This window comes from Netta rufina, assembly GCF_964035555.1.
Source record: "Netta rufina genome assembly, chromosome: 4".
Classification (NCBI taxonomy): Eukaryota; Metazoa; Chordata; class Aves; order Anseriformes; family Anatidae; genus Netta; species Netta rufina.
Window position 1 is genome coordinate 32,444,814 of NC_140127.1, and position 60,458 is coordinate 32,505,271.

At 39.7% G+C, this 60,458-nt stretch overlaps 1 protein-coding gene across 8 annotated transcripts; it reads right to left on the reverse strand.

Moving 5' to 3' along the window:
* Positions 1 to 7,103: 7,103 nt before the first annotated feature.
* ARFIP1 (ARF interacting protein 1) lies at positions 7,104 to 49,288 on the reverse strand. Of its 8 annotated transcripts, none has more exons than XM_084286627.1 (10): positions 49,206 to 49,268; positions 44,713 to 44,792; positions 40,687 to 40,788; positions 30,912 to 31,020; positions 28,122 to 28,193; positions 26,513 to 26,622; positions 20,254 to 20,475; positions 16,682 to 16,839; positions 13,556 to 13,730; positions 7,104 to 8,710 (listed from the first exon to the last, which is right to left on the reverse strand). In XM_084286627.1, exons 2-10 carry the CDS (start codon positions 44,788 to 44,790, stop codon positions 8,555 to 8,557), a joined length of 1,182 nt encoding a protein of 393 aa, XP_084142753.1. In that variant the 5' UTR covers positions 44,791 to 44,792; positions 49,206 to 49,268; the 3' UTR covers positions 7,104 to 8,554. The 8 variants fall into 8 exon arrangements, with proteins under 8 accessions (XP_084142753.1, XP_084142750.1, XP_084142752.1 ...); XM_084286624.1 differs by having other exon boundaries at positions 28,098 to 28,193; XM_084286626.1 differs by having other exon boundaries at positions 30,906 to 31,020.
* Between the last annotated feature and the right edge of the window lie 11,170 nt (positions 49,289 to 60,458).

Here is a 60,458-nt window from a genome sequence, read left to right on the forward strand (position 1 = left end):
ACAAACCCGTGCTTTAATCTCAGCTCGGTGCAGTTTTGTAAGAGAAGGTACGTATCCCAGATTATTAAGCCAAACAGTCGTCGACTCTTTTGCCCAGGGAGGTGGTTGAGTCACCACCCCTGGAGGTGCTGAAGAAAGGCGCAGATGTAGGACTCAGCAGCACGGTTTAGCGGTGGACTTGCCAGCACTAGGCAGAAGGTCGGACCAGGTGATCTCAGAGGCCTCCTCCAACCCAAACGATTCTGTGACTCCTGATTTCACATTTTTTTGGGTGATTATACAACACAGTTAGAAAATCTGACTGCTAACTACTTACTCCTGCAGTAGCGGATTAACGGCATCAAATAGACCCCATCTGAATCCTTTGGTGTGAATCCAAGCTGTGTTAAAATAACGAGTGATGTGTGTGATAATTTAACAGCCTGCCCTAATGTCCTGCTTTTTGGCCTTCCTATGATGTGACCGCCCATAAGGGAAGGACATCGCACCGCCCCTCGGCTCCCTGTGTCCGCGGAGCACCCACCTGCAGTATTTGCATTTTACCATTACTTGTCAGGCTATGCCGCCTGCCAAAACACTCTACGAGAAGACAGACTGCAGTTTGATGAAGCTGTCCCTTATAATTTACTTCAGTATCTAGGTTACCACGGCAAGTTCAATAAGCAGAGAAAGGGCAGAGGAACCCCCAGGAACAGGAACCGACACATCCTAAGCACTCAGCACACAGAGCTTTACGTAGTTCGGAAAGCTCTTCTGTCTGCCCAGATTACCTCACGAGGTAGCTTAACAGGAATCACAACAGTTTTGAGCAAGCTCTCTTATACTGCCACCTACGAACAGCAGATACTGACATTGACGGCAAACCTTCAAGAATGACTTCTGTAGAAAGCACGATTTTGACAAGCCACGCCTGTTGGCTTTACTTTCCTTGTATTTCTCAGATAAGATAAGTTAAAATATTTCAGGTATAGACTAATGAAGAATTCCGTGGCTTCATGAAAACACGCTCGTTATCTCAAAACCATTTGGGGAATTCACGAAAACCAAAACCAACCAACCAAAAAAACCTCCAACCAACCAAAAACAAACTAAAAAAAAGGATACCGCACAAGAAAAAATTATGTAGAATAAAGACAGCCACCGAGCACAAATCAGTCACAGGAAAACTCAAGCTGAAGCAATGCGCTGGCATGAGAACAGCATCAAATCAAAAGTTTGGCACAGATTTAGCCGTACGTCTGTTCTGCAGGGTTCACATAGAGCTAATAGCAATCCAGATCGATTTGACATTGTATAATGGTGATGAAAAACCTTTGCTATTTTTGCCAGAGATCCATCATTAGAGCGTTCATGAACAAACAGATCCAAGTACAGAAAGAAGCCTTAGGGCAAATTCTCTCTTGCTCCCGTAAGGACTCGGCTACTCACAGCTTCTCTGAAGTCAATGGAAATTGACACAGAACCATCCGCTTCACCTGGTCTTCCCAAAAACTTGCACAGGTAGCAATGACCTCCCCTTTCTCGCTTCAGATTTTCTGGTCTCACACCAGAAGGTGTTACTGAGGTGCTCATGAGAACAGACCATGCTTATAAAAGCTTGTGTGAGGTTTAAACCATAGGAATGACGGAAAGTATTTTAATGGCAGGGTAAAGAGGGGAAGAGCTACAAAGAAAGTAGATCAGGATAAAGGGTTTCAAATTCAAATTAGCATTAATACCCAGTTGCTATTACAGAGCGCTACGCTCATTCCTCTCCTCCCAAGTTCATGATCAGAGATGTACAGAGGCATGAAAAAGCAGGTGCAAGGCGGTGGAAAGAAATTAACCACTCAGAGCAATTAACCGCTGCATTAATTTAAAGAAACACTCAACTTGGAAAAAAAAATAAAATAAAATAAAATCTTGCCTCCCTAGCATGTACTTCAGAGGGAAATATGCATTAGCCCGCCTGCCACCAACACAAAGCAGCTCTCGGCAGCTATTATTTTCCGACTCGGGTTCCCACAGATTTAAAAAAAAAAAAAAAAAAAAAAAAAAAAAAAAAAAAGAAGGAGAAAAGGAAAAAAAAGAGACAGACAGACAGACAGACTGACCGACCTACCGTGCCCCTGGGCAAGGCGTAAGCGCCTGGTTTTGAAACTCCCCGCAAAATTTGGGCAAAGCGGGGTGAAACGCTGGGGAGAGGGCGGCGGGGAGGCACCCGGGTCCCAGCGCTCACACGGACGGACAGAGGGGACAGAGGGGACAGACGGACAGAGGGACGGGTCGGGGAGCTGGGCGCTGCTGTGCGAGGCAGGGACACTCCTAGTGAGAGGCGCGGGGAGTGCAGCAGCAGCAGCAGCAGCAGGAGGAGAAGGAGGAGGAGGAGGAGGAGGAGGAGGCGGCGAGGGGGACAGCGCAGCCCGGCCGGGCGGCGGGCGCAGCCCCCCGGCTCCCCTCCAGCCACCCAGCGCTGCCTCCCCTCGCCATCGCCTCGCCCGTGCAGGCAGCTGTGCCCCCAGCCCGGCAGCAGGTGAGGCTCCCGGCTCCCGGCTCCCGGCCCCCCGCCGCGCTCACCTGGGCCCGGTCTCGCAGCAGCCCCGGGCGCGGGTCCCGGCGCGGGTCCCGTGGCGGTGCCGCCGCCGCCTCCTCCTCGCATCGCGGCGCGGCTGAGCCGGGCCGGGCCGGGCCGCCCGCGGCCGGGGGCGGGGCTGCGCGCAGGCGCGGGGCGGGCGGGGCCCGGCAGGTGGCAGCGGGGGCGGCCCCGGCGCTGAGGGGCTGAGGGGGGAGCCTCGGGGACCCCGAGGCGCCAGGTCTCGGAGATAAAGCGGTGTGCGCGCAGCTCGAGGGCACGAAGGCCTGGAGCGATGCAGAAGGGCCCGTGCCCGGTTTCATGGCACAGTGTGGAAGCCAGCAGCACCCAGCCCCTCACAGCAGGGTAACCACAACCGTCCCCTCGCCATGCCCAGGCACCAAACCCCATCCCTCTCGCTGACCCAGCCAGGCAGCCCGTTCAATTCACTCCCTTTCTAAAACTCTCAGAACAAAAGCAAAATTTAAGGAATGTGATCTTATGACTCCGTCACTGAAGCCTTAAATCCACTGAGCAGAACCCGTTGAGCTGCAGCAAGGGCAATCCATGCCCTACCACGCATCTCGGCTTGGCAGGGCCAGCAGCAGCTGGAGAGGACAGGCTCAGATCGCAGCCAGCACGGACATTCCTCGAGAGTGCGAGGTCACCACGCAGGGCGCGGGCAAGGAAGGGCAGCGCTGCCTGGACTGTGGCTGCTTGTGTTGGAACCAAAGGGACTCGTTGTCGCTGCTGCCAGCAAACGCTCACCCTAGGAGACTAAAAGTACAAGCCGAACGAGGCTTACACAATGTCATATTAAAAAAATAAAAATAAAAAATGAACAGGGTAGCAAAGGACCTGGGAGCCTGTCCAGATGTGAAGATAAATTCTTAACTTGTCCTCATCCTGTGAGATTTATACCAGAGCATTTCTAAAGCACCATGTCAGCAAATTACATTTAAATTTTCAGCTGTTTTTACCCCCCTAACAGTGTAAACACTCGGCATACAACGATTTTGCCCGCATGGCTAAAATTCAGAGGCACAAGCAACTGAAAACAGGTCTTCACAGTAGGAAGTATTAAGCAACTTTAATAACAGGTAGACCAAGCAGCCCCACCTATAATAAGCACCAAATGCACCTCCCTAGAACAGATAGCATTTAGATGGGTTGGCATACTCTGAAAATAAATCCCACTGTATTTTAAGATTTCTAGTTAAATGGAATTCTCAAGACAGTCTCCAAGATGACTAATTTTAACACATTACTTTTTTTTTTTTTTTTTTTTTTTAAAGAGGGGGAAAATTATTTTGGAAGATCTGCACTTCTTTGGAAGCAGAAGGAGCTTCTAATGCCTAGGTTGAATATGAAAGTAATGATTAAACCAATCTAATTGTAAGAACAGAATTTATACCACTTGAACAAATGGCATAGTTACCCCTGTCACAGGCCCTCAACTCTACAGTGTTTGGAGAGGCAAGGGAGAAAGTTTATTGCAACACTTTAGACACATTAAAACCAAGGGCTATTCGGTTTCAAAATGAAGGACTATGATAGTTGACCTTCTCTTGAAGCAAAACCCTGCAATTATTAACCACTATCATATAAAACTACCATGATGCATACGCATATGTAAGAAAGGCAGATCAAGACTGAACAAGCAGCACTAATTTTTAGCCTTATTTAACTCTGAAGTGCTTGAATTTACAGCCTTCAATACTCTTGAAAAGGTAGCAAGGTGTATAATTATTATTTTAATTAGCACAGTTGGACACACCATTTGTTAAGTACCATTAACTAGGAACACACTGCTGATAGCCGAACTGTTCCCAAATAAGCCAATGCATTTATGCTGGCATAAACAGTAATAACAGGACAAACCCAAACTAAACATTTGTTTCAGGCCGATTCTGTTCTGTATCTTATCTCAGCACTTAATTAAGAAATGTTATCGCACATCCATAGTAGTACCCATCTGAATCCTACCACCCAATGATGCTCTTGATCTCTTTTTTTGCTCCTCCTGGAAGATCAAGTATTTCCATTCCTCCAAGAGTTATCTCGAAAACGGGTTCTCACAAAGAAAAGAGGCTCAGGAAGTGTTTTTTCAGTAACTAAAGAAGCCACATTTTGCTGAGTGGCTGTACAATGTACAGTGTAAGTACTTAATAGAAATACACTATTTCAACGTAGTACAACAGTCAGCAACACAGAGTAGTTGCTGCTCCTATCTTTTTTTTTTTTTTTTTTGAAAGGCAACTCAGGTGTAAGTAGTAATACTTTTGGTTCCTCAGTCATAGGAAATCAAGTATTAGCAAGCCATTGACTGTGCTTTTATGTCCAAGGCCATTGCTTTGCAAGGTTCATATGCTTCCCTGGATTTCCATACTGTGATACTGATGAAGTAGCAACACACAGTATTTTTATTTCCACTGCTTCTCTACCAATTTAAGCCATTCTTCTCCCAGACAGGCACAAGCTATCCTACTTGCCATTTTTAAGCTACAGGGTAAGGTACTTCCTTACTTCACTTCAAACTCCTGCCATAACAACACAAATGGGTCAAAGATCCACAAACAATGTGAAGTAACAAAAACAATATACAGAAATGTAAACACAGCAAGTCACCTCTGTGCATCTCAAAAAAAAAAAAATAAAATTAGATTTGACAAAGCTGAGCTCCCAGTAGCTGGATAAATTTGGGTTAGGGGTGATCACAATATAAACATGAGAAAGCCAGTGACTAGCACAAGCTCTACATCAAGAGTGAAGCATGGAAAAGATAACCAGACCAAAAAAAGATAATTGCAGAGGAGGAATGCTGAATAATTATGATATTCTTGTTGTAACACCACAATAAGGAACAAAAACAGATAAGCAGAGAAGACAAACTGAACATGCCTTCACTTCAGTTCAAAACAGCAAAGTTGAGAGGAATGATTAGCTTTTCTTTTAATTACTTTGATCATTTTTTTAAGCAGAGAGGGATAGAGATAAGGTTGGGAGAATGTGTTAAAAAGATTGAAATCAAGCTGCTACTTTAATGATACCAGTGCATTATTACTGTACTCTACTTGCACAGACCTCTCTTCAAATGTAGCTACAGATACACTTCATAACCAGAGAAGGCTTTGTAAGGGCTTGGTAAAGCATGAAGTATGCCAAAGAGCATTTTCCTTACGTGTTAGAGTAGAAGAGCTGCTGTAGAATTCATACAAAATAACAGAAGCCACAAGTTGCAAACAAGCCAGGAGCGTAGGAAACTTACAGTATGGTCACTGAGAGAAACAGCTCTGTAGGTCCCTGCTTGGTAAGTCAGCTACAGCAACATGTCTGAAGTGCTGTTAACTACTTGAAATCCTTCTTCTTGATGAACCTCAGGCAACACTAAGAGCACTAATGCAGTAACTTGTAACAGAACAAATCTTACACAGACAAGACTCCAGTAGATGGGGGTATGATGCCCCCTCCCTTGCCGAAATAAAAAAACACCACCACTGTGAAACAATTGTCCATCTAGATGAGTGTCAGCATTAGAAGCTCAATATACAGATATTTTCTCTTTTTTCTGTATTAGAAAAACAACCATAATTATTTCTAACTGGAAACTTCCGCATACGATCTCCAGAAGAAAAAGCTTCTACAGTTGGCTAGATTTGAAGTTAGCTTTGAATATCAGGCATGAATTTGAATTCTTTCATGAGCATATATTTCACATTCTTTTGCCACCTTCCACGTGCCACAAAAGGAAATCACTTCAATATCCCATCAATCAGCTAAACGCAGAATCCTCCTCTCTGAGGCTATCAATTAGAACAATTGCTTTGGTGAGCAAAATGGAAATCATTCTTCCTTCTCTCTGGTCTTAAGTTCTACACTGAGACTTCAGCAAGTAATCTGTTTTGTCCAACCTTTCCTTCCAGTTGAAGACACTCCATCAGTTTTAAGCCACCACAAAAGTTTGAGGTTTGCACAATGCCATAGGTCTCCTCCCTGCACAAAACAGTTTCAGACCTGAGTTCACTCTTACCATTTCTGACAGATCACTTCCTTCTGCACATGGACTATATTCAGCAGGAAGAGCATGAATCTTGCACTGAAACCAAAATTACATATTTCCTGTATAGTATTCTGAGAGTAGGTATTGCAATTGAAATCAATACGTTTGCATTCTCTACCCCTGCTATGATGCTGCCTGTACATCCTACCTCAACCACACAGTCTACAGCTAACTTGCTACCTGCACCATCATATCATACACACATCAAGATTTGCAGACAGTGGAAGACAACAGCTTCATAGAAGTTCTTAAATATGAAGTTAGCTATAGAAGTTTAAAATTAAGAAAATACACATACTAAAGGGTTTGTTTCACTTTAAGCCTACATTCAACTTGAACTTGCACATTATTAAATCACCCTGAAAAAGTAACAGCAGTGTTATAACTTACGGATTTCCCAGAAATTCATAGGTAGGGGAACAACTCAAATACAAAATGAAACTTCCACTGCAGAAGCTGGGTTGTACTCTTAACCATCACAAGTCAAGGAAGTTAGACTGCAAACACCTTTAATATGAATACAAAATTCACAGAGGATATACATTCTGGGGAATGTAAATGAACGATAACAAGAGATTCTGACAGAACAAAAACATAAGGAAGGCTCTGTCAGGCCAAGAATTTAATGAGGAATGATTAAAAAGTTTGATTTACAGTTACAATACAGTTGTGTTAAGCACTGAAAACTTTAAGAATGTCAGCTGAAAGGCATTTGAACATACAGTACATAAATCATACAATCCACACAGTTGTAAATAACATATTTGAAGTATTTCATTTTACTTAATAGAACACAAAGCAATGTAACATGTGCAAATGAGGACTTCAATACACTCAATTTAAAATGTATATGATAAAATTGACAGAATTTTACATTTAAAGAAGGACTATGCTATTGATGGAGAAATTAAAAAAAAGAAATATCTTCCTCATTACTCCCCTTACTGACGTATGCTTTTCAATTAAATAGAAAAATCATACTGGCCCAATTTCCTTTCTCAAAATCACTTCTGTCCATGAAGATTAACTAAAGCTTCAACTCACTCTAAGTGTACAAAGAAACAGCATTTACACAGTCTACTTTCCCACGATGGGAACTGACAAACCATTATGTGAAAGGGTTCTTGGATTATGTACACTGGTTGAAAACATTATCTTGTAAAAAGGCACATACCTGTGATTTAAGGCTAGTACGGTTGTTTTTTTTTTTTTCCATAGAGAAAGTAAAATTTTAAATGAAATTAGTACATTGTATGGTCAGCCTCACTCAGCAAACCATTTGGTGCAAAGCAAAAACGTGTGCTTAGAAGCCTCAGACTGACAGTGATTCTTGCTTTAGTGTTTTTTTCCTTTAATTCTATGATGGAAATGTACATCTTTTTAAAAGGCATTTGCTCTAATTCCACTAGTCAATGAGTGTTCTGATACTGCTGTCTTATACGCAGGCACTGCATACAGACCTTATATTATTAATCTGCAAAATATTCTTTTAACTCTCTCCTTTTTAAAAGTCATACGAAAATCATTAAAGATGTTTTCTATATTCATCTATAAAATACCAGATGTTGGTACAAATCATGTAAACCTCCATTTGGAAATATTTTGACCAGCCACCAAAATGACCAGAGATCACAAACATAATTTGTCAGTGCAAATCTATATAGTTTTCTTTCCCCTCCCTCCCTCCCTCCCCCATCCCAGCTACAGAAATAACCACCAACCTTCACATACAAAAGGAGTGCTCTATATTTGAAATGATAGAAATTATGTTTGGTTACCTTAAAGTTACCCACTTTCCCACCAAATTCAGTTTTACAGTATTATAAAAGGGAAACAAAATTAAAGCTGTCTGTGCAAGAATCACTACAACAGTCCTTCAACCCCAACCCTTAATTCTTATTAGATTTATTGATTTTAGGTTAGCATCAGCTCCTCTTCTCTGATTACTGTTCTTCAAGCCAGGATGGAGCATCTGCTCCAGGAGTTTTCAACTTGATGTGGAACTGTTTAAGTGTCTGTTCAAGCTGCTTTTGATTCCCAGCAAAGTACGCTGCAATGGCATTGTGGAACAGAACGAGCTGATTGTGCAACACCTTAACCTGCAGGCAAGGACAGAGATTGGTTCAGATGAACAGGCAGATGCAAATAACGTCACACATCCATTATAACAAAAACAGGCATATCTGAGATGCTCAGACGTCACACGAGGTTATTTAATGAAAGTTTACAAATACAAAATGCAAATATTAAATTCCCTATTATTAAAGTGATTTAGTATTTTCATAAAGTAAGCTTAACTAGAAACACCAACTCAATATGCTCGGACCGCAAGCAATTCACTGAACAGCATAATGTTAGCAAATTACAAATACTTGATTACTTGAAATTAGATGCCATACCTCTGTGCAGTATACCTACCTGCAAGCCAAATGCATTTCCCTAAGACACTACATGACAAATGCTTTAAGTATACAGTTCATTTATTTGTCCCCTCCTGCAAAGAGGTGCTGTTCTCTAGCTCTTGCATACTCAAGTCAAGAAAAACTGATGCTCTTTTCCCAGCAATATTTCTTGCCCGCCTCCTCTAATGCAGGATTATTTACAGCGCTTAGTCAATATCTTGATTATAAAACGTGCAGAGTAGTTGTGAAACACAACTCATCGCAGCAATCAAAACTTGGGGAGAAGGGCACGAAAGCAGCCGGAGGGCATCACTGTTCCCTTCTGGTCTAGTCCGCGATGACAGACTATAGTGCTGATGAAGTCTAAGCAAAGTCAAGTAAACATTTACATTTTCACTGTAGCACACCAGGAAACCTGAAGTCATGAATGCATAGTAGTGTGATGAAAAGGCATCCGTCCAGTGTTACCCATAACCAGAAACTTGTCCTTTTTGTTCCTGAGTGTACTCTCAGCCCAGCACGACCCTACTCTTGTGCCACAAAGCCTGACTACCGAAGAGGTGGCCCTGTGCCTGTTTCCAGCCTACAGGACCTCAAGCCCACTTAGCCAACATGGAAGAGAACAGAGAAACAGAGTGGCTGACTGAGCCCAAAGGGATGATGTGGCAGGCAGCAGGTTTAGATTTCTCTATAGGTACTTTGCTTGGGTAGCTTTTATCACAAAACTTCTGTGAACTTCTCTGAAATCATCTGATAGTTGTATGTATTCAGTCAGGCCTAGGCTTCAGTATATACACACATGTATGCACACACAACCAAGAATTGACAACAAAGTCAAATGATTCAAATTGAAAAACGCTTTGCTTGTTTGTTTTTGAACTACCAAAGCTAACTCATTTTATGAAGTTCTATCCCAGCGCCAGATCATTGTGATATAAGTTTGGGGATAGTTACCAAACTGGTAGCTGAGGTGCCGGATGTTACTACTTCTGCTCTCCTCCTTCCGAAGACAGTTCCTAAGCCAATCCCCAAAATGACTGGGGGAACTCATTGTCCTCAGCTCTATTAAACATTCAATAAAAGCATATACTCAACTCCTCCTGTAAGCTCAACGATGAAGCAGCAGCCAGGTGAGACAAGAGAGTAATCTAATATCTCAAATCACCTGATGTCCACTGCAACAAAACCCCCCAAAACAGCTGAAATCTTGACTACAAGCATTCATTTAAAACCAAGTTCAAAGTGAACCAGCTTTCCCCTGAAGAAAGCTCAGCCTTGCCCACTCCCGTATCCAACCATTGATCCCCACTGCCATAGTGTTTCACCTTAGGCCTGTGTTGGCAAAACACGCAGTTATGCAGTCAGTTGGATCAGGGAACAGATCTAGATTAAAACTAACCAGACAACAACATATTTGCCTTAGCCTGGATCCGTTCCCCAATCTGATTCTCTGCACAGCTGCAAAAACACTTCTGTAAGCACAACAGAGAAGGCAATGTGGGGGAAGGGGGATACAAGAGGACGGGACCACCTCCTTCTACACCAAAGCCTTGATGTGATGTGACTGTCAGATTACAGAGCTAAAGGCCAAATCTTAAGCACTGAACTGCAGCATCCACTCCAGCAAATAACCATTTGAAGATTTGCCTATCAATAAAATAACATAATTCTAAGTTGCTAAAATACGGGTTCCAAAGTGCAACTAGCATGCCTGTCAAAAAGCCATTGTGTTTTTTCAAGTTGAACATCATTTTAAATTATTGCCCCTTGTTAATTAACTATATGCATATCTGTTCCTCATTACGAGATGAGTAAGCATTCCATAATAGACTTGGCAAACTTTAGTCTCAAAACAAAACTGAACTTTCTACTTAAACAAAAAATGGACATGGCCTAGAGAGAAGATGTGAGTTTCCTATTTCACACACAAGATACTGTAGGTTGGAACTCAGTCCCCACGTTTCCTGTTTTTTTCCCCACATTTCCTCATGCTTCCTTTGTGTGTATATGATTTTTTTTTTTTTGTATTGCCCAGACTAAAAAAAATATGTATTTATTAGGAGGTAACCATGAACTGATATATCTAACTGAAAATTAAATCCTAAAATACTTAATTGCTTTGCTATAGCCAAGTTTCATTACACAATTCTGCATTCAAGACACAAGCAAACAATAACTAAGCTTGAGACTACACTGTACTATATCCTGCATCAGAATATAGAAGACCCCAAGCCCCAAGGGTTCACAATCAACAGCAGGAAAGCTGTCTGGCTACTGCGCCATTCTTACCTAAAGACTTCCCTAATTAATCTCTGAACTATCACCTCTGGATCGATGCACCTCTGGACTCAGAATCATGACGATGTGTATTAGTAACACCGATGATCAGAGATTTGCATGTTCTAGCATGTTGTAACACACGTCTGGCAAGGCCATTCCTTGTTCAATAAAGCTACTCAAATACTAACCTTCATTTGCCTTGCACGCAATAAGCCTAAAAAAAAAAAAAAAAAAAAAAAAAAAAAAAAAAGGCTTTCCAGAAGAGCCTACAAATGCAGCCCTTCGTGAGAACCCAAGTAAAACACGACATGTATTTTGTCTGACTGATCTTCCTTTATTTTGACCTCCCATTCTATTAAATGGGCACCAAGACAATTTGGTCCCATGAATGGGCACACTAAAATAAACAGCAAGTTCCTGCTCCTCCTAAGGATATAGTAGCAGTATAGCCACTATTATGCCCTCCCTAGAACTACTGTAACACCTTAGCAATGTCAAAAATGCTTTTCCCTTTGCCAGTTCAACATCATATATGGTCTTCAGTTTAAACCATCTCCTGAAGAGTGCACCACTCCATCAGCTGAAGCAGCAATATTACAGACACACACAAACGTTTGCTGATTGAGTAAGCAATTGTTCTCAGGTACCTTTGGAAGAAGTAGAGCATCTGGGATTGTAGAAATTAGATTTTAATTTCAATTAAATTTAACACTTATTGATCATACAGTTAATAATCCTTTAAAGTATAAAATACAATTGACTTAAGAGCAGTTGCATATACTTTATATGAACCTAAAAATTAAAATTAATGCTTGTAATGGTTATATAGTCGTCTGGCTGATCAGTTGTGCATTCCGATTTTTTAATACTAGCTGCAGGACAAGTATGAGGTCTCACATGAGCTCTCCTATGTTGATGTTGACAAAAGATGGTTGACACCAGAGAAAGGAATAAAGATGTCAGGTCGGTAAGAGGAATCTCTCAGATAACCACTGCCTCTGACTACGTATCAGGAAACGCTCTGGGCAACAGAAGAACGAAAACCCAAATAGACAGCTGCAACCTGGAGAAAAAAGCTCTTCACAAATTTAGGATTAAGACAATGTCAAGTATATTTTGGAGAATTGTACATAAAAAAAATCAAAAACACCAACAGGGAATTTATGTGAGCAGGCCTCTCAGTACAGAATTATATTTAAGCCCATTATTTGACTGTACAGGAAATCCTTTCTGTGGTTTAATTGGGAACAAAGTTCCAGTCTCCCTTTAGAAAATATTTTGACATCTCTACTGTCAGAACTTGGAAGTATCAACCAGTGATAAAATGTTTTAAGCATGTTAAAGTCCCCTCTTCGTAAAAAAACGGAAGGAAAAAACTATCTTCCAGAAACTAAATTTGTAGGCTGTGACTGCTAACAGGATGTTTGACCTAATCCAGGACTGTCTGTCAGTAGGAAAACAACTTCACTAGTGTTCCATAATTTTTTTTTTTTTTTTTTTTTGAAATAAAGGCTTTTTTGTGAAGCAAGATGGAAGTAAAATGTTTTCACTCTGAAGCTTTCGTACCTGTATAAAGTGATCATTGCACTATACAGTTAATGCAAACCAAGAAGTATGGTAAGTGTTATTTTGACTAAATTGAATTCAAGCATCAAAATTCCCATACAGATATGAGCTAGAAGAAACAAACAGTTTCACCACAAGCCTGTAATATATTATATTAATATTAAACAACATACTAAAAGAGGAAAATGATGTAAACAAAAATACCCAACACCTTCAGGATACCCATTTTCAACCTAGTTTAGCTTTAAAACTTAAATTAGTAAATCCTCATAAGAACATAATTATCAGCATTTGGATTAGACTTCACCTTGTTTAGGACAGTGAGTTTTAATAAGAATTTTTCCATTTGCAAGTTAATGGGCTACAAGTTCAGCATAACAATGAATGAAACTCAGGACAATACTGGCTTTAAAATCACCTGATGACCTGGTTCACTAACTCTTAACACACTATCTGGGCTACGTGGTTCCAAACCCCTAGTCCTAATGCAAACACTGGTATAAAGCAACAGTGCACAGAAGCTATGTTTTCATTATATATTCTTTTGGAATTGAAAAGGGTTGTTTTCTCTTCTTTTTGCTTGCTCTACTTTTAAATTAGGATATATTTTAAGATCAAATAACTAAAAGTATTTCTAACAAAGCAGGAACATACAGGACAAAATATCTAAGCACAAAACCAGAAGCTGTTACTTACCTTATTTTCTTCCAAAAATTTCAATTTGATAGATACATCATTACGCATCTTGTCATACTTCTCTTTATGCACTTGAAACAACTGCTGTGATTGCTCAATCTTTGGTAGAGTGTTTGCATCACGAGGGCCAAGATTCAGCTCTTCTAGGTCTGTTCGATAGGCATCGTATTCAATCCTGAGAAAGAGGAGGAAAAAAATGTAAAGGCAATGTGTCTTAAAACAGACTTCACATAAGTGCCAATTACAATAGAAAGTAAAGCAAACAGTCTAGTAGGGGGAAAAAAAGAAAAAACAGGCAAGTTATCTCGATTAATAGGAGGGAGAAAAAAACACCTCTATGTACATAGTATAAAAGCTGCTTCCGCAGCGTTCTGTTGCTGTCTCAAACATGCTTCCAACCCTCTGCTTTGTGCAGGCTTCAGTGGTCAGGTCCTTTCCTGGGACATCTGAGCTTATTAAGACAGTTTATCTAGCCACAGAGTGCATTCCCATGTGTCATTTTCCTATTGCTGAATTATCATAGTGAACAGTTTGCATCAAGAGCATGAGAAGCACTACAGGCAGAGCATCCCCTTAAGCAGAAGTGAGTAATGGCTTACTTTACCAAAATTACCAAAATGTCCCAAGGCTTTTACAACATGTTCTAATTTAGTTGCTATCCCAAAACTGGATGGGAACAATCTGCCCTGTGGCTACAGAGGCTGATGGTATTTATACCCTGCCAAGGGCTCATCCTATGTACCTAGGGAAGTCAGATACCCTGGATCACCACCACTGAGCAAGCTAAGAGAGAAAGTTAAGTCTAACAAGAGAATAAGTACTTCAGCTAATCCTGCAGTGAAGGCATATATTCCACTTCTAAATAAAACCAGATGAAAAAGGTTTTCTAATCTACTTTTTTTCCTAGCAAAGTCAGCAGTAATTAGCAAGTAAAGAGAAGCCAACACTGCAAAAAAATACGAAATTCTGTTATAGATGCTGGTAGCAAAAATTGAACTGAAGTTATGGTATTGGCTCTTGCCTGATAATACTTAAATTAACTCATCTAGTCTTCACATATCACTATTTAAAAAAGAAAGCCTCCTGATACTCTTCCATGTTAGAATGTACTTTTTATTACACAAATCAAGATGCAGTCATACCTTCTCTCATTTTAATGAGAAAAAAAAAATCAAAATACTTCTGTATTCAAGAACAATAAACTTCTATTCAACATTGTCATCAAAAACATCAAGCAAATTTTTGTTAACAAAATTACATGAAGTTCAGCTTTCTGTTCATCAACATGTAACATTTGTGTGTGGAAAAGCACCTACAGATTATTATTAAAGATATCATGAAATTCATCTTCTGCTTTCCAACGTTACATAAAAGCCTACTGAACACTGGATCCTTGCCAGATAAACTATTTTTATATTTTAAAACATTACTGCAAATGGATGAGACAAACAGTGACAGCCTTTAAATTTTTTCCCCTCCTCCTATGCAATATGGGCTCCTTTGTTCAGTACCATCTAGCACTTGGCCTGGTACAGCAACCAACAATACCCAGAGATCAGCCTAGGGTCACAAGCACCCCTGCCCAAGCCTCACTCACTACTCACTTGGTTTTGGTCTTAAAGTAGTGGAACCTAGTGTATCAGTGTATCACGTGATGGATACCGATTTCAATGGAACAAACCAACCTATTTCTGTCTTACTTTGTCAAGTATAGACATTTATAAAACTGGAAGCATCAAAACTAAAAGCTAGTTAAAAACCAACTTGTCAGCTAGTGGCATAAGCACTCCAAAGGATAATATGATGTATTCTGAGGAAAAGTGATTACAGTATTCACTGGTCTCATCCTGACTTTCATTGCCACTATGATTCAGGCTTTATTTAATGAATTTATGACTTAGTTCCAAAAGGAAAATAATAAAGAGCTGATAGAAGAGGGAGAAACAGATGAATGCTAAAGTACAACCATGGAAAGGGAAGAGAAAGATCAAAAATAAAAGTGAGCCATTTTCGATTGCAAAGCGACAGACTGGCTATGTAAGTGAAGAGCCTTCATAATTTATTTGCTTTATTAAAATGGAAAAAAGAAAAGTATTTCTTTGAGGAAAAGAAAGGGAAACTCCGAAGTACTTCAGGAGGAAAGAACCAGACATTCAGAAGGATTGGCAAGAACAATCTTAGCAGATGTATAAAGTTTCAAGAGGATGCCTGAAAAGTGTATGAACTGGCTTTATTTTTTTAAGGTAAAGGATTAAGAAAATAAAACACAACGTAACTGTTAGGTTAGTTATGCTTTTCATGCCTTTTGAAAGTTTACCTGAATATCAAAACAACAACTTAGTACTTTGCTTATAAGTACGCTTAAAGCATTAGAAGAGAACCATTAAAAAAAAAGGAGAAAGCTATAGAACTCAAGCCATTTGCAGTTTTTGACCTAAAAATAAAAAAGAAGTGCATTAACTGCATCTTTCAGCAAATTAGAAGAAAAATGCTATCCTCTTTAATGAAACTGAAAGAGGAAAAGAATGAAGCATGAAGAGCCACAACTCTAGCCACTACCAGAAGAAAATTTGTCCTCAGTGCTGTGCTGTATCTGGAGTAAAGTAATCTCCAGGTCAGGAAATCCATTATCTTCTGCTAGATATTATTCACCCATTATGAAGTATTTTTGTTTTTTCCCTTTCTAGACCAAACCTGCAACTTCTATATAAAAATTGAAGTGTGAACTACAAGTATTGTGCATCAACAGAAGCACAGGATGAACTGCCTTTCAGGCAAAGATTATTTCATTAACTACAACATCGCTAGATCAACGGGTTAATCTTGCACTGTTCCTCTGCTTAGAAAGCCACCTTAAGCTTGCTAGCAGGAAAAAAAAAAAAAGCTACTCTTTTTCAGAAACAAAGATAAAATAAAATGAAGTCTACAACAGAACATTTACAAAACATTTGAAGATATGTACAATGAGACGGATAACTGTAAATTCTCATTATATGAGAGTTGTGTTATACTGAAAAGGTTTTAGATAGCAGGTTAGTAACTCAAATGCAAGGGCTAAACTGATATAAGGTTTGTTTCCTCAAGATTAATTGGTAATTAAAATAGCTAGACATAGAATAACCATACCTAGCACTTTCATATTGTTTCACAGTCAATAACGTATCCTCAATTGTTTTATTCACCAATGTGTTCACATTGGCAATAAAGAAGTTAATAGCCCCAAGAAGAGTCTCTCCATTTTTAGCTAGAAGTTTCTGCGTATCTGCATTGTAGCCAAACTCCTCCTGTAAACAGAGCAGAGAAAAGAACTGTAGATCATCTCAAATCATAACATTCATCAGCAGCTATAAAAAAAACATACAAAAACACAGACATGGAAGTTCTGTCACTTCTGTTTGGACACAGTTATGATTAAACACGTATGATTTCAATACAATAGTCAGTTCACAGCTTTTATGAAATTCCTCTAACATCAGTAAAGCACTGTTTACAATTTTGAAACCATGTGATGTTAAACTCTATTTCATAATGTTTTTTTTTTTCTGAACTTGAAAAATATGAATGCTACTTAGAAGCGCTAACAATCATTACGTTGCCATTCAGCACTGGTTTAATCCAGCATCTCTCATGTGGTTGTCTAGGTAATGCCTTAACGCCAACAGAGACACCGCTACATTAAATACAGTAATATAACTAAATTCACAAGGGCACACAGCATTAATTAGCTACTAACTTTTGTTCTTACACATTCTGGAAAGGAGGCCTGAAAAAAAATATTAGATCTATAATATTTTATTAGACTGTAAGTAACCAAAAAAGGCAGAGCATCACAACGGATAGCAAATAAAAGCAATAACGTAGATCAGATATAAGTTTTAAATGAATAAGGGAGAAATTACCTCCAAGGCATTCCGGTCACATTTGGATATATGACTTACTGCCTTTATTTTTCCTCCCTTTTCTGACAGCAGCATAAGCACTGACCAAGGCTGCAAAGATTTTCCTAATGCACGGATGCCAAACAAGTCCAATTATTACATTTATGTCATCCATATGGCATCTTCATACTCTGCAGATGGGAGTTCTCATAAAAGAGTATAATTTCTGGTTGCAATGGCTATAAAACACACTAGGAACATATTTGGAACTTGGTCTGCCAATAACTGACTCAGAAGCACTGTATTCTCCCAGTTTCCTTTCATCTAAAACAAACAACCAAAGCCAAATGATATTTCATGTTAACTTAATGACTTCATGTGGGTAAGGCTAATGGGCAGTGGTAAGGGAAGGAGTTTCTAGGAAAGGAGGTGCAGTGGAAATGAACAATTTAAGGGAGAAAATAGGAGGACAACATAGGGCACCTTTTCATGAGCTAAGATCTAAAAAATCCTGCTAAAAGGTAACTTCATCTCCTTCATTTTGCACAGCTGTTCGTATGGCAGAAGTATTCCCTCAGATCACCACAGATCCTGCTGAAATCAAGTAAAAGCACTTTCCAGCTGGTTCTCCTCTGACATTGCTAACTACACAGCAACACAAGCACTAGCACAGGGAAGAAGCAGGAGCATCCAGGCAAAGGCAACAGCAGAAGTCAGACTGCTTCTCTAGCAGGACTTAGTCTGAACTTTCCCTCCTACAGACAAGACCACAATTAGTTCTCCAGCTGGTCCTCTGACCCCGATCAGTGCAGACCCAAACGAGCAATATTACCCAATTCAAAGCAGGGAGGTAAGACAGATAGGACCATCGTGGTCTGCAGTACTGAGAGACAGACATGCAAACCACACCAAAGCTGTCTTGCTACTGGTTCATAATTTCACAGGAAAAAAAAGTGAGTTTTGTCTGCAGCCTTTGCAGATAACACTTATGAAAGACAGGAAATCCTTTCTGTATCAAGAGTTCGTGCTCCATGCACAGGTCAATTAAAATTGGAAGGCATCAGTCTGTATAATTAGAGGCACATGAGCCTGGAACCAGGAGTTATCTTTGTATCCAAAAGAGAAACTGTAAAACATTCATACTAAGTAATGCCTCTGTAGATACCACATTAAAATCTCATTTTGTTAACATGCATAAACCAAACAATATTACCTTTAAGAAGTGATTTTTTCCACCTTACATGCTGCTATCAAATTAAACATTAAAGACTAACTGCTCAGAAATTCCACTTGCAGTCTCGCACAAGTTTCAGAGACAACAATGCTATCCAAACATTCAAGAACAGGCCAGGCTACAGACAGTAATACAGTACAGATTAAACAAAGGGAAAACACAAAGAGGAAAGAGACAAACATCAGGCAAGTCTCCAAGAGGCAAAGGTTAGATAACTTTTATTACAGCAGCAGAAACCTTTATTTGATTTTTATGAACAGCCCCATTCAATAATCTACATAAGAGATGAATGACTGAAACAAATTCCAAGACCAGTACAAGATGCTGAAAGAACCTGGAGGAACAGTATTCCCATTAGAAATACAAGCTATTCATGGAAAAAGCATTCATTAAACAGGAGCACAATGCCAGATTTAATCCAAGTTTCAGAAGAAACATCCAGCTTCAGCACATACTTCATAACAATCACTAAGTCCTGCCACAAACCACATACCCACATTTGTGTCAAGAGTCAACTGATTACTCAGAACTACTACTTTTAGCAGATTTAATTTCTTAGCTGCTAGAAGTGCTATATTTTCAGATTTTCATCTGTCAGGCTATAATACTAGGACTTGCACTGCAGTAGATTTTCTTTTTTCTTTTTTTTTTTTTTTTTTTTTTAAAAAAATAGCTATCAGTTAAGATTCCTATTTATAAACATTAACTCCATCTCCTCCCCTGAAACTCAGCAGGAGTAGGGAATCATGAAAAGGGAGTAATAAACACAAGTTCTACCTTTAATAACAACGTTAATTGGGGCTGTTTTGGCACCTGTGTCTTAGGAAATCATTAAAACCCTGGTTTTCCAAAGGATCAGTATCAGTATCAAACTGATTATTCTGTAATCCCAGAGTTAAAATCAATGTAGAAGCAAACCAGCTATTTTTTGATATGCAACATTTACCTTCTTTCTTTACAGCACACAGCTTTATGATCAGTAAGAAAATGACAGTGTTACATAAGCTTCTAAACTTCTAAGAACAATCCAAATGCAGTTATCTGAAATTGTCTCTCTCGCTCAGAAACTCCAAAGAATATAGATTAGTCCTGTTAGTAGCAAAATTCTGATTAAAAAACGGACTCTGAGATGAAGTCTCAGTGCTTCAGTTTACTACAGAAAAATCATTTGCTCACATTTCACATGAAGAAGTGAAGTAATGTGCCCTACTCTACTTACTCCCAGGCATATTCCCCAAAGACATCCTGTAATTGGCATGAAGTAATGCTCTGGAACATAGACATTTCATTAGAAGCAAAAGGCGTAGTAAAATGCATTTTCTATAAACAAAGCAAAGTTGTCAGCTCTTGAGTCCAATTATCGGCTAAAGGCAAACATTTAGAAACAATTAAGAACTCCAGTAACTGCAGTGATATCCTATAGTTTTAAATTAATTACATAAATTTTTAACAAAAAGAACATCATGTTGTTACCAACAACGCTTATAGAAATAGCTGCTAGATACTATACACCCTGCACAAGTCAATTAGGCTTATCTTCATCTCTGCCCTTTTTTTTTTTTTTTTAAACACTATAAAAGTCTTACATGAAGTTCCAATGATTTCAAACTCAGGTCAGCAAAAGCATCTCCAAGTTGCCTCTGGGTGTGCACCATCTGGAAGAGTTGTGTGGACAGCGTCTGTGCCAGTTTCAAGATATTTTCGTATTTTTTTTTGTTATCTCTCAATATATCTATTTGAGCTTCTAGTTCCAGATCTACTGTTCTCGAGCCACGACCCAGTTTTTCAGAGATGATCTGACGTGTACACTGGAAAAAAATTTAAATTATAAAGAATCAAATATATCCAAGACAACACAGCATACACCCATTTTCAGCTTCAAGGGACAGATAATTACACACAATTCTTTCACAATCACCCCTCCCAATATAAGTTTGCACAACAAACTGAAAAAACAACACACTCTTTAGAAGTTCATCAGGACTCAGCAAGAACAGTTGGACAAGTCTCAACTCTTACTAATATGAATATTCAAGTTAGCAAATCAAGAGCATAACTAATTGCTTCTCAAGTAAAAGAATGCTTATCTCTTTTACATTTGGTGAATCTTATTAAGTTAAAAGAAGCAATTATTTAGCTCTCTATATTAAAGTCCATTAATGGAAGTACTACCAGTTTTGCATAAAAATTTCTACTCAGTCATCTTTCAGGCTTTGTCTACCAACCATCCAATTCCAAACAACGCATGGCTGCTTTTTTTTTTATTTATTTATTTATTTATTTATTTATTTATTTTAAGTTTCCAGTGAGACCCTGAACAGCTCTAAGTTTTTACTTTCATTTTTTGGAGATAGAAGATGATGGATGGGAGGGTAATCTTTACTATGCTTTTAAAGCTGACTCACAACTTTCACTAAGAAACATATAAAATTATTAAAATGCATTTCTCATTATTCACACAGCTATAAAACGGAGCTAATTGTTAAGAGTACTACTTGTAACCAAAAAAGTCTTTCTGAGGCAGCTCTGCAGTTCACTGACATAGTGAGCAGCAAAACCTGCTCTTACTAGGCCAGCCAAAGGGTATGACAGCTTCGGCAGCTGCCACATTCCAGTTACCTGTGACATCTCCTTGCCAGAGATTTGAACCCGACTCAACAGTGAGCCTCCCAAGACACACCACTGGGGCTTCCCCTTGGGTGATGCATCGGAGAAGCCAATTGCCAAGCAGATGTGGCAAAACCATGCAACTTCTCTATGTAAAGGAGCAATTATTTGCTGCTCTAGTTATGATTAATTTTAAGTTAATCCGTGGTCCCAAGAGGTGAAGACAAAATTAAGTTACACATATGAAGGAGAACTGTTAGAAACAGAATTACAAGGCAACTACATCCACAAAAAAAAATAAGTGCAAAATTTAAGTTTCATTAGGAGAGATAGAGCCCAACTCTATCTTAAAACATATTCCCAGGGTACATTACAACACTAGATTTTCCAGGATTTCCAAATTCAAGGAATTTGGATTAGTCCGGTCTTTACTTACTTCCAAAGGAGATACTCTTTTAACCTTCTAGAACTTCTCAATAATTTCTAAATTGAATAGATAAAAACAAGAAAGACTCAAAAAAAGAAGCAAGTAGAACAAGATGGTCATAAGTGATAAGCTTTAGATTGGAAGCCAGGATTTGGGCTACCTCATTAGATTCAACAAGTTAACAAGAAAGAGCATAGCTAACCTAGTAGAATTTTTTCTGTCAAGAATCTGAAATTTTGGAGAGCACACCAGGTCATATCATCACAGAATTGACCTTTAATACTAAGACCTGCAACTGAAACTGTAAAAAAAAAAAAAAAGTCTTAGCAAAGAGTATGCTAGGAGTATAAATAAGCATTTGACAAGACATAAAAGCAAACATGGAATTAAAGGAGAAATGCTGGCTATTTTCCAAGAAAATGCTCAGACACATACCTATTGAAATGAAAGGAAACGTCATGAAAGTTAAAATTTTTGGAAGCAAAAAAATGTTCACACAGGAAGAAGTTACTTTCACCCAAGGAGTACTTGCCTCAGAAGTTACGACAAAATACATGAAGAAAACAGTACTGGCAAATGAGAAAATGAGGAATGAGTCACTTGAAATACTTATTCCGTATGCTTCATTAAAGTGAGATGTAGTTGAAGCTGAACACTGAACAAGAGTAACAAAGGGGATGCACCTACCTACTATTTTCATTTACTCTGGTTCTAACTGAACTAGTATAAAGACAGGTTGCTCTGTTTTCTCACTAGCAAACAGAGAGAATATTCCACACGCAAATGGTTTGGCATTGTTTTAAAAAGAAACCTATAAAGAACATTTTCCTGCATAATAATACCACACTTCTCAAGAAGTGAAAAGACAAATTTTAAGAAAAATAATTCTCAAAGCAAAAAACAACAGAAATAGATTTAAGGGAAACGTCTCAGAAATACAAGTTCTACTAGTAGCCCAGTAGAGGCTTGTGAAACAGATACAGTGTTTTTTCCTCAAAGTTTAAGCTGTTGTAACCCAGACTGCATTAAAAGAAGTGTGACCAGCAGGTCAAGGGAGGTGATTCTCCCCCTCTAGTCTGCTCTCTTGAGAGCCCACCTGGAGCACTGCTCAGCTCTGAGGCCCCCAACCTAAGACAGACACGGACCTGTTAGAGCAGGTCCAGAGGGCCACAAAGATGACCAAAGTGCTGGAGCATCTCTCCTGTGAAGACAGGCTGAGGACATTGGGGTTTTTCAGTCTTGAGAAGATAAGGCTCCAAGAAGACCTCATTGTGGCCTTCCAGTACCTACAGGAAGCCTACAGGAAAGGTGGAGGGGGACTCTTTGCCAGAGCATTTTGTGATAGGACAAGAGGAAATAGACACTGAAAGAAGGGAGATTTAGATTAGGTATTTGGAAGAAATTCTCTACTATGAGGGTGGTGAGGCACTGGCACAGGCTCCCCAGAGAGGCTGTGGCTGCCCCATCCCTGGAGGTATTCGAGGCCAGGTTAGATGGGGCTTTGAGCAACCTGGTCTGGTGGGAGGTTTCCCTGCCCAGGGGAATTTGGATCTCAATGATCTGCAAGGTCCCTTCCAACCCAAACCATTCTATGATTCATTCTCTGACGAAAAACAAGAAGATTAGCTGCTTTATTAGAATCGTTGAAAGCAAAGAAGAGTCACAAATTCCTTGGGTCTGTCTTACTACTAAAATGAAAAAACCTCTCTCATCCAAAGGGGGAGTCTGGGGAAGGGAAAGAACAAAAAATGCTCTGGCCATTAGATCATGGGAGAAGAAAAGAGAACAACTTTTGAGGCTAACTCATGATTACTAAGGAACAGAAGGCTGGAGGGAATGAAGAGGGCCACTAGTTGCAAAGGCAACAGAATAATCTTATTACATCATGAGTTTGGGGAGAAGGTTAAGTGGTCTATGAAAATTCATGATTAGCTTAGGCAGAAGAGCAACATCAACCCCCTGTAATTATCAATGGTAAACAGTTGCTTAAACAGACACAGAAGCAGGAGATAACAAAAGCAAATGTGTCCCATTCACAGAAACGCATAGGGGACAAAAAACAGGGTATACAAAATACATACAGGCATACTTAATCATCACTTCACAGATGGGTATGATCTCTGGACGTAACAGAGAAAGTTGCTAAGGAGTGGTATCTGCAAGTAAGAGCTGGCTGACAAAGAGGACAAGTGGAATGGAAAGCTAAAAACAAAGCGACAGATACTGAAGACGCTAGGAAAAAGGTGGAAGGTCTCTGGAGCACACTTTAAAGAAATCATCATTTAGACACTGACGATCTATCTTCCTGAAGATTTCACACATTTGATCAATGAGGAAGATTTACAGAAGAAAACCAACTGACTTCGCAAAGCTTCAGAATTTTAGTTCCAGTTACACATTTCTTAATTCGAAGTGGTTCCCAGCAAGTAGCCTGCAGAAAAAGGAAGGCCTAAAGACTGATCTACTACATCTCATTGTTGATATACATTCTATCAAGGCACTGCAGCCGTAACACAGGAGTTGTGTGACTCATGCGTCAACTGTTGAAGTCTGTAAAGTCAAAGCTTAAAAAATAACTTTTCTGAAGTTTAAAAAAAGCAACTAGTGATTTGAAAAGTTGTATTGATCCAATAGTCACTTTCTTCATATAAATGCCCACACAAAGTCCCTGCATATATTTCAGGATGTGAGGCCTTACTGGGATACACCGAATTTCCCCTCACTCAGCACCCTGACCCTCACAGTGGCCAAAAGAGGCCTTAAAAAGACCGTGTGCCAGCACACAGAAAAAATTTCTTCTAAATTCGGTCCCCAGAATCCAGTAATTTCCATCTCATAATCCCTGACAAAGTGCTGGGATACTATTCCTGCCAGTTCCCTAAATAACTTGGTAACAGCTTCACCACTAACTCCACTTGCAGATTAATGCCTAGTACGTAGAATGACATCGTTTCAGCTCCGAGGGGTTCAACTGCCAACTTCCCTAACCATTTATTGCTGCCCTTTATTTCCACATCTAACATATAATCAGTTAGCTATTACAAGATAAAGAGGAGGTTTCTTCCCATGACCTTCCTGAAAAGAAACCAATGCCACTATGTCCACAAATTGAAACACTGTCCCTAACAAATGACACATGATTTTTTTTTTTTGTATAGACTGTATAGAAAGTATTTTAAAGTGGCATCTCCAGGGACATTTATATAATGCTACCCCTATTCAGATAAAGTCATACGATCTGAGACAGCTCTAAAATAAAAGTCACGATGTTTCAGGAGTCCCATCTTAATTGATTCACCTCCTCAGGCATATTTGAGAGACAACCTCAAGTCTCCAGATTCCAAGAAGACAGATTCATTTGATTTTCTGGAAGTGCTAGTCTTTGCTATTCCACAACTGATGAAATCCTAGGTTTCAGGGAGGGAGAGGTTTAAACCAAGAAATACATGTATATACATTTTTTTTTTTTAAACCAAGACATAGCAAAATAGACTGCCAAAGAAATAATTTTCTAAAGAGGGATCTGAGAACACCATTCCAGCACTTTTCACTAATCCTCTGGTTATTGGTGTGCATAAAAAGGTTTATAATCCTTCTGCAATTGTGATATAGGGTTTTCTTGATTTTGTTCTTTTAAAATCAAAGCACCAGAAAGAGAGAGTAAGATCATGTCCTCTTATTTATTTGTGATTTAAATTTGTGGTATAGCAGATTAAGTCTCAAGAGTCAGTGTTTCTTAAATGGACATAGAATTTTAGAGAACAACTTCAGCTAAGTAGCATGTACTCTGACTGGACCACAGCAGGCTGCAAGAATGGCTGACAGACTCCTGCAGTTGCCACAAAATTTAGGTTACATGAAAAGTAGAAATTCTAAAAGCAATTTAGTTAGACAAAAGAAAATGGATCAAACTTCTGATTCTAACACAAAGACCAGCACAAACATTTTCTAGTGGGTAGAATGTCTCTACCCCCTTGGTTCCCATCCTTACTTGGGCGAATGCCCTTACCTGGATTCGAGAATACTGGAGGGTTTCAGACCTCTGTTTTACACGGGAAAAAAATTTAAAACAAATTCCTCATTGCTTTATGGTTTGATGCAGGTCCTACTGATGCACACCCCTACCTGTCCACACCTCTGCCATTTGAGTTTTAATGGAAAGCTGTTTTTCAAAACCAGTCTTTGTTTAAAGCTCCTGATTAAAATATATTCCATGACACTCGTTCCTTACTTTGTGGCTTTTTAATGAGAGTCACAGCCGGCAAATTGGCGCTTTAAGAACCTTTTCTTTTTCTTTTGTTATTACCTTAATTTCATCAATTACCAGTTGATCTCAAAGAATTGCCATTGGAAAATAACATATATGAGTTGAAAGCAACAATTCCAACACTAAGAAAAAAATCAGCCAAGATGTAACAAAAACATCAGAACAGCAGTTAACAAGTTTGGAACTTGTAGGTGGGCCTATCAGCTAAAATTCTATTGTATCTGTTATCAGCTCAGCAAAAAGACTCAAGAGTTAGAGTTGAAGCCTGTGTGTTCTTCTGAAGGGGACTGAGACATAACATTTTCTCCTTGTTAAATCAATGCCTTTAAAAAATTTCCCACTTAACACCATGGATTTAAAAAGGCTTACAAAGGTTACACCTGGAAGAAAACTAAGCCTTCCACACACATTCTTGCTTATGCTTACTGAAACAACAGATTACTTCCTCTCATACCGCAGCGCAATACTTCGAAAGCTTTAATCTGATCTAGTCACAAACTCATTTCTAGAATATATATGCACACACAAATGTAGGACTGCGTACCTTGTAGGTGTTTAGGCTCCACTTTCTCACCAATTCCAATTTCTCCATTGCTGGATTCTTTACTTCATCTGCTAACACAACAGGTCCGCCCTTCTGCTGAGCTCTGCCCCCTGTATCAGAAACAAAGCAAGTCTTTAAGGCCTTTTTGTTTTGTTTAAGGGATCTACAGCGAGTAAGGAAGATTTGTGCAATTGCACATGCAAAAGCAGAATAAGGTAAGAGTAACAGCTTTAATGAACAGGCAAATTTTCAAAATCGATTCAGAAGTTATTTTATAACTGATAGGAAGCATATATATAATATCAGTAATTTTACGTAGCAATAGGCTGAACAAAGCTTACCCGAATGCAAGGAATTTCACTAACCAACCTTACAGTAGCTTTAGATACACATTTATTACTTAATCTGTGATTTAAAATTCCAGTAGTTGATCATCATCTTGGATTTAACCAGTCTAAAAGTTGGTTTACACCCTGCAGATCACTCAATGGAAACGATTGACATATAACAACTGCTGTAACAGAGTACATCCAGTAAAACCAGTAAAGAAATCTCCAAACAGACTTCTCCTCCAATGAATGTTAGCCTTTCTAAAAGACATTTTCAGCCACAAAAAGAATCACTCTTTAAATATATCTCAGCTTTTTAGCTCTTGGTTTAGTAACAATTCTACAAACAGCCAGGGTAAAAGAGCAATGAAGATACAACTGCAAGCAACACATCAAAATATCTACAGCCAGTTGGCACATATTCATGGTTGAATACTGAGCATTCTCAAACTAGTACGGGATATCACAGATTTTAAGTTTTAATTTGGAAAAACTCATTATGGTGTCCTAAACAGTAAGAACTGCAAAGCTCTACCAATTTAAGCAACTTTATTTATTTATTCATGTGCAGTTTTGACTATTGCTGCTTCTATATCATTCGAATAGTCCTGAATGCTACTTAGAGTCACCTTAGCCTTGCTAGGTTATTTGCGTAAGTAAGAGCTTGGAAAAAGAGTCTATCCAGATGCCTCAAGATACTCCTTTAGCATCAAGCACCACTGTCCTTTACGTCTTCAAAATGCTGTGCAAACATTAAGTAATTAATCCTCTCAACACCCTTATGAGGTAACTGAATAAGTTCTCTCCTTTTACATAGAAGGAAACAGACAAAGATGTTAAGTAATTTGCCCACAGGCACAAAATGAGTCAAGTGGCAAAGCCTAGTTTGGGTGTTATGAATTCCTAATTGCCACCTCATACTCAATCCTACTGGAACATGTGAACATTTTGGCAAAAAGAAAGCCCAAAGTTTCAGCTTTAACCTAAATAAAAGATCCTGGTTACTCACATTTTGCTACTGTTCGTTAGTATGAAGATTCGGTAATTAATTGTTTTTCACATTATAGAGCAAAAAGCAGCATACAGAAAGGAAAGCAAAGGATATTTTGTCAACCGTTAAAATCCAGAAATGAGAACCACCAAAAGACCCCAGAAATTGCATTTCTAAATAACAGTACATCAAGTTATTAGAGACATGGAGGAGTTAGTACAGCGTCAGCAGACACAAGGGCGTTATCCATTCAGTGCTATGATACCTGTGGGAATAATTAAATCACAACCTTGTCCAGCCAGTCTGCTAGCTGCTGCACTGCTAGGAGATATAACAGATGGTTTGGGTGATGCTGAGGAACCTGAAAAGTGGACACATTTAACATGAAAATCCACCATCTTCCCTTCGGAGCCTATACGCACTTTTACACAGACAGGTTTTCAAAGCAAAGAAGTATTTGTTTCAGCAACACACTAAGTAGAAGTATTCACAGGAAAAGTTACTGGAATCTCCGGTGGAAACACTTTTGAAAAGGTGCAGATGTTCGTATGAACTACTCCAAGTTTTTGTGATTTAATCTTTTTTTTTCCTAAGTCATGATGCCAAACTTTGCTTTCTTCTTAAAGAATCGTCAAAACAGAACTGACAGGTTCACCAGTGAAGTTTACACTGCCAACAGAAGGTTCCAGGAGACACTGTTAGAACACGCGGCTGCTGCAGTTGAAACCACTGGTTTGGGGTTAGGTAGATTTTACTCCGCACTGATGCTGAATGATATTCATGGCATTAAGGAATGAAGCAGGCTCTGAAAATCTGGACCAATTTCAATTAAACTTGATTACCATCTGTGCCTAAATCTATGACAAAAAAAACACCTCAGCAATAACCTGTCCTAAAAGGATCATAGGAGCCATTAGCTGTTAAGGTGTGTAACTTCCTTCTCAAGAGAAAGGTTTTACAGCACTAGCTTGGTATCTTTTGGACAAGACATACCTTTCAGTGATCTGTACTGTGTGTGCTCCCTAAACGGTTTTAGGATTATGTTTTTCAGTGCTTTGCAACTGTTCCATATGACAAATGCAAAGTGACAATCTTACAGAATTTTCAGGACTTAAAAAAAAAAAAAAAAAAAAGCAAGTTAGCTTTTTCTCTGCAGTAATGAGTCATCAGCATATTGGGGGGAAGCTTTCATTGCTTCTGCTGAGAAATTCTGAGATACTACATAGGGCTGACAGTGTGCCCATTGCAGGATGGGGGCAAGGAATTAAAAAAAGCCCAAGCTTCATAGTTTGGGCTAAAACTTATCAGTAACACCAAAAATATCAGTTGAATTAACCAAATCAACAAACACGTTTTGCCTTTTAAATATATTCTGGAGTCCTACTAGCAACAAGGGGTATACAAATACAACAATAAAACACTTTAATATCACACAGAAATTAAAAGATTGAAAGGTATCTCATTTGCTGTGATATTCTGTGGTGGTACATCACATATGGGCTGCAAGTAGATTTATCTAGGCATAAAAGTTTGATTGCAAGATCCTACTGAAGTCCTAAAGACCAAATCAGTTCAGCAAGTGAGCTAAGACAAGTGGTTAAATAATAATAATGAAGAAAATCCTAGCACTCAATAGTATTAATGCAGCCTTATGCATGTTTGCCATCCCCCCTCCTCCCCCAAATCCTAAAAGCTCTGCTCCTCCAGAATCACTTATTTTGCATTCAAAAGGGAAGCCTGAATAAGGACACAAAGGGAATAAAGAACATTTAAAAACACAGTTATCATTTCTATTTTTCTCTCCAGTTTTATCAAGAGCCTAAGCCTCTACCACTACCACTTCTACCATTTCTGTATGAACATCTGGAAAAACCTGAAAAAAAATATCCTTGGAAGAAAGCTGTAGTATCTGAAGTGTTAAAAACACGTTCAAAGCTCATAATTTGTATACAAAACTTACTGCAGAACATTTAGATTTCAAACATATTAGCATAGCTTGAAATGCATCTTAGACACCGTTTTCCTTATAGACTACGGCACGTAACAGCTGCAACAGTTATGCTGCAAACAGAATACAAAAAGGCAAGGATGATGAGCAGTTTGCCATCTGCTCAGTTTTTACCTAGATATTTTGCTAATTCCAGCCTTAAAGAAACCACAGCATTCACTTAGTAATATATGTAAAGTACAGCATGTAAATCACTGTTTTCATAAGCGCATTTCACAAAACAGGAAATGAAGCAAAATGTAAATTAAATCTACGACTACAAAGAGACTTATTTTCACAGCTGCTCATTTGAGATCACTTCCAACCTTTCAAATTTAGACATCGTCTAAGCTACATAATTCATTAAAATATCCCTTTCACATACTATATCGTTGTATGACTGTTTTTAGACAGATGGGAAACACTGACATTACTGGTTTGTTTACCACTGTTTCTCACTGTTTAATACCAGTTTATACTCTTTTAAACATATTAAGACTAGTATTGAGAATAAATTATTAACTAAAATCCTCCTGCTATAAACAACGGTGACTCTGTGTTTAGAAGATATGAGGAAACTTTTTCATTATGTAATACTTGGAAAAAAAGATCCAAAGCATTAAAATAAGGTATGCATTATAACAAAAAAGGAGATATGTCTCAAGAGCAAAGAAGAATTTCACTAGTTTGTCTGTTTCCGCTAAGTGAACTGTATATCCAGACATAAATATGTTACATTTCACATTGGAACAACACTTGCAATGTATTTATCCACATTTTAACAGACTTTCAATGCAATGTAAGTGTTATACCTTTCAGTTTGACACAGTTTCAAAGTTTTCAAGTGAAATACTTCCTATAACTGCAGGCCAATTTTCCCCTCAGCTTGCATGAGCCCTGTGACAGATTATAACAGTGCAGCATGTAGCTCTATTTTAACACCTCAGGTTGTCACAAAAGTACATCAATCAATATATCTACACCCAAATGCTCCAAGCAGCTACAGAACATTATTATTTCTGACCACATTAAAAATATGCCTCAAGACTTTAAATAGAAAAATTGAGGTTAAAAAAAGCAATTTACCTTTACCTGGAAATGGTCCTGCCTCAACGACTCCCTCTTTGGTGCTGTCAAAGCCATGAGATGTTATTTTGGTTTCAGAGAGTCCAAGTCCAACTGGTAATGAACGCTTCAAGTCCTTAAAATATTTGAATAAAATGGAAAATTGATGTTAAAAAAACATAAAAGTGACTCCAAGGTATTACAATGTAATCTCAGCAGCTCTCAGACAGACAGTTTTGCCCCTAGCCTGGAATGTCTTCTCTGGTGTCACAGCACTCTATTGTGATGCACAAATAAAACAAAGGAACAAGAAGCACCAAGTATAGCTTGTGTATTTAGTTAAATATATTGGTGTGTTAATTCTATGTTTCCCTTCTGCCATTTACAAGGAAAGAAAAAGTTACAAAACCCAAAGAGCTGTTCAGGTTTAAAAGAGAGGCACAACAAGAATGCCACCTCTTACAGCAGCGGTTCCCAGAAGCGTGTCCCCCATCACCACGTCAAGGGGTCCGAAGCTGGTCCAAGCACCCAGAGCCACGTACTCATGCCTTCAGCTAAAGGCAGATCGGAGTGCACAATGATCTCACACTAAGGGCAGACAACATTTTACAAGCAGGAAACATGGCAGCAACTATCACAATGTTAAAGATGAAACACTATTTCACTCCAGGCAAGAAATATCTTTAAAATTTGCAGCATCCATTAACTCTATGAACAGTACGTGAAGTCTCTACACAATCTGACACTGTAAAAACATCCACTTCAAGAGTTTCCCCCGAGCACCTACTCAGTGTCACAAGTGATCCCTTCAGGGAGCAAGAAGCCTACAAAATCCTCCAGCCTACCTGCCTGACCACTTCAGGGCTAACCAGACGTTGAAGTGTGCTATTGAGGGCATTATCCAGACACCTCTCAAACACTGACAGGCACGGGGCATCAACCACCTCTCTAGGAAGCCTGTTCCAGGGTTTGGCCACCCTCGAGGTAAAGAAATGTTTCCTAATGTCCAGTCTGAACCTCCCCGTCACAACTTTGTCCCATTCCTTTGTGACCAGGGAGCAGAGACCAGCACCTCCGTCCCCACCTCCCCTGCCCAGGGAGCTGCAGAGTACGGGGAGTCCACCTCTCGGCCTCCTGCTCTCCAGGTGAGACAACCCAGGCATCCTCAGCCTCCCCCCACAGGACATGCCTTCCAGCCCCTTCACCTGCTTGGTTGCCCTCCTCTGGACATTTCCAAGGGCCGTAACACGTTTCTTATGTTGTGGAACCCAAAACAAATCAGGGAATCACAGAACAGTTGAGGTCCGAAGGGACCTCTGGAGGTCGTCTAGTCCCACACCCCGGCCGAGCAGGGTCACCTGGAGCACACTGCACTGGATCACACCCAGGTGGGTTTTGAATATACCCAGGGAAGGAGACTCTACAACCCCTCTGGACAACCTGTTCCAGCGCTCTGTCACCCTCACAAAAAACTAAGCATTACGAAATTGGAAAACTGGCATTTTATGGAGTCGAGTACTGTTTTACATGCCCTCTGCTTCTATACAGAGGCAAGAAAAGGTAATACTACAGAGGAGCAATAGTGAAATATGCACAGAAAAACTATACATAGCTTTGAAACGCCTATGTCTGGACAGGGACACAAACTATTTCTGATGTAATTAAAAGCACCACATACAAAGTAAAACCTTTACAATCCAATCCATGCATAATACTGCAGCCATCCAGTCCACAACCCAGAAGCGAGCTAGTGCCTAAGAATGACACTGCCCAGAGGTTCAGAACATCCCCAAGTGGCTTTGCATCACGTCCCCACAGACTTAGTCAGTTGTCTTCAGTTTAAGACAAACTCCTGAGAGGAGGGAAAAAGGAAAAGCTACAAACATGAACTCCAACATCACAGAAATCCTGTTGATGTGGAGAACACAGGATACTACTGCAATCGGAGTAACCAATTCCTGTAGCTGTACTTTCACTCATACAAACCAGCTATTTAATAATAGATCATGCTATATTTGTGTATTTGAAGCATTATACCAAAAAGAAAAACGGAAAAAATAAGTAGTATGAACAACAGTAGTCACACACAGAACCTGACCTCACAAATAAAGCATACCACACCATCTGATATGTACTGCTTTCAGCCTTCACAACTTAATTCTGGTACTTCCATTTAAGTACTTGTAGTTAGTGGTGGGATGGAAGGCTTTTGCTTCAACTTAGTGTAGCTGGCAGACAGAGTCCATTTAACTCTGAAGCAAGTCAGTAGGAGATGAAAAAGCAGAAAAGCTTGCAAAAGGGTAACTGGATGGCAGAGGAGAAGATGCACCAATTTAACAAAAATGACACGGCATCAAACATTTTCCCCAAGGGCACCCTGGCACGTTGTATAGTTTTCAGAAATATTTAAATATGAAGCCAAAGAAATGTAGACAGCTAACCTGCTTAAGCATGTTTGAAACAGGAATCTAAGCAATCATCTGTATTTTGCGTTAAAATGCAGAACATCTATTTTGTAAATAGAAAAGTTCATATCTAAACTTAAGCAACTGTACTGCTTTTATACATTCAACTTAACTCTAATTTGAAGCTAAACACAGGCTGAACAAACTACAGGTAAATAAATCATTTACATTATTATAACACACCCTTCTCCAAAACAAAAAAATATGATATTCAGGTCAAGAAAATATATTCAAATCTACAATTGGGTATATACATAGTATTTTTGTAGACATATGTAACTACACAGACAGGCACAAACATTTATTCAAAGGTATCTTTCCTTTTAATGGCAAAAAAAAGGGTGAAGTTCAGTGTAAAGAGCTGCATTCATGCCTGTTTTTAATACTCTTACTAACTAGCTGAAATATACCTTCCTGAAGACAGACATTTATACATGATGAGAATTGTCATCAAAAAGTCAGTGATCATCAATCCACCACCTCTATATTGTATATAAACATGCAAGCTACTGTTCAGTGGAGACATGTTTCTGTATGCAAACTTGAGATTTTAACACGTCATTCTTGCAAATGGTAGTGCTACTTTACATGCATTAAAAAAAGGCTAGCCAAAAATCTGTGATCATTCTGACGAAGCAATTTATCACTTTGATAACTTACAAGGGACGATTTAGAAACAGCCTTAGAGTAAGGCAAAGATGACACGCACAAAACTACATGTTTACAAGAAGCTGTGACAGTAATTGGAGATTTTTGAATGGTAAGGAAGTTAAATAAATCGCTTGCTTTTTTGTTCCCATCAACACTTCCCATGTTTTAACAGGAAGTGAAGTCAGATTCTCCTACAAGACGACACTATATTTTGACCAGTTATTGGTCTTCTAACTAGTGGGAATATTTTGATGATCACAAGAGCTGCTTTCAAATTTGTGATTTCCCATCTTCTTCGTAGTCATGTCACTAGAATTCCAGAATCACCGACACATCTCAAAAGTTTAACTCTGTAACATCATCACCATAAAAAGAGATGCTTCATTCATTGTTTTCAATTGTATGATGCTTAAAAGCATAGCATTGGTTTATGCAGTTACCATCTAAAAGTACTTTAACACTGTAACTTGACCGAGACCCAAGACTAGAGCTGTAAGAACTGCAATTTAGAATATTCCCATGAAATGAAAAGGTCAACTTGCCTATTCCAATCTCTGCCATCTAGGATGATAAAGGTGCAAAGAAGTAAAAGCATGAAGTACAGGTACACAAGACAGCTGCACCAGTTTAATTTGGCCTAGTCAAATCAGTGCAAACCTACATAGTAGAGAGCATTCAAACTACATTAACCAACCTTTGCTTGAATTCCATTTTCAGTTTAAATCATTGTATTAAGCTAAAGATATTTTAGTAAGGTTAACCTTATTTAAGTGCCTCCAACAGGGGTAATCATCAGTTAATTATACAGGTCATGTAGATGAACCAGTATGAATTTTTGATGTACCAATCCTGTTGACATGGTAGATACAGCAAAGAAGTCATGCAGAATGGGTGTACATGAAGGAATTTTGGCTGAGTTACAAGGCTGTTTTCAAAAAGATAATTCCTATCCATGCTCCCCATACTCATCTGAAATGAAGAGGGAAAAATATCAAAACTGTTGTCTCTCCTACAGGTAGAAGTCATGGAGCACCTACAGCAAACAAGGCTGTACTGATTTCACAGTGTCAGTCCATTATTAACGTATCACCAAGTATCATCATTTGCTACTACTAAACACTTTTAAAAGATATGGGTTTAGTTGCCTTTACTACTTTCAAGAAATCTCTTTAAAAAACAACATGTCACTAGCTAACTCATGGAGTGAGTCTGTTAAAAGTTGAGCAACTAAAACTAGAAGCAACATACACATTTTTTAAATGATGGATAACGTTATTAACAAACTATTCAACTTACATCTGGGAAGAAAATTGTAACACGCCTTCTTGTAAAGTTCAGTTTAACATTTTAAAGATTAAAGTATTCTTTAATGAGTAGATCTAACATCTATTCAGTAAGATATAAGGCTCTGAGCTTTCACTTCTTGCTCTATGTAATATGTTAGTGGAGCTCCTCATCCTGCATTTTTCTCTTCTCCTTGCCCTACTACATGACTTAACTCTCACCTTCCATGAAATAATCCGCCAGATCCTCACTTCAGAATAAATTCCAGCTCTCCTCTCATTTATTTTTATGCTTAAAGCTTTGCTCTATGGTGAAGCAGCAAATGGACTGACATATCTCTTCTATTCCCCAACATGTTGCTCTTTACACAGAAGATCCTTTCTTGTTACTCCACACCTTTAGATTTACCTAATGTCGTACTAAAAATCTGCTTTTACATCAGTTTCCCTTCTACTCTCATCATTCACATCCATAATTTTCACTCTTCAAGATCGCATGAAGCAGACCACTTGGCAAACAGGCAGACTGGTCTTTGTTTCATCTCATAAAAACAGTTTTCTACAGTTGATGTGCAGAAAGAAGTTTTAAATCAATCTACAGTAATTAAAATATAATTGCCCAAATTAAGGTCTAGCTATGCCAGTTAACACAGCAAAATCTAAGAAATAGGAACTCAGATGTTTCAGGGAGAACTTGAGTGATGAGACTGGGGGAGTTTTGGAAAGGTAAAGACAAGAGCTTATTACTAGTATTACATACAATATTTAATAACGTTTTTGTCCCCACAGGAGTGCAAAAAGAGGCAGAAAGGAATCTATACTGAAAATGAAAGGAAACAATTGGAACACGAATTTTGGAGATGCAGACTGATAAGAACTCAACACAGATTTGGAACAATAGTTTCAACGTAACAAGTAGCTTACAACTGCCTGAATGCCTTCACAGACACGAACATTTTTAAAAACTATTTTAATTATTCCTGTGCAGCTTCCACATTATGCCTTTTTTCAATAAGGAGCCATATAATACACTCCTCTGCACAGTCCTCAGCTCCACAACCCTTCAGGGACATTAAAGCAACCACTATTCTAATCAAAATGATAATAGCATGGGAAGAAAACTGTGGGAGCAAAATCCCCTGTAAAAATCCTCCCTAAGTCAGAGATAAGCGAAATAAACCAGTGTAAAATAATAACCAACACGGTTTTCTGTTTCAGTCTTCTTGTACAAAGCAGTAAGAAAAATATGTTTCCTTAGTAATTGCTGAAGTCCTCTATTATTAGCATAGAGTAACAAACATCCAAACATTGGCAAACTCTTCTAAACATCAAGTCTTTAAAGCATAACTGAGTTTCAACAGAGCTTGGAGAGCTGAAAGCACTGCATCAAGGTTTCCTGTAATAAGGCGACATTAGACATTTCATCCAATGATGATTGAAGCCACAGGCTTTATTAGTTAAAAAAAAAAAAAAAAATTCCATCTACCATACAGACAGGACAAAACTTGTCAGAATTCCTTAGGCATCTCTTATTATTACAAACCAGAGACTGAGTATGTCCCAGCATATTTCTGAATGAAACTTTACAGCTAAGCAAACACTTAAGTTACCTCATAAATATTCTTTTGATTCTTTTTTCTTAGACATAGGGAACCAACAATTTACTGAAGATCCATCAAGCAGTGCTCTAGCCTATGTCCACAAGGCTGGAACCAATATGCTTCTCCTGCAATTAGGTTATGGCAATCCATTCTGTCTGATGTTCTGCACAGCTAAATGCATTTTCCTTCAAACAATGAGCAACGCTGCTTGCCACTTCCAGGTAAATACATTTGTACAATATTGTCTTGCAAAATGAAATACTTGCCATGCTTGAGTACATACAAACACCACACTCAGTGAAAACTTATGGATGAGGTCTGATCAGAGTGCTAAGGCTGCAAGTCTAGACTAAAGCTTAGTTTTGTAACTAAAGAACCCTGAAGACCCTAACTACATATTTACTCAGTCTACCAAAACCATGCAATCAAAGCTGCTAAAGTACTTGTGGCAAAGTAACAGTAGAAGAGCAAATAAAAACACAGGGTAAGTCACATTTTTTTCCATTTACATCTGAATTGTACAATGTCTAGATGAACAGCTCCCTGATTACAGCAAGTAAAAAAAAAAAAAAGAAACTAAAGTAACCTTACTCCCCAGCCATCCGGCAAGCTGTAATTGAAATGTAGATTGGAGTTTGATTGGACTGAACTCCAGTGTGGTCAAAAATTCTTACTGAACACTGTGGTAACACTGCAACTTCAGAAAGGAGCAACAAGCCATTACTTAAGCGCCCTCCTAAAAAACAGTGCTTAGCTTGTCATTTCCATAAGTTGATAGGAAAAAAAGACCCCTGAGAACTTGGCACATAAGTTCTGCGGTGCAATGTGTATCGCTTTAGGTTAGAACAAAAAAATTACTGAAAATATTGGCACGAAAAAAAAGAAAGAGGAGAGCATTAAGCATTAGAAATAACAAACACAAAGATAAATAGAAGCTTAATATTAGAATTTGAGACTAACAGATTAGTAAACAGATCTAGATGTTAATTCCAAGAAGATTGTTTTCTTTGTTTTGTTTACAAGCAGCCCTGGTTATCACATATTCTGAGTTTAGGTCACACATGCAGGTCTTAACCTGTACAAGGCAGTTCAAAAAAATTCATCTTCACTGATCCCAGAATAATTACTGTGAAAGAAATTACAGCAGTAAATACAACTACGTTTGCAAAGTATAAATTTTCTGCAATTTATGCAAGCATTTGACCCATTTTGGGGTTTAGTGGAAGTTTTAAAACAGAGTAAACTTCAAGCCACAAAAGCATGTAGCATGCCAGCAAAAACCTACCTCAAATTTTGTATTTGGCCACAGACAAATACTTATTTAACATCTCAATTTTCCACAGAACATGGTAGTTATACTTTGAATAAACAAGGGCTCTGACCCAGTCACTAAGTGCAATTTCCATTTACTGTAACTACCGAAGAAGTATTGAACACACTAGAGTGAAGAAGCAATTCTTAGGCCAAAGAAAGATACCTCTGAAGCAGCAGTCGAGTCACAGCAGCATCAAGGTCATCAGCCTTAAAAATAGTAAATTTGCTTCTCAATTTCCAGCTGAAACCAAATTTACTGTCACTTAAAGGTAGATTTCAGTTGTCCCATTTAGATATAAACATATCTTTATCAAAACTTGGATGATGTGTAATGAAGTGAAGTTAAAACTAGGATTTACATTATGTTACTGGTAGATTTTGGTTGAGCAACAAATCTTAGGAATCACGTGCCACCCCTTACTGCCATACATTTGGGGGGTAGGGGGCAGGGTTGGTTTGGAAAACAACCCCGAAACCAAAAAACAACTCTTTCAGCAGAATTAGGAAAAAAAAATAGTACCAAGTGCAGTATTTTTAATATGGAGCTCCAACATGGATGTAATAACATCTCATGAAGTTTTATACCTTTTTACAGTCACACTCATTATACAACTACACCACAATTGAAGTCAAATGGATGTTTGTTTCAAGGATTTTTTTTTTTTAACTATCTATTAAACTTTGCTGTATGTATATTTTATTTACAATAATAAATTATTATAATATGTAACCATATATTACACTATTAATATTTAGAAAAAAACCCTCTACTAATAGACCTTTTATAGAAAAAACTATTGCAATGTGCAGTATCTGCTTCATGGTTTGTCATTTACTAGCTTCAGAAGATCTTCCCCATTAAAGCTAAAGCCAGACTGAAGTCAAAATTATGCCTACACTTATTTTACCAATAACCAGGAAATATATTCATGGTGTATGTGTAATTTGTTTTTAAACTTGCAGAATTGTTTCCTACCCCCCAATAATCAGCATTTTAATAGGACAGAACAAAACATCGATGTTCAGTTCAGTATTTCTTTTAGAAATAATTCTGCATTGCAAGTCACCATGGAACTGTCAAAGCTTCCTTAAAATCTAAATCTTGTCAGATATCAAGTAGGTGTGAATAATTAGCTCATTTTCGTAACTCCAACTGTAAAGCAAAGTAAGAATAAAGAAAACCAATCCCAAATTCCATAAACTGTAGCATAGCACCCTCTGCTGGACAGTCAAAGACAAGAAGAAATGATAATAAAGTAAAGCAAGGATAAAAAAAGAACCACAGACAGATCTTTATGGAAGTATAGCTTCTTTTCAAAATGCTACAAACACATTGCATTCTGATACAGCTCATACAGTAGTACTCTTTTAGCTTCAATACAAGAAAAGTTACTTCTGCCGTGTTTACAGCTTCAAATCAGAATGCGACCATCTTTACTTCCAGGCACATTAGAAGTAGCTTGCCTTAGACTACTCAATACTTTTTCATGTATATTAGTTTAGGACTTGGTTGCCTGAATTCACAGGAGCTGGTAATTCTCATATTTTAAAAGTGCTTATTTTCCTGTTTAATGAATAAAATTGTGCGATTAAAAATCAGGTCGCTCAAGGTTAGAGTTAATAATATTGAAGTGTATACATGCAATTGTGCATTACAGAGCCAGATTTCAAACTAAGAAAAGACTGCTATTGCTAATATACCCTTTTCTATATTAAGAAAGAAAAAAAAAAAAGCTATTGCAATGTGTAATCTCTGCTTCATTTTTTCCCCAGTCAACTTTAACAACAATTTATCAGTTTCAAAAGAGGTTTTCCACTGAAGCTAAAATCAGAAGACAGCCAGAATTAGGCATATGCTTATTTTACCAAAATATTTTCCTTTTGTTCTGGCAGGCAGTCAGGCAATCCCTGTAAATCAATCCTCCAGTTTGTTTAGAACTAGGTTAAATAGAAAGAAAGAGTACAAGTAATCTAAGTACCCCAAGAAATTCTTTTTCCTCTTAAAATAAGAGAAAATAAAAACCTTACATCAACAGTTGTAACCAGAGACCTACAGCTTACATAAACTCTATCATGTTTATGTCTCCAAGCTTATTGTCACCATTTACAGTACAGTATATGTACATCACATATACGTCACATACATACACACTAAATGTATTTAAAACTGCAGCTTAATTATTACAATCAGTAAGGTACAGCAAACTACTTAAACAATTTTAGCAAGAGCCAACTGTAGTCTGCTAGAGCATTTAATAAAGTGTACTGTAAAATTTGAGATCCATCAGAAAACAAGCTTGTGTAGCGTGATTTGTACGTACCCTTATGCAGAATTTCCTCGCTATTCTTGCGAACAAGATTAACATATTTAACAATCTAAACTTCCAAAAGCTTTACAGAGCTGTCTTGACTGAAGTCCTCTGTGTTGCATTGTAACTTCAGCATTTCTGGTAACAGTACATTGTTAGACACCAAAGACAATTCTTACCCTATTAAAGCTGTGCTCATGGGAATCTTCCAGCTGTCCATTGCTAGTCACAGGAATTTCTGCTGCTGAATTTTTGGGAGACTCTTGAGCCATTGCACCTCCCTATTGTACAAGAAACAGGTTAGTATTTGTCTTAAATTTACAAGAAGTGATCTGTATTAAGATATTTGATGTTTAAGTCTTCTAATAGCCGATTTTATTTCAAACTCCTTTTTGGTAATGTTCTGATATACTTGGTCTGCAAAGATGCATTTCATCATGTACCCTGACACATTAATAAGCTAGCACATCTCAGAAGTAACTGAAAGCTTCAAGACTGAAAAAAAGAAACAACCAAAGTTAACTGATGTACCATACGGCAGAGGGGTGCCAGAAAAATTAGACATGGGGCCAAGCTCAAGTATTTTCCATATACATACATGTACTTGATCCTTGGAGTACTTAATGCATCTCAAACTACAACAAAGGTCAAGTTTGTTGTTTGCTAAAGAAAATTGTACTCACTAATGAAAAACAAAAAATATAAGAAAAGAGCAACAAGTTTAATCACGTATTACCAAAAACGTGATGATTCCAAGCTTTCAAACTGTTTAACTTGCTTTTTATTTTACCATAATATAGTGCCACCTTCTGACTAAACTGTTGGTATTCAGCTCTGACTCAAACAACAGCAGAAAACCTAAAGCGAAATGTGGAAACAAGAACTTAGAAGCAATCAACGCAATTCAAGATTCAGAGTTAGTTTTGTGATGCTGCTGTTTCGTGGACAGCAGAAGCAGTTGTGTAACCACTGCTTTCAATGAATGACCTACACTAAAACCTAGAAGAGAGTCTCAGAAGCGATGGACACCACATACAAGCACCTGAAAAGGGAGCAGCACCCCATCATTCTCAAAATGAAGACAGAGATGCTAAAAATTTATCAAGCCACTGCTGCCCAAATGTACCCTTCCCCAAGAAATATGTAAGTTGGCTCTCTCAAAAAGCTACCCTTAACTCTTCAGGACAGCTTCATTAGTTAACTGAATTGTAAACAGGACAAAAAGAATCAGAACATATCCAAGCCAGTGTTTGTTCAACTACTCATATGAAAGTTGTCTGAAGCCTTCAAACACGCTCGTGCACCTTTGCCAGACTCCGAAGACAAGGCACACCAACGCACACCATCAACACGTATGTGAGCATGGTTTCTTTCTTCACTTAGAGCTCAGAAACCATCAAACTGAGCCAGCTGCTTTCCAATGAGAGGCTCAGGAACAGACCCAGGCCCATCAGGCTGAAGTACCAGCAGCTGCTCCAAGAGCACATGAAGCTTTTACAGGACATCTCCATGTAACGACTTCCTCAGGATCACCTGCATCGTTCTTCATTGGCAACACCCTCTGTCACAGCCCACTGCTAGTATTCCCCTTACTCCCTCCTATCCTCTCTTGATTTACGTGCAGATTTTGGGAGTTCAACACATAACACCTGCTTCATTATGCTCTGAGGCCTCCCAAGCTTTCTTCTAACTAGGCACTGTCTACAGGCTCCAACACACATCCTCCTCTAATTCTAAATAGCTTTCAAAGCCATGTTAACATACATGTATCTTCTTCCAAGGACTGCAATTTACAGAGATTTCACCTCATTTTATCTTTTGAAGCACAGCTCACTATTCATACATCATTTGGTAGCTTTAAAACCTGATTTACATTTGTGAAATTTGTAATAAGCTTCTTGAATTTTGCAGCATAGAACAACAACACAGAGAAAATGGCAAGGAGACCTAAGTCCGTCTAGTTCTGAGTAAATGTTACCTTCTACACAGAGAAGAAAAAGGCCAAGGGCAAGCCAGCCTATGAGAACCACACACATAAGAACACCAGTCTTTGAATATATCCCACAAAAATTAACTCTGAGGTGATGCACCTTCCTTTTTGAAAATCAAGACTAAGTTAGAAACACTGAATTGAAACCTACTCTTTCAAAAACTGCTTTATTAAACATAAAATGAGAAGCAAAACATTCAGGCACAGCTTCTGAAAAAAAAAAAAAAAAAAAAACCAAGTCACAATATTTTAGAAGTTCTAAAAACACAGAGTTCAAAATCATGTCAGGAAAAGTCAGCGTGCTACGCACTCAAGGAAAAGTGACTTTACAAGACCCTACCTTGCCCTATCGGCCGCTCCCATTAGCATTCAGTGAGTGCCTTCTTTCAGCCCTAGGAAGGAACAACTCACGTTGCATGGTCACATCAGCCTAGCAGACCAAGTTCTCTGCAGAGACCAGTTTTCAACCATGGCAATTATTCACAGACATACAGGCTCATGCATACACACCTCTCTGTCAATGCTTACATTAAAAAAACAACATTCACCAGCTTCTCTGGGCAATTTATGAAACCCAGGAAGGCCTAGAAGCAGCTCAGATGTTTATAGATATTTCCACTTGAGGCAAACCTTGGCGTCACGTTCAGAGAAAAGCAAAAAATAACTTTCTAACTTCAGCTTCCTGACACATCTGAACGAAAACACCGGCCTTGGTTGCTGAAAGGAGGAAGTTTCACTACTCCCCCTCCCCGGTCCCTGCCATGAGCCACAGGGTCCCACCTCCCCGCCCCACAGGCCAGCCGCTCACCGGACTGCACGGTGACCAGACCCCACTCACTAACCCTGCAGGAAGACCTTTCTGCAGTTTCAGTAAGTTGAATTAGTTTACAATTAAGTCAGACAACACTAGAGACATGAAGTGAGCAGCATCAAAAAGGAAGTAGGATGAACTGTTAGCTCATCTCAACAAGAAACTACAGCCTGTATTTTTGTCAGTCAAAGCTAGCACTGCTGTCACGAACAGCAAATCCTTGCCCTTTTTTCTGCCCTTCACCCCAACTCTTTCCCTCAAGATCAACGTTGCCTATTCTCCCACCTCTTCCCTGGGCCAGCACTTGTGTTATTTGCACAGCAAACAGAACTGCAGGAACAACGCAGGTTAAAAGGAAGTGACCTATGCCCAAAAAGGGGATGGGGAGTATTTCTACGCAATCAGTTCTCCACAACAGTTCATCACACTGCTCCAGCATTCCTACCTACCTACTAGAGGGGGTGACGATGGAATAAGAAAGTATTGGGAGTTAAGAACTGCTTTCGGCCACAGCACCAGGTAAGCCTCAGTAGTGCAGTATTTCAAAATGCTGATTACAAGTGTAGGCTATTGCCAAAACCAGAAGCTCTTTGCTTCTGAAAGCAGCTTCCTGCAACTTCACTCACTGTACGCTTACTGCTCTGAGGGAAAACTAACCTATTAAATCTAACGGTGTTTCTGTTAAAGCAAGGAGGATGATTGCTGAACAGGGCGCCCCTTCAGCAAGCACAGCCCACAGCTCATTTAAATTGAGCACACAATGAAACTGCATCCTCAGAAGAAAACCTATCATATGCACGAAGAGTAAAGGAAATCCAAGTTCCCGAATTTGAAATTGAAATGAAAGTGATTAGTAAAGGAATGAATGAAATAAACAGCACAGAAAACAAGTATTTGTCTTTTTCACTCTAGAGCACTCGAAGAAACATTTCTCTGAGTGGCTAGCTGTTAGTGGGAACCTTCACAGTTCCTTCATAATTTTAGGACGATCAGACTTCTGAAGACGCAAGCTGTAGCTGCGCCCAAGAACACAAACTAACCACCCCAAAAGCCAACAAAAAAGACTGATGCACCATGCCTTGTTATAGTCAGGCTGCACAAGAATTGCTACCTTCCAAGCACCAATCCTTTCCTCCTGCTGTACACACCTGACTCTGCCCTGCCCAAATCTGTTCGGCTCACAAAGCAAACACCCAGCAGCGGACTACTGGTTCAGGTACTCATTTCTCATGAACTGGATTGTTCTTAAATGTCCCCAAACCAAACCCACCCAACTCCAGACAATATGCATAAACTCCTACCCCCAAAACAATTTCCCTGTGCTACATGAATCATCCTTTTTGTCAGTCTGAAACCTCGCTGGGATTGGCTGATCTCACACAAATACGGCTACCACCCAATCACCTCGGAGTCAGACTGCACCTCTTCTCCAGCTGGGGGAAATTCATCAAGTGTTGCGGATTCATTCCTGTGTTCTGACATACCTGAAAACAAAATAGGGTTGGCATGCGTTAATTGGCGTGAGCGGAGCTGGATGCTGCACCTTGCAGAAGCTCAAGCAGAGGTTCAGAAAAAGATTACTTTAAAATAATCTGTTAAAGCAAAGAGAAACCTCCCTGTTGTGATGAGGACCAGGATTTAGCTCTCTGAAAAGAGGACTAGGAATCCAGCCTAGCAGAAGCTCCTGTTGGCAGAACAACCTTCCCTGCACAGAACGCTCAGCTTGCGACATCAAACCTGGGCAGCCAAACAAGGTTCTGCAGCACCACCACAACAGTTACACCCTACCACTGCACAGGACAGGATTCTGTTCAGAAATCAGGTTTACCCACGTTATACGAGTTCATATTGATACTAATTCACTGGATCCCAGCAAGCTGTTCACTCTGTTACGCCCAACCAGGAACGGAAGTCTGTCTGTCCATTTCATTATTTCAACAGATGGTTAAAAAAATAATAAACATCTCACCTATAGAGGCAAAGACAGTCACTAACACGGAACATGTGCGAGAAATTGTGATTTGAGTGATCATGAAAGCCAGCTACTTTTCTTACTTAAGCCGTATTAGGCACGCAACCTGAACTGACTTCAAACAGCTGGTAAGTACAGGTGATACTGCAACTCACCCAGGGGTTTGCAAGGAGGAAACAGCAGTCATTAAAAATTAAACAGACTGTCAGCACTGAGCATAATCATACCTGACTGGAGTTTGTTAGCCTTGCCCCACTGTATACAGATGCGGTCACATCGGAGATTTGAAAAAAAGCAATCACCACCTAAATTGCATTTCAATTTCCCACGGTATAAAGCATTCTAAACAAAGCAAATAATTAATAAGGTAAGCAGCTCGCATGACAGGGGAACTAAAACAAGGACACAAAGGCTGAGAAACAGAACCATCTAGCTCACGTTACATGGGATAACCTGTTACTTGCAGCGTAGAAGCCAAGGCATAAAATTAGAGAACTCCTCAGGAAAGATGGCAATTCCCTCAGGGCTATCACTGAGTGACATAGGGATTTTCCCCCTACCCACTTATACTAAATTCTTTTCAAACTGGTTTGCAAATTATGCCTTTTTCTTTTAATTCATGTGAAGGACCACATAGCAGAACCACTGCTTCCCCACGCAGCCCTCTCCAGACCCTTGCTTCCAGCTGAAAACAACCAAACATCTTCATGTCTAACAGCTGCCTTCTGAGTAGATATACAATTTCCATTAAGGACCAGAATAAGTGTCATTTCTTCACCCTGCTGGCTAAACAGCAAGCTGAGTTCATCTTTCAGCACAGCCTTGGCTGCGACAATCTGTACCTCAGTTTCAGGGATCCCAGAGTTTTACCTCACATAAAGCCTCACGTACCATCACAATGCTATTTAAAACTATTAAATGCTAGAAGCAGCACAAAAATGTTTTTCTGATCAACTCAAGAATTCTTAATAATGTAATATAGAGGCACATGTACGATCTCACAAACCCATGTAGAGATACTGTGTAAAAACAAAAATAATTAGGAAAATGTCAATGACATTTGCTGTTATACCCCCCCCACACACACACATGGAGCTGCTTATATCATGTTGTTTACTTGAAAGCAAGATGAACACGTGCACCACAGCTCTGCAGATGACTCTTTAGCATACCACAACATCCCTCGCCATCACCTGCAACCACACTGTCCAGAAGCACTGGTTTCCAGGCACCGATTCACAATTCTCACTCAGGTACTTTGGCCCTTTATTTTACACGTCTTCACCAAAGCTTTAATTCCACGGGATGCTTGGTGGGAAAGCCCCTTACTACCACAGCCAAAGGAACCTAGAAAGCAACCTCCATCCCACTCCTAAGGCAGGAACAAGAATTGGGGCCACTTAACTATCAGGTGTGCCAGACTTTGTCTCGGCAGACAGGAACACGCTCTGAAGCAGCCATCCGATCTGCCTGCATGGTTCCTTCCCTGCCCTGCAGTTAACGCATATTCACAGCTTTCTCTTTTGCCCAAATACGACCATCTAGTCAGGGAAGCAGCTGAAGCATTTAAGCATGCCCAGGACCACTCTGAACCCCTCTGATGAGCTGACCAAGTCACAGAACCACGATACTCATCCCTGTGAGATTCCAGTCACATCCAAATGATGCTGCAAGTGGCATTGAGTTCCTCACCTCATCCCTGCTGTAAAAGCAGCCAAATGCTGAGAGCTGTTCTGCAAATACTCACAAGGAAGCAGAACAGTAGGGAAAACAAAGTTTAAAACCCCAATATTCCCAATACCCACTGCATTCCAGGACTACGCAGATGAAACAGGTTGAAATTTTAAATGTTTGTGTCAAAAAATCACGAGAAACAAACCCCCTGCTTTGCAAGAAGCAAATAATCTACTTTGAATTCAATTAATGAGCCTGTCCAAACCAAACGTAGAAAATAACCTCCCCTTCTTCATGCCGATGGAAGCTTTCCTAGTGACCACAAAGAGCATCCTAAGCCAGCCATCTTTAGCCTTGGAAGGCACCAGCCAGCAGCACCAAGCCCAAGATGCAGGCACAAAAAGAGCATGAAGCAAGTACTCTGAATTCCAGCAGCCATGCGGAGCATCCAGGACTGGAAAACCGATGGGTGGACAGATGGATTTTTATGGAGTCTGAAGGTATTTCACCCTGTTTCCTACACAAGTTTTACACTTTCTTTCACCGTCTTTTCACAGCTCAATCCATACAAACATGTGCCGGAGAAGAAGAGGGGAGACCAAACAGACCGGGATTCTCCCCTCCACGGCAGGGCCAGCTTACAGGCTTATCAGATTACCACCTCTGTAATTCCAAACTTGCTGACCATAACTAAAACCAGACCGTTTTTAGAGCCCTGGAGATTTACACACCTTGTCTTCAACCGGCAAAGTAAACAAATCAAAACCTTTGGAACAGCATCCTAAACGTCCCTCAGGGCGAGCCTTTCCTTGACACTTCAGGAGTTACAGTTAGCAATACAAGAGCATACTTACAGGCTACCTGCAAACACGCACTAAACACGTTATCAAGAGTAAAGCCATTTTGAATGAAGGGTTTATTCTTAATGCAGTTATTAAGCAAATGACTCCTGCGGTCTCAGAAAAGAGCACCAGGGGATTCTCAACAATTACATCTGCTTTTCTAAGCAGGATGCTCTGGCTCCTGAAGTTGTTCTATTAATTAACGAGCTGCCTTTAAGATGAAAGCATCACATCTTCCGTCCAAACAAAGCGTGCTGCATTTACTGTCTTGCTACTCCACGGCATGCAGAACCAGCAGAAGCTCTTGTAACATTGCAGAAAATTTCAGTGTTGATGGAAAACAATGAATCGATGCGTAGTTAGTTAGTTTTGACTTACAAGTAGTAACAGCACCACTAATTCTTGTCAAGATTTTTTTTTTTTAAAGAATTGGGAAAGCAGTCAGCACTTTCTGCTGCAGTCACACCGTCGTTTCCCCTTTATGCTGTTCTCTTGCAAGACCAAGTTATATGTGAAAATCACAAGACACTGAGGAGATGAAGAGTGGGGAATAGGGCTGCAACTTGCTTACACCCCACGTCCTCCAGGTCAGGCTGCTCCCAGCTGCTCTTCTCCTCTCTGGACTGTCAAAGGCACAGGTTTCTATTGGGATTGTAACTTCTACCAAAACAGAAAGAACCTTCTGACTGAGACAGTACCACAAACTCCATTTTTTCCACCCTAATGCTCTTCTGTATGATCCTTTCCCTACATTTTAACCATGCAGGTGCACACACATAAGCAGATAAATATAAATGACTGAGACAACCGTTTAGCTGGAGTTGCACTGATCACCAGACACACTCTTCCAGCCCTGCAGAATCACATAGTTATCTAGGTTGGAAGAGACCTCCAAGATCACCTGGTCCAACCTCTGACCTAACACTAACAGTCCTCCACTAAACCATATCCCTAAGCTCTACATCTAAACGTCTTTTAAAGACCTCCAAGGATGGTGACTCCACCACTTCCCTGGGCAGCCTGTTCCAATGCCTCACAACCCTTTCGGTGAAGAAGTTCTTCCTAACATCCAGCCTAAACCTCCCCTGGTGCCCCTTTAGCCCGTCCCCCTCGTCCTGCCCCCAGGCACGTGGGAGCACAGACCAACCCCCACCTGGCTACAGCCTCCAGTAAGGCACCTGAAGAGCCCTCGGGTACCCTCCTAGGGCACCAGCAGGCAGAGCCGACTGCAAACACCAAACACCAACCCCTTGCCCCCAGCCCCCCCCAGCCCAGCCCAGGCCGCCCCCAGCCTGGGGGCACCCCGTGGCAGGGCCTCAGCGCCCCCCGCCGCCACCCCGCGGCCTCTCCCCTGTCCCCCCCGTCCCCCCCTGCCCCTGCCGGTCCCGGGGCCCGTCCCGGTGCCTCACCTGGCGGCGGGGAGGCGCCGGGGGGGGGCAGGGGGCGCGGGCCCCTCCTCGCTTCTCCTCCGCCGCCGCCACCGGCAGCCGGAAGCGCCTGGCCGGAAGGGCGGCGGGCGGCGACCCGGCGGGGGACAGGCGCCGCTCTAGGCGGCGGAGGGCGCGACTCTCTATGGTCGCTCCGCCGCCGGGGCGTCGCCATGGCAACGGCGCGGCCCAGGCTTGGGGCCCGACGGGCGCCGCTGGGGTTTCCCTCTCAGCACCCTCAAAAAGTAAAAAATTTGAGCTCCTTCCAGCTGGTGCTCGCTCCTCCAGCCTCTGCCTCGCGTGTAAAGGGTCATCAGAAGTCTGAAAGTTAAACACTGGCGCTGTCTGTCCCATAGGCTGCACAAATAATAAAGGGGTGACACCGACTGCTGGCTGCGGTCGAGGTGCTGCAGCGGTGTCAGGGGGAAGTGACACCAGAGACTGCTGCGAAAAGTTACAACGAAGCAGTATGCAAACGAGAAAACAAAGGAAATGGTGAGGGCACAGAGGCCCGAAGTGATTTTGCACAGGCAGCACGAGTAGGGTTTCCATAGGGTTTGCCCTTGGGGGAATACAGTTCTGTGTGATGGCTTGGGAACTTGTGAAATGCCCCCAAATAACACAAAGGTGTGTGCCACAGGAAGAACATCAGATGAAGCTGGGGCATTTGTTGATGATGACGATGAGGATGAAGGTGATCAACTTCAGGGAGCTGAACAGCCTTTACTGTCAAAAAAGCGACTCAGTGCTTTAGATACCCTTCAGAGATTTCCCAGAAGCCAAGACACAAATGATTCTTTTCCCTATTCCCTAGCTGACCTGGAGAATTATATTCAGAACATAACATGTAAATAAATATTTTTAGCAAACTGTGAAGGCATGTAATTGAAAAAGGGAGTTATAAAAGTAAACAAAACTATGGCAGCTCAATAACAAGTGCTGCAGCAATCTTTTCTCGTGTGTCTTGCTCAGGTGCATAAATGTGTATAGCAAAAGAAATTTGAAATAATGACAAAGGGCTGCAAGATGAGTGTTCCACAACAGTAGGAGGAAAAACCGTAAACTTTGGGACAAAGAGAAGAAATAACTTGAACATTTAATATAGTGACTGTAGTAGGTACTGTAGTAGGAGGCAGAACCAATTCTTTGAGTTCCTTGCTGCACTGACTGACCTGGTACCCACCTGGAATACTTTCTTCAGGAAGAGATTAGTGCTACTTCACCTCAGTAATTTCACTATTTTTTTTAATGACTTTTTTTTTTTTTAAATAATATTTTCTTGTCCTTGTTCAAGTTCTAACCACAGTTTATTCTTAGGTGATGAACAGCAGAAAGCAGCTTTCATTTTCTTAAAGCTGCTCACGTGGAGATAAGCACAAGTGGCATAAGCATTTATCAAATAGTCAAAAGACAAATAAACCTTTACTTGTTCTTTGAAGGGATCAAAAAAGGAAGGTCATGCTTCTCCCTCCCAGCCTTTTTGATATTTGGATTTGGTCTAGGCCCTTCTGTACAATTCTGTGTGTTGCTACAGTTAATAAAGGGGACACAATCAGCTTATGCAGTATCTGCACTCCAAAACGTATTAAACTGTTGCTATATTTACTATACTTGGTAATAAAACAAAGTGCCTCATCTTGTCTTCATCATCATGCAGTCCTATATAGGCTTTGCTGTGGGCTTCCATGCACCAATGCAGTTTACTGTTACAGGTACCATTAACTGTGGTTCTGTTGGCATTAATGCATTTTGAAGTTAAGTAAACCACAGTATATTTACACCTCTTCCAGTATGCATTTCAAGCAATGTAATCATACCATAGTCAAAAATCTCAATTTATATGAGACATGGTGTCCTTTAGGAAACCTGTACAATTTATTATGGTGCTTAAAATTAAACCGTAAGAAACAATTGCTTGTTTATTTAAAACTTCAATTTTCATTAAATATTTTGGCAAAGCTTTGCTTACTTTTCTGGTGGAGGATGGTATCAATTTGTAAAACCATTTTGGAAAACTCTGTATCCAAATGTGACAGTGAAAATATGTTTTTGTTTGTTTTTTGGGGGGGCTCTTTTTGTGGGGAGGTGAGAAAATTCCTATTGCTAAACTCTATGAATGTTTTACTAGAATACCTAAAAAAAAAAATAAAATGTTTTCTTGTTATTAAAAATCTGATGTGAATTTCATCCAAAGGACATGCTGATGAAATAAGAAAATTCTTTCAAAATTTCCAATAAATAAAGTCCTACACAGAGATTTACAGATTCCGTGAAAGAGGCATCTCCCTGCATTCTCTTCTAACAATTTATTTTAAAAATTTAAAATATGGATGCAAAATATTTTAAATTCAGAAGCTGTGTCAAATAAATCAATAAATGTTGCTTGCTTAAATACATTTCAACAAGCTTATGAAAAGCACTTTCTATTTTGGCTAAGCTTATTTTAAATTCATGTAAATCCCATTGACCCCTATAGATAATTTTTCTACCGTAATCTTATTATTTAAATTTCATGGTTTTCTATGCAACAATTTCTCTTGCTAAAGGCAAGTTTAGGGAGAAGTTTCTACCTGCCATACAGTAAATCTGTATATTCTTTAAGATTCACATCTATGCAGACCTCATGGGCCCTGGATGCAGATAAGGAGGCTCTCTGTTTCCTTCTAAGAGAATTCAGAGCGTGAGGTGTTGACCTGCATGAGAAAGACTGGTGGGAGTCAGCAGCAAATCTTGGTTAGACACAGGTTCGATCTACAAGAACTGCAGTCTTTGCAAGGTGAGGATCAGGAGACGTGAAATACCGTCATTAGCTGACAACGAAGGAAGTTAATCACTGAGTGCTATACACTCTTGAAAACAACAGGGAGAAATTAGTAATATGGTCTGAACTTTGAAGGTAAATTGTAGAGCTTGCATTAAAAAATGGCTAATCCATGAATATCTCAAATCATCAAGAGAGCATATGATTTTTTTCTAGACTCCTTTTTCACTCTGAGAAGGCAAGCTAAAATGCAGACACTAAAATTATTTCTTTAGGTCAGCCACTTTTTATTCTAACACTGCAGCTTTCAAAATTATTTAGGAGACCAAATATTCCTTTTCACTTGGGTTGTGATCACATTTATTGCTGAACAGAGAACGCAAAGCCAGTTTGAAGCTCATTGGTATTTCAGGTATTTGTTCACAGGGGAAACACAGACTCCTTGCATCCTAAATGCTCACAGTGAAAAAGGGAAGTGGTAAGCTATGCAAATCTTTGTAATTTTAGCCTGTGCACACAGTCTGAGCTAGAGTTTTTTTTTACATTGTCTAGGTAAACCTTCACAGCTTTTTATGGCTGTGGTGGTATTTATTAGAGGGGAAGGAAGCACGTTGCTTTAGACTGCACCATGTTTAAAAATAAGAACCGTTTTTACAAAAGACAGGTTACTAAGGTAGCCATTTTCTTTACGACCTCAGAAGTTATTTTGGACAACTATGGGCTTTTTCCTCTGTGCTTTTCTACTTTTTGCTTAGTTAGATAATAGTGATGTGCTTAGACGTCAAGTCGGTGAGGTTGCTTGCAGTAACCCAAAGCTGCTTCTTGCAGTATGAACAGAAAATATGAAGTCTTAAGAGTATTAACAACTTCCAAACAAGGCCAATATAGATAAGGGAGGGGGGAGGGGGAGAAAGAGGAAAAAAGGATGTTTGATAAAATCAAAAGCTTCCTCAGGGTCATTCTTTTAATGTGCAAAATTAGGTATGTTTTTGAAACTGTTAATAAATATTTCACTATTTCTGATTTTTGTATGTGTATATTGCTGTTGTGTGTGGTTCTGGACACTTTACAGATCTCTAAAACTTTACCTTCTTTTAAAATTGTTTCTCAAAAGAAAATTAGTCACCCCTCATGGTAAAAGGAAATTACTTTAACAAAACAGGCAAAAACTGAAGAGGGGGGAAGTAAGTGATTTATAAGAGAGTAATCCACATGTATAACCAAGATCAGTGATTTTGCTAGATAAGCAATCTGAAAGAATACATAAATAGGTGTTTTTTCATTATTTATTATGCAAACCTAGAGGATGATTTCTCAGTCATGCAGAGTCTTTAGTTATTTCAGATTTTAAAATTGCCGTATGGCTTTGTTAGCTTGTATGCTTACAGTGGAAAATACCAATCATATACGCAGGCATTAATTTCAGATGATTTTCCTTTGTTCTCTCTAACAACCTGGGAAGTATGTTGGCTCAGGGAGCCAGCCAATATTTTAATGAACAGTAGGTAGCAAGTTAGTCAAATTTAACCATAATATTTTCACAGATGTAAACTAAATTGCAACATTAAAATATTAGTAAAATACCTTCAAGATTTCTTAGTGGTTGTGTTCATTGAAATGGAAGAATAAATATCAGCCTACTCAACAATTAAATAAAATGTGTGGTAGTTGGGCAACCGTGGCATACAATAACAGCGTTTCATATTGTTTTCTTCTTTTAATATCAATAAAAGCTGTTTCTTACAATTTTTAGGAAGCAATCATTAAAGAAGGACTTTGAAAAGTTCTCATGGGGAACGGCATGGTGCTGCTGTCAGAGAACAGTTTTTATATTTAAACAAGGAAGTCAATATTTGCATCTAGATGCCTTAATATGCCTATATTGCAATTTCCTTTCTTGAAAATCAGAACCCAAATCAGTCAATTCATAAGCAAACAAATCTCTTCTAATTGAAATGCTTGCCATGTGAGGAGTGACAGCCTTCTTTTTATTGATACCTCCAGAAACAATAGAAAAAATCATTGCACCAGATGAGAAGAGAACAGCTCAGTGTCTGACAGCGTGGTTTTGTACGCTGCTTTTGTCCAGCTGCAGCAGTGCTGTGCAGAGATGTGGTTCCCTCATACTGATACACTTCCACCTGGGTAAAGTTACATTACTTTTGTACAAGATTATACTTCTCATGCAGCTTGTTGCCTTTCTTGCTACTCCAGTTCCTCCTCTGGAGATGTGTTTTCTCTCTTACAAGTGCAGCTGTCAAACTGTGTTGGTCGAGCTAAAGCCACACAGCCTTTGGGTTCAGGCGGGGTGGTGGAACAAGCAGTGCCTTGCTAGCTTTTTCGTAATGCTGCCTCCTTTGCTCCCTGAGTGTAATGGAAGAGCACAAATTACAAATTGCTGTGGTCAGCCAAGTGAAAGAATACCACTCAGACTGGTTCAGTGAGAAGATGCCCCATTTCCAACAGTTTTTAAAATGCCTTACTGTATTTTACAATAGTTCAGCTGAAAGCCACCTCTTCCTAGGCTTTCACACCATCCCACCTCCCACTCAACTGCTCAGTCTTGTGCCTGAAGGACGCTATGGGGAAACATCACCTCAGAGCACATTTCTAACACTGTCTCTTGCGATGATATTTCTGAAACAGCTCAAGTATCAGGAGGTATCACCCTCTCGGTACATGCGCTCATGATCTCAGGCCCTAAATTCTGCATTGCTGTACTTAGTGGTCTTCCCAAATCCTTGCTTCATTTAGACCAGAACATCCACTATGTCCATATTTATTTTTACCTCCTCATTCACTGATCTTGCCCATCTATAATTTCCTTTCTAACTTTGTTAAATGGTTTAAAATAGGTCTAAATTAATCCAGTCAAAAATTCTGTGAATTAGATATATTTACCTTCATTTTACAGACCAAGTAATAGAGGCTGCGATATTCCCAGAAGTCTCCCAGGACATCTGAGAGAATTGATAATAAAACACGTGATCTTTCTCCCTTTTCACGTGTCTCCATTTTTGTCCTTCTATTAGTGCTCCCTTCTGATCTATGCTTTTCAGATTCTCAATTTGACATTTAATAATCTTCATCTAAACCCTTCCCTTTTCTCTTTCATCTCTAACCCTTATAGACTTGTATAACACTCTTGCCATCATTCACTTTTATATTTCCATTTCTAAATATCACCCTTCTAACCTCAGTTCTTTGGACCTTTCTCCCCTTCTCTTTTATTGGCCTCATCTATGGTTAACACTATATTTAAAACCCCCTTTTCCTCTTTTCAGTGATTTGGTGTCCATTTCTTTTCTCTAAAAACAATATTTAATTCTTTATGGAGACAATCAGTCATTGACTTTCTATTTTACTTGGTGTGTCTTCATGATACTTAGATCAAAGGTTATGCATTAATCAGAAGTACGTTATTTTCCCAAAATTTACTTTTTTTTTTTTTTTTTTCATTTTGTTTTCTCACATTCTTAGTGTGGGAGAACTATGCGTGTGGGAGAACACACATGCCTAGTGTATTCCTAACACACTTTCAAGTCTTCCCTTTGTTTAAGCCTGTTTTTATTTCTTGTGCTCCAAATCATCAGCATGAATATGATTCATTTTTTACACTTGTAAGTTAAGCCCATGAACAAAACCTGCACAAAGAATGAGTTTGTGACTATTTGTTTACATAGTTTGCAGTGTTACAATTCTGGAAAAAAAAAAAAAAATCAGATTGAAAGACAGCTCAGACATTGGCTAGTTTCTGTCAGGGTTTTTAACTGAATTTATATTTTTGTTTTTCTTTACTCTTCCATTTTTTTTCTATTCCAGTACTCGCTTGTGAGTTTCCAGATACTTGTGCTCTGTTTGGCTTTGTAATCAGCCCACGTGGCCTGCAAATCTAGAAGAAAAGCAGGTAGATCACAAAAAGAAGGAGCCAAAATGAGACGCCTTGGTCCACTACGATTCCCCTGCAGGGAATCAAAGACAACTTATAACTCCGGCTGAGCAGAACCTTTTATTCAAATTAATATTCAGAGTCCTCTGAAAGTCCACATCCATACACAAATAAGCCACAAAATAAATAAATAAATAAATAAATAAAACAGATAAAACCATGGGAAGTCTGGATTTAGGATGGCAAGAAATGGCCACCCATGCCTCAGGTCCACCTCAAAATTAACTGACACAAGGTTTTTTCCCAGAGCTAATGAGACAAGGTCTGTGTAAACCGTATGTCACAGCACTGCCCAGGGCTCATCTATGTTCAGTAAGCAAATAGAAATTTGCCTAGACACAAAGCAAGTGAAGCAGGATTTCTGTGTAAGAGTAGGATTTCTGTGTAGCCTGGAAGTCAGATGGGCTTGGAAATTGGCATGGCACTTCAGCAGTTACTGAGAGGCTCTTTGTAGTACAGATTTGAGGTATACTAGGTAAGGAGATACTTACCAAGTGCTGTTCCCAACAACTGGACTATTTCTGAAAAGCTGGCTTGATGGGTATCAATTTTACAGCTCTCAGAAAAAGGGGCAGAGCGTTACGTGTAGGCTGATCACATGGCGCAGACAGAAATGACAGAGCTGGGCAGTGCTGGCCATCTGGGCGATAATCCCTTGCTAGTTTGGCCACGTGGTGCCTCCCAGCCTCGTGGCAAGTAGAAGCAGGCAGCGGAGACCCGACACAGCAGATCTGCAGAAGGCAGAGCTGACACAAGCGGATGAGGAGGGTTGTGTTTTCCATGCCACCTCCTCACCTGGCCGTTCCTCAACCCCGGTGGAGTGAGGAGCGTTACCACAAGGGGCTGAAACCCCGAGGCCTAAAGCGACTTGGCTGCCCTGCTTCCAGCACTGCTGGGCAAGCTGACTGCTTGGGTGGTCAGAAACCAGCTTGTAGTTGTGTCTTAATGTACATGGTTAAATCACAACCAAGGGGCTTCAGGGAAGTGACAGAGTTCAGTCATCACCCAGCAGTTCCTACACCGTGATCTGCACCCAGCCATGACTCACACACGCAGCTCCAAACCTGCTTTCATAATTAAATGCCGGCATTCCCAGCATTGATCTCTCCAGTGCTAATACTGGGGTGACAGATATCATCTTGGGCAATGAGATTATATGAAATTTAAATGAATGTAAGCTTCCTAAGGGATTATTCAGAACAGGGATTAGGGAGCTTTATGAGTTTAAAACTTCCTTAGGACCTCTTCATCCTCTCACCTCATCTCAGTGGCTTGCAGTGGTGCAGTCATCGCAGGAGGTGGCATGATCATTTCGATCTGCCTTCTCTGTGGGGAGCTCTGATCGTGTCTGCCCGTGTATTAGCCTGCAAGCATCGGAGGTGATGGCACACAGTGTGGAAAGCAGCCACACGCCCCAGCCAGAGGGAGGTGCAGCCGCTGCGCTGCCTCCCAGCTGGGCTGAGCCAGCCTCTCGCTCGGATGCTGACTCCTCAGGCAAGGCACATATTTCTGAGATTATATCTTCAAAAAGCAGAAGTGCATGTACCGGTTTGCTCTTAAGCATTCATCCTGCGCTTTCTTTCCTGTGTCTGTCGTTCCAGCTCCTCTGAGGTGAAAAATTCCACCTCAGCTGCTTGCCCGATCAGAGCAGTGCCCCAGCTTGGAAACCTGAGGTAGCTCTGTGCCATCCACCCTAATGATTTACAGGCTTTAAATACACCTCCTCTATTTGGCATGATTTTTTTTAATTATTTTTTTTTTTGTGAGTGCCAAATATTCTCCAAATTTGAGCTGTATACCTCAAATGAACTCTGCGCTCCTCTTGCTACATGGATATAAAGTTAAAAGGACTGATGCCAAGCGGAGATCTTCGAGATCTTCCTGTCCTGTCCTTCACCGGTTCGCAGGCCCTCAGCTTCTCTGAGACACAGGCTACGTGTGGATTGACTTATGTAGACGTGGTAGGAGAAATGAAGCTGCACAATTAAGCACCCTGAAAATAGATTAACAGAGGAATTACATGTTCGCTTCCAGGAAGCCTTTATTTCCTATATGATCATATCTATAATTCTTTCCACCATGGTTTCCATTAACAGGCATTAGCATTGACCTCTTGATGCCTCTGCCTGTGTCTGGATGAATGCCCCTTCCTGCAGAATTATAACCCTGCTTCCCTCATATGCAGGGTGCACGTAAGTATAACAATTGCAGTTCTGACAGTACATCAATCTTCAGAGAAATGCACACAGGCAATGGATTTGAGCAACCTGGTCTGCTGGGAGGTGTCCCTGCAGATACCAGGGGGTTGGAACTGGGTGGTCTTTAAGGTCCCTTCCAACCCAAACCATTCTGTCGCCCTATGAAAACGAGACCCTCGAAATTCCCCCTTCACACCACACTTGATGCCCCTATGTTTTGCCAGGGAGGTGTGGTTACAGCAGGGATGGGGACACATGTTCAAAAGAGGAGCAATAGGAAGGAAGGGTGCACGTACACATCACAGCTAACCCAGTGCTTCGCAAGGGATTTCTCCCCATACCGACCTCAAGCAGGAGGAAGTGGACATAAGCAGCTGCTTGTAGTTTGGTAAACTCAGTGATTTTTATACATTTTATTACAGTCTCCAAAAAGGACATTTGGGAAGCTCAGCACTTGCACATCATCATCAAATTGTAAGGTTTTGCTCAGTGGCAGCTATATAAAAAGTTGCATATGAAACTGTTCTGTATTGTCAGACAAAATGAAATGAATGAGCTACATAAACTTACTTTAAAAATGTAATAAACAGACAGAGTTTCTCAAAGAAAACTAAAAAAGGTGTTTCTTAAAGAGAAAGAAACAAAAATAAAAATAAAGTAACAGAGAAGACAAAAGGCAGATTTATTTTTTTTTTTCAGGTAGTCTTGCAGTGCTACAGTCAATTATATTGATCCACAAGATAGGTTTAAACACAGGGTGCTGAGAAGTGGTACTTTCTGCCATAACTGCACATCCCTCCCTGGATCATGACTGATAGCATTTTGGAAGAGTAGCACAAAAATTTTATCACCTGCATGAAAACCTGCTCAGCATTTAAATATAACATGTGCAGGGACAGGACCTTGTTTTCAGAGAGATTGTGGGCAAGCTACTGTTTGCACTGCCTATTAAAAATGACAGAACAGGTCCAAGAACAGGTTTCAGAGTGGCATCTGAATGATTTCAGATACCATATAAAGGTTCACAAATTGCTGACATGGTGTACTTGGCATTGCAAAGACCAGAAAGCTTGTAGAGTTGGTGATCTGTGTGCTTAATGCTACAGTACTGACAAGGGGTTGTATCACATAGCATCTGTGATGATCAAACCAGTATTCGCTGTACTGAATGATATATGAATGAATGATATGATATATATGATGATATATCATATATATGATGATATATCATATATATGATGATATATCATGAATGATAGCTTATTTATGTATATTTTTAAAATAATGTTTCAAAAATATGCTGAGGTCCACTTTAAAATAATATTCGTGCTTCCACTGCTTCGGTCTCAGTTTCTGTGCAAAAGTGCCTTTGGAAATCCTGACACTTTTCTGAGGGGGGGCCTAAAGTTAAAAACTGACACGCTTGAAGTGCAGACTGACAGCCCAAGAGCCTTCATTTAGCCTCTGGTTTGTATATACAGTATAAATGCAATCTGTGTGTAGAACATTTAAAAAGACTGCTCATAACACTGGGATAGATCTGGGCTTATGGAGCTAAATGCTTTAAAGGCATTTAAATGACCAGCTAAGAAAGCACACTTTCTCAAAGTCTCTAGGAACCAAACTTGTCCCAGATCAGATACCCATACTCTTAAAAGTGTCAGTGTTTATTTGCATCTTTATGTACCTAAGCACCTGTAAGAAAGCTAGTCTTTAATGTTTCTTTATAGTCTGGACTCTATATTAGTAATTTGTGAAGTGAAGTTCAGTAATTACAGTGAAAATATGCAAAGGAAAAAGTAGAGAATATTTTAATTCACGGATACAGAAAGGGACTTAGATGGGAGGATCAAATGAGAGCTGCCCCAGCCTAAAAAGTATCAAGGAACATTTAAGCTGCATTATTTTAGGACATCAAAGTTCATCTTCAGATTTGAGGTGTGGCTGGAAAAATCTTATGGCTCGCATTACTGTTTGTTTGTGCTTTTTTTTTTTTTTTTTTTAATGGTAGAGTACTACTGCACGAATGGGATTTTCAGATTTTATTCTTTCCTTATGCATTGTTCACAACTGAGAAAATACATTCAAACAGTTAGTTGAAGCACCCAATATACAAAATACAAAATAAGAAGGGTTTAAAAATGTACTTTGCTTTTTCTCAAGAACCTTATTTCTCTACCCTTCATTTTACTAAGTGCACCAAGGACTACACCCAAGGCAGATTTATGCTTTTCAATCTTCTCCTTCATCAACTTCACTTTTCATTGTCTCTTTAAAAGAAATGTTTCTGTTTGTACAGAGCACTGTATTTTTGTTCAAGACAAATC

What these genes read in the sequence shown, in the direction of transcription:
- ARFIP1 (XM_084286623.1), bottom strand. Translation starts at nt 44,790, where the DNA reads ATGTCAGAACACAGGAATGAATCCGCAACACTTGATGAATTTCCCCCA. An exon ending in TGATTTAATTATTCCCACAG is followed by an intron (nt 26,623 to 28,097) that starts GTATCATAGCAC and finishes TTTCTGATACAG; the next exon opens with GGGGCAGAGCTCAGCAGAAG. An exon ending in AATTTTTGGAAGAAAATAAG is followed by an intron (nt 8,711 to 13,555) that starts GTAAGTAACAGC and finishes CCTTGCCTGCAG; the next exon opens with GTTAAGGTGTTGCACAATCA.